General features: G+C 46.2%; 1 long non-coding RNA gene across 1 annotated transcript; it reads right to left on the minus strand.

Annotated features, from left to right (window-relative positions):
* Nucleotides 1-2,079: 2,079 nt before the first annotated feature.
* Nucleotides 2,080-11,821, minus strand: LOC144166101 (uncharacterized). The gene is made up of 3 exons (XR_013321572.1): nt 11,494-11,821; nt 6,924-6,978; nt 2,080-2,328 (listed from the first exon to the last, which is right to left on the minus strand). It is a non-coding gene; the product is annotated as an uncharacterized LOC144166101 (long non-coding RNA).
* Nucleotides 11,822-72,089: the final 60,268 nt, after the last annotated feature.

A 72,089-nucleotide genomic window follows, 5' to 3' on the forward strand; every position in this document is an offset into this window, starting at 1 on the left:
GATGCATCATCATTAGACACTGGATTACACGCGCCTGAGCACTGCGTAAATCCGATTTACAGCCCACGCGCTCGCAAACCGTGGGAGCGAAACCGAATGGGTTGTCAGCAAATCGTTTGGTGAAGTAACGGTCCGCTACAGCGAAAGGAGCATGATTTCCGGGTCCGAAGCAGTTCTGTGGGTGTGCTTGGCGAGCGACGTCCTGCTAGAATGCGACGTTCTGCTGGTGGGTCGCTTCGGCAAATGTGCGACCACATTGGTCCTGCTCCGTGGCGTGTACGCCAGACGCTTGCGTTGCGACAAGCTTGACTTGTGGACCGCGGCGGCGGCGTTCCACATAGGCGTCGAGAGTATAAACACAGCAGATTCCCCTGCGATACGCTGCCACATCGAGGCGCGAAGTATCGGCGCTCATTAGCGTCGGGACGCACTACATTGCTTCACCTCTCCTAGACGGCAGCACCATCGGGATAGAGAAGTTAGAGCTGAGGACATAGGGCGCGCTTTCGTACAGCTATCCGTGCAAGACTTCATGGCCCAGTTGGCAGAGCATTTCACACCTCCCGTTGCGTCCAGACTGAACGTGGGCTCGAATCCTAGATCCGCCGCGCCAATGGATTTTTTTTTTTTGGTCATGTCATTTCCGTGACGGATATGACGTCGGTGAGTTTTGTGTACCCCGGCATAAAACACTTTCATGTTAAAAACCCTCGCACTCAGCCACAGCGGAACTTCCAACAAGGCTCTGTGGGACACCATGCTAATTTACTCACCTTTTCACTATACCAACACGCATCATCTCACGGCAAACCCTATACCACGCAACGTTCGTTCTTAACATCACACAGCTGGAGACAGAAACGGGCTGATGATTTCCACAAAGGGCGAACAATAACTTGAACAATAACTTTGTGGATTCCGCCGAATACATGAACCGAGAAGCATATGTTTCTTGCGTAGGAATTTCCCAATATAATGTACTGTGTTTGACGCTCCTATGTTGCAATTAATAATATTTGCATTGATACTTGCAATGTAAATTATTTGCATTGGTGTCTAGTGAAGTTAATGTATTGATTTTGTGTTGATACGCGCCGCAAAATGTGTTAAGTATACATTTGTCGTCTACTGCCTTTGTTTTGTTATGTTCTTGTGCTGTTTTTGTTTTTGTTATAGGAGGATAGGGCTGTGTGAAGTTGCCGTAAAGCAGCTTTTCTTCCAACTTTCCCCTCACAACAGCTGCTCGACAACATCTTCACAGGTTGTGCGAAATAAAAATTCAATTCAATTTAATTCAATAGGCATTCGCTATAGTTCACCTCTCAAAGACTCTCAAACACGGCGAAAATACGAGCCACCCACTAGCAAATGGTATGAGAGGCGCCCATATTCTCAGCGATAATAATCCCCTCGTCACATTTATTTAAACAACTACACACTAGCACGACTTCCCCAGGATCCACCCACCAATGGACCAGCCAGTGGATAACTTGAAAGCTCACATTTGAAGTTTACTGCGAACAAGCACCCCAACCCGCACCGTCTGACCCAAGTGCGCTCCCGCCTCTACCCAAGCGAAGCCTGCCACCTGTGCAGCCGACATGCCCCCCTACCTCGCACAACACGGGCATGCCACAGGATCTGTTCTCACAAATGAACTCTGAGAAGCTCTGGCACACGGTGCTCCGCAACTGAGAACCAGACCTTCTGATCGGGTTAATCGGCTGGGCAGAGGAAGTCGCCGATGCATGGATGTCACTGCCTACAAAACCGACCTGAGTGTCACTACCCAGTCTAATGTTTTCTCTTTGTCGCACACTCTCTTGTGAAATTGGACATTGTGTGTATCGCCTGTGTGGCCTATTTACATAAACATTATCTGTATAGTTGCGAGGCACACTAGTCTTTCGGTGTTTTCAAACATAATTATCCGACATGCTTTTTCCGGTGGTTCAGAAATGTCAATCCTGGTTGATCTTATCGGGCACATAGTGAGAACGGTACATATCTAGGGGAAAAAACGCACGTAATAACAGGAATTATATCTACCAGACGACACAAAAAGAACACTACCAGATTTATTGACAAAACAACGCAATTTTATGCACTGGTTTCAAATTTCCACTACACTTCATTGAATTGATTGATTTTGCTTGCAACGCTGACAGCCAGAGATTCCTTGCTATGATTCGCGTGGTCACTCAGCGTACGTCGTCAGCGGCGACGTCCAGAATAGCCGCCGTAACTGGCACACACCTTGCCAATGCAATCACACATTGGTCTTGGCCCACACCGGGGCGATGATCCTGGTAAATGGTCCCCCAGACACTGGAGGAAAAATGTGCGCATAATATATCAGACACAATCATGTTAGGAGCATCGCGGAAAGCGTGCACCAACTTGAAAACTCATGTTTCCATATGCGCACTTATTCCAATAGTTAGGTAAAACAAACTTTGTTTTAACTTGCTCTGCCATGGTCACACGTGAACTGCACTAAAAAACTTCAAACCCTGAAGTAAACATTTACCGAAACAATGTTGAGAAGAAATCGGTTTTCGGGCGTATTTTCATTGCTTTTTCACCCGTCAAGGTGAGAGCCTGAATGATATAAAAGCGGTTACTGCGCGAATTATATTTCATTACCTAGGTATATTGTAGTAGCGCCTTTTCTTCTCCAATAAAAATACCCTCAATGCCTTCTGATAGAACCGCATCGCTTACAATTTTATTATTTCGCGCTTAACTTTGGTAGGGCACAGGGCTCCGATTATTAAGTGCTACATCTACATCTACATCTTCTACATCTTCTGCAACTTCTACATCTAATAAAACTGTGCAATGCGTAGCAAAAGGATTTTATCATATAACAATACATGAGCAATGTCACAAATCTGGAATATGAAAACTAAGATAGCGTTTCAAACAAACCAGAATTGCCAATGCTCTACCTGTGGCCGAGAATTGGCGCATGATTCTTTTCGGCAAAAAAAATCTCTGTAAAATGGTAGCTTCTTTCAGCAGAGCTGCAAAGGGCCTTGAAATGTTTGTGAACGTTTAAATATTTCCAATATGTTTGAACTAGGGAATATAATGGTTGTTATTGGTACAAAAAGGAGAAGTACGTACTGCCAGGAAATGCAGTAACTGGATGCAATACACTTTAAACCGTTGCTAGGGACATTTTTCACGGCATTCTTAAATATCCTGGCGTCTTGAAGAAGGTATATAAAGAGTGAAACCCATTTTAGATCTCCATTGCAATTATTTTTAAATTCTGCCTGCATTTGAAGCATGCAGATACTCGACATAGGCTCGAAGACGCTGTGTCATTATATGAGGCGTTTAAGCGTGGTACCCTCACACTGGGGATATGGCAGCGTACTTCACCAAACAAACTTTTGTAAAAAATTGGGGGACCCCACACAGGAGTTGCAGTCGGCGGAAACTGAAGCTTCACACTTTAGATTGTACACACATCATCACCGGCGTATTTTTTTTTTCAGTGTACGTAGGTTTCGTTCTTGTCGTAAATGTCACATGAATAGGTTGTAAAAATGTGACAAATTTTGACCCTAACGTTTACATTCGCGCTTGGTTCACCGAAGACCTTCATGCTGGCTAGCGTAACGAAAGAATGGCGGAGCCGAGAGTGGTGCCATTGCTGCCCGAAATGGGGATCATTACTTGGCCTCACGAGTGCTGTGCGGCGCAACAAGGCTTATTTGTTCTGGGATAAACCGAGTGGCGCGCCCTCCCAGAAAATAAAAGCAGCGGCAGCCCCAGAGAACTCCTAATTTCAGGACAAGAAGTCTTCCGTGTAAGAGCTTAAGCATCCTAACGTTTCTCCCTCCCCAAATCATTCGGTGTTTGGCTCTCAAGGTTTTATTTGTCGTCATGCTAGTGTGGTGCCGCTGGGTATAGGTGTTTGAATCCCCTGCCTCTGGTCCCTGACTGTGAATTCTTGCATTATCTTACATCTTCTACGTGTTGTCCCTTGGTGGGCGTAAATATCGTGTGTTCCCGGTCATCCGGTAGTCCCGTCGGTGCAGCGTGCTCGCTTAGCAATCAGAGTGCTATTGTTTCATTCCAAAGTCAATGACAATGTAGAAACTTTTTATAATTAATAGTCAATTCATTTCATTTTTTTCTTTCCTGAAGACCCTCGGGTAGTAGGTTACGGTTGCCTTGCGCCAACCTAGACAAGGAAAATAGTATAAACAACAACAACAAACAAAAACAGACACAATGAATATAGCAAGAGGTAGGAATAGTAAAAAAAACTGCGGCAATCACGAATAACCACGAAATATAGTAATGGCGGAATTTCCTCAGTGAATTCCCCAATAGTTTGGCAGGATGGCTGATGGCTTATGATAACCTCAGGAGTTATTTGCCAAATATTTTTGGGTATTGCGTGAACCTAATACATTGGGTAGCGATCGCTTATGGTTATTGCGCGAAGCAAGAACTGTTCATCGATAAAATGTGCAACTTGATCTTAGTGATTCGGTGACTGTGGTTCAGATGGATAGAAGCGCTTGGTGGTGGCGTTCATGAAGCGTGTCTTGGCTTGGACGGGTTAGCAAAAGTGTTCAGACGGCACAAAGAAGCGATGATGCAGCGGGCAGCGAGTGCTATGATGTTTATGAGCCGTTTTACTGACGTAGAATTGACTATGTCTGAGTACTGGGGTTTTGTGAAACGGCTTGCACAGTTTGCATTGATTGCAAATTCGTGTAACTTACTTATTGTGAAAAGCTGCAAAGTGTGTGATGCATATCGAAGCTGTGGTGTAATATATGTTCGGTTTGATTTTATTATTTATTCAACTTTGAATATCCTAAAGGCCCCGAAGGACTTTACGTAGGGGGGATGCGATTCATACAATGTGTAAGTCAACACCTATGAACATGAACTGCAAACTACAGTCAGTGGTGCAAAGATGTACACAGTCACTCTGTGTAAGATGTGCAATTAGCAACGGTTGGAGACACGGAGACAGAGTCTGAGAGGGCAATTGACATCTGAAGTGCATAGCACCACTGAACAGGGCACCCACGTGGGCTCAGCCTTTTAATTTATACACTGTTAAAAAATCGCACGTCTGACAAAAAGAACATCTTTTTCATTAGGAAACGTATCCAAGGGTGTGTGCTGAAACACGTCTATGACATCATATTTCATGGTTTTTTGACAACATAGTCCCAGTGGGTAATATATTGCACATAATATAAAGACTGACATCAAAATTATCTCTGAACTCTAATACATTCAATAATTAAAAAAAATAACTGGTTTTTACTACAGCTATTGAGAACACACACACACACACACACACATATATATATATATATATTGTGAGCACTGCCTTCACATTGATTGCTTGAGTGGTCGCTCTCTCTATTGTGTCCAAGCACACTGTCATCAGCATCGTCTCGCCCACGCATCGTTTGGTGTCATCATCGTATCGCTGGGCTCGCGCGAACCTAATCATCATCGGAGTTCGTTGGTTCGGCTAGCTGCTTAGTAACGACCGCCGGAATAAACACCGCCCTGCATTAGGCCTGCTTTCCCGCTTTCCTCTCTCAATATATATTAGTTCTGTATTTTGATGCCTATTTGCAACATGACACTACTGTTCGGCTCTAAACTTCCTAACTCTGTCAGGTTTTCTTGAAAAGTTTTTAGGAATGTTCCATGCGTGACTGCAGTATTAGTGCTGTACATGCGGCACTCGCGCTTCTCTGACCACTTGCTGGAATAAGGTTTTCTCCTCCTCCTACTCCCGTGTAGTTACTACTCACGTGTAGTTACTCGCGTGTTGTAGCTTTTGCTCGACCCAAAATCAAACTTTTTCTTGTACGTAGTTCGCCATTTCACCTTACTTTACGCCAAACAGCCAATTCTTCATACCTGAACTCTTGTCATTTCTCCTTTATTGTTTTCCTATTCGTGGTATTTTTTTCACCTGAGGTAGCATTTTAGGCATGCGAGGTAGCAAGTACGTACATACAGACAGTAATCCACATCCCTACGTTTGCTTAGGGAGATTAAAAATGTTACTCGTATGCGTTGATCGTATTACTTTGCGTAAAAATCGGTGTATGCGTGTATCAGGGAAAACGTTTTTTAAACACGTGGAGCACTTTTACCAGATGATGGGGCTTCCCGGAGTTCCAGTAATGTCTGCTGAGTAATGCAGCAGAGTGTCACAGAGTATTAGCAAGAAACACCATTTTTTCCGTTGAGCGAATTACGACTCGTGCGCTAGTCCGTAAGGAGAGAAGAAAAATTGGGCAATTAGGGGTTCTAAGCTGCAAACAGTTATCACCGCGCTAATACCTACGGGCCGTAGTCGTCATTATTTCGTGTTTGTAACTAGCAACTTTCTCCTTTCCAGAATATGCTGCAACTTGGGAGACAATTCTAGCTATATTATCTCACAGAGCGCAAAAAAAAACTGTTCACCTCACTGAACTGAAAGGAACTAGTATTGGAGCTCATTATAACCCTTCACTTTCATAACTTTTAAAGAGGCATTCAGCAGATTAAGAGATAGGGCTTTGAATAGCATCAAGATACTCATCTGGTAGGTAAGAGGGGAGGTGCCATCCTTTCTACATAACCTTTCTACATAACCAACCTTTCTACCATAACCATCGAATTGTGTTGTAACTTGTGCTTTTCTCTGTTAGCGTGCAGTATAAAGCCGCCTTCACATTCGAAAGTATTTATGGTTGCGTTCTGTAATATTACCCTCCCCGGCCCGTTTTGTTAAGTAGCGTTTCCGTGTTCAGAGAGGCCGATTCGACCCAGGTCATAGATAGATTGAAATACGGGTAAATGCCCCAACAAGGTTAATTCGAAACACCAAATACAGAGAGCGGGGAACGAATACTTTATAATTTGCGAACACTTACTTTTCCAGAACATTGTAGTGGAAAATAATTTTTTTCGACTGGGTCCACGCCTGACCTGAAGATACAATATAAAAAGTGATCATAATCATAACAATGGTAAGTCAAACAATTCTAATGATTAGAAAGATTATAATCCACATTAAAATACAGATATACTGGCTGTTTTCCAAACTACTCCAAATCATGAAACTATTTCTACACTTAGCCCAGTTTTCTCCGCAAAGTTTTGTATCTTCGTAGGCAGAAACTAGGCATGTTACGAATAGACTGAAACTTTGCTTTCTACTATAGTCCCTCAATCTACTCTGTACTGCAGTGCTGGGGTAGGTATCCGGGTTACACGACGGAAATTGACGTGGTTATTGTAAACACTATGACTGTAATTATCGCTGCTACTGAATGCGTTCCTGTTGCCTATAATAAGCCGTCTATCGACACACACGTGATCATTAGTTTTTATGCCCCCGAACATCCATTACCTTTATTTACGGGGTGCCTCCAAAGTACAAAAAAAACTTTTTTGAAGGTCATTCCCCTTATACTGCCTGTCATCGCAATGAGACTTCAAGTGATCAAAGCAGTGAAGACAATATTTAACCCCGTTTCCTACAGCATTATCAGTAGAGCTCTGATTCCAACATGGTTTACTAACAGCTTTTTTATTTGCAGCTCAAACCTTGAGGAGTGAAAGGCCGCGCTGATGAGCTCTGACCCAGGGGACCAGTGACCGTTGGTTATCCAGGCACGCAAGACAGTAGCCGCCGCAGAAACTTTGGCCGGGGGCTTCTCCCACTTTCTAGCGCAAATGTTTGGTCACGTCAAATAGAACTTCAGCTCCACCACTACCATCATCGTCACCACACTGCCTCTGTATTGCGCAGATTCATTTTCAGTGGCGAGGCGCATACATCCTTCACTCTCACCTTTTGCAGAGTATTCACGATAATTTCTCAGCCAAGGATCTAAGTGAATTAACTTAGGGCTTGTTTTCAAATAGAACGCGTTGCTGCTCAAATTTGGTTCAAGGCATTGACAAGGGTGAAATCTCCGACGGGTGTTCTGAATGAGGAGCATGACTGCACATGCACTGTCTCCTCTTATGAACGTCTCCGTGTGCGTCTCTACCGTTACTAAACCGGATGTTAATATCCGTTAAAACTTCAGCAGTAGAGGCTTACGGATTTACAAAGAGTTTGTCGCACATCAGACAATGATGCCCAGGTGGGCCTTTCTCTAAAATATCTCGCTCCAAGATTAAGCAATTTCTTTCCTCGGCGCTACAAGCAGTAGATTAGGAATCCATATTTTCGTATTTTTCTTTATGGGATCATTTGCTTTTATTGTTCGTCCATGACACTGACATGTTATGAACATCCAGGTTGATCAGGAGCAATAAACTTCCATTCCCATATAAGCTGTTTGGACAATACTTCAATTAGTGTTTCAGCTTATGAACTCAAGGAATGTCTGTATGGAAGGGTGTGTACTGGACATACTGTTATGAGCCCACGAAACAGAATTTTCACATCTACTGACTTTAAATTTCTTTCAAGGCGCATGTTGGTGAAAGCTATAGATCATTGCAGTACAATGGGTGCTAACCTCATGCAGTGAGTTTATACGTTTTATTCGCTTTTTTCAATGAAGTACCATCGGTGGAAGTTGGTAGGTTTTAAATTTAGGTGTGGCGCCTGCAGCACAAAAACGTAGGTGTATATTGTTAAAAGATTTCTTATTGTAACTTCTTTGATGAGTGCTTACATTTACAGAGCGTATAAGCGCTCCGTCGGATTTTCATTTGAAAACGAGATGTGTGATTTTTGTGGTTCCGGTACCATGTGTTTTGTAGAACGAGATGTTTATGTGCAGTGTGTTGTTGGGATACTTGGTACTACATTTCAAAAGTTTATGCATGTCGAAAGTATTTTGCTGTTGTAACCGGAATGTGTGATTGTTATGGAGATCACAGATTGCCACCTGTACGTTAATTTCTGTCACATTGGAGAGACCTTCGTCACTGATCACTGCCGCATCTTCGTGCCGAATCAAGCAAGCCTCTCGGTACTAATTAGTTTTCTCTTACATGACCCGCTGGCTGTCGCAGAGGGGAACGTTGGAAAACGGGCATAGTACCCTCTAGATTCATTCTCTTTGCACCGCCAGTTCTTTTTAGAGCAAAGGCGGAGGACGCTAAACATTATCTCTTAAAAAGCTGTGCGAAAACACAGCACTAATCCCATAAAAACATTTGTTTTTCAGTAGAGGTACATTCATTATACATGCCTGGTTTAGTTTTTGAACACAGGCAATGTTGCTTTTCCTTCTGTACATTCTTTTTTTCTTAGGAGAAAAAAGTGGGACGCTTCTATACCATACTGCCCCAGGATAACATACCCTTGTGGTGCGATCATAATGCAAGAGGTAATAACAGTCTCATAGAAGAACGTTGGGCAGACCTCAGGTAAAGTCGTAAAATGCAATAAAATGTAATCCTTGACGCCACTACGCGATACGAACGCATGTTTTTACGTCGGACACATGCTGGTGGTCGTGACCGACAAGCAGGCGTGATTTTTCAAACGCAATTTAAAAAAAAAAGAAGTTTAAGTTTATGTAGGTTTCCCACGAAAAATATGCCCGCTAAGTCGTTTGAACCGCAAAGCACCTTTTCCCGCTGTGCCAGCAGCGTACGAGAAACGCCGTTTTGGTAGAATTCTAAAGCAACAGCAATCTTTGTGCATAGGTTAGACCCCACAGTTGTTGATGAAGGGGCTGGAGGTGTTCACGAGTTCCTAAACACACTGCCGTGTACCGTCTATAAATTTGGGGGAGAAGATTGCGTGCATGTTAGAGCTTGTGTTCGTATGCATGGAACGTAAGCGTCACAACCATGGTAGAGTTTTATGGAAACTACTTCATGACGCTTTAAGCACGCGGCTCCAAAAAAAGGATCTAAGCCAACTTCTGAATATCTAAAGATGCGGGAGAACAAGTGTTTGCGACTACACGTCATTCGCAAATTTTGTTGCCATCAAATAGTCTCTAACACTAGGAAACGGCAGGCACAGCCCTTGAAATAGATTTTCCTCTCTTCTTTCAGCCGAAATTTAGGTGCGGGAACACATAATACTTTACAGGGTGTTGTTTTTGCCCTGTGGCGCGATTCAGGTTCCTGCACGATATTGAAGTGAAACCACCTAGGAGAAGCTAGTCCTCCACTTTAAACACTAAAATCCTTTTGGAAAGCTTTACAACGCAGTGCGCCCTTGGAGCTTTGTGTATGTGAGGTGAACTGGTCCCTATCCTAGCGGCTTGAGTTCGAGCAGTGGCAATCCTGCGTGTTATTTATTTTTAATGTCCAATGCCTTTTGTGTAAAATTTTCTAAGCATGTTCTTCCACCCCATTTTTGTGAACATCAATGGTTCGATATGCTTTAAAGTGTTTTAAGAGCAGTGAGCAAATTTTCACAGCGTTTAACTGAACATTTCCGCCGTAGAAGGGGGGTCGCAAATCAACGGTTGATGAAATTTGTGGCCTCGGGTGATGTCGGGTAAAAATGCAGCAATCCATGAAAAAAAAAAGCTTTGCGCACGTTAGAAAAATTTACTTGAAAAAATCCAGTTTCCTTAGTGGCTTATTGAAAGGGCCGTGCCCATCTCCACTCTTGCTGCTAGTGCGGCTCTGAAGGCTCATCGCAACCGCTTTGGAATGGTATTTCCTGAATTCCGCAGCACCTCTAGGAAGCCTTCCTTCCAAGTATGACAAAATAATGGCTCTGCATCTCGCATTCTGAAACGAAAACGTAAATGTCCTATGCAACATTTTCAGGCTTTCCTGCTGACAAGGAGAAAGACTGCCAGTTTCTCGGAGTACTAGTTATGGAAAAGTGTTTTCTGTAGTGTGCTTTTGTACCCACTAACGCAATTTGCACGCATTCGTAAATACATCTTGGAGCGAGCACGTTATACTTCGGTTGCAATGACTGCTTTTTGTGAGGAAAAATGTATATTTCTTATATGTAAAATTCTTGCTGACAGCGTTTTTTGCGATATGGCCCTCCAGAGAAAGAAGATGCATAAGATCTATGTAAAATAAGGAGATTGCTCTAAACTAAGCCCAGTATTTACCCAAGGATATGTTGAAGCTTCTCCAAACCACGAGTTTTTCTTTTTTCCCCAAATTGTTCATTTCGGCATATATCTAATAAAAGCAACTTTCCTTGTCGTACAATTGTACAAATCGTAACAATTTATAAGATCTTTCCATGGCAGAGAATTTCGGGGGACATAATTTACTTGAACAAATCTTGCAAACGCGCCTTCCTGCCATAAATACGAAATTTAAACACGCTATCTGCCGCACGCCCAACGTATTCGAAATCCCAAAATGGCGCTGGGGCAACTCCCATACTCTTTGTAATAACAGAACAGCGTGAACAGATGCGAACAAATAATGCCGACTTTTCATGTCACATAGGCACCCTGAAAGTGCAGGGCTATATGATTTAGCAGTTAGTGCACATCCCCCGTTTGCTGTCTTCATTGCCAAATATCTAAAGAAGGTACTCACATGACTACAGCAAGAGTGGCAATAATCATCAAAGTGGCGTAATTCGTCATACTGTGAGATAAGTAAAGAGCCAAATGCTGGAGCACGCTGATGGTTCTAAATTAACAGCTGCTGTTATGTCGCCGACCAATCCAATCCTAGTTAAATATTCTGCGCGTAACATGGCTTTAAAAGCAAGTTCACGTCAATGTTACACGACCCTAAAAACAAAGTGGAGCGAGAATACGTCATCCTTTATTCACCTATTGAATTGTCCACCAGCGTCGGTTCTGGCTGACCATTACATCGGCGATATTGTAGGCCTATTATAAGCATTCGAAGAAATGTGCAAAACATAGTGCCCAACGCCACTCAACAGCTGGTCGTTTTTTTATTGATGTAGAAGTTTTTGTCAGCTCTACCTCCTTTTTTCGTAAAACTCTCGGTTCTGTCTTGCGAGCAGCAGGCAAGGGGATTCGTCACGACCAACCCAAGGCCTTTGCAGCGAAAAAAAATCCCCTTTCTTTTGTGTAGCTCATTGAAGGATTGGTGCTGTCAGCAAAATATTAGGAACGCGACAGTTGAAATTCAAATTAACCTTGCCAATTATAGCTGAAAACGTGTGCGCATTTGCATGAACTTGAGATCAGGGAAGGGCATTTGTGTACGGCGTGCTTTTGTGTGTTGAAATATTCTAAGGGTTGAGAAGCCAAGTACCGTGCCTGCTGCCTAGCCAGGCCAACAATATATTCTCGAAAACAAGAAAAACTTTGGGCAAAACCTTGTTCACATGGTTGAAGGATTTGTGTATTACAACTAGAGTTGCTTCAATAGGTTTACGAGGTAACGAATTAAATGGGGACCTTTAAAACTAAACGGTTGGTAAATAGATGCTGTAGGTAGCTTTATTGGCGCTAAATAAGTACCGGTAGTCGCTACAGTATTGTATTTTTTCGCTTGAAATGTGAGTTATTTTTGATATTCAACGCAAGTTACGCTGCAAATTATATTTGCTGCCAACGAGCCTTCACCTTGTTTGCAAAACTACAGTTTTGACTATTATCACTGTGTGCTTCTGCAGGCTTGGCATAACTAGAAAATTCAAACAAATTTGAATTCCACGTCGGGACCAATTGCGACTTTCCAGCTAGTGAGCAACTAGCGTATTTACAGGCCTTTGTAGTTTTTAACTGTCCTGAAAGCAATTTGCCAAGCCAAAGCCAAGCAAAGGTTGGAGTAGCCTTTTCATAGTGTTACGGAAGGCAGAGGTGGACGCTGGCACATGGCTCCATTGGACCCTTGCCGACGACGATATAGCACTGGGTGGCGCGGTCTCAGCTCGAGCTCTCGTGGCCGTATAGTAAATAGATTCCGTCAATTCATAAATAGATCGTATCTCCAGTAATTTTCGCTGGCTTTGTTATTCCTGCCACCACGTAACATCGATGGAGGGTGGGGTCTTGATTCCCACACTGGTTCCCAAGCTTCACCCCGTCTCTGCTCCAGTAGAGATCACCTCTAAGGTACCGCATCACCTCGGCCGTCCTAGCCCCGGTGAGCCATGGACGCGCCCGTTCCCCAGCCCCCTGTCCCCAGCCATTGATTTGCCAAGACCAGACGATACGCGATTAGCCGCGACCTGACAAGACAACGGCGCCCTTCCTCTGCCCCGTTTTCCGGCATGCGTCCAGGGGCTTCGGACTTTTCTTTATGGCGCCGGCCAACAAAGCAATTCCGGGGCCAATGTTCTGTGATCCAATGTTCCATTATCCGTTCTGGCAAGGTCTTCACTTTACATTGTCTAGAATGTAAAGCAGAATGTATTGTGCCTTTATTATCTTCTTTTTTTCTCGAACCGACTGCCCTGCCCCGCATAAAAGCAGAGGTTGCTTACGCAGGCTGGTACTTGTATCTGTTTGTCATGAAGATGAAATAAACTGTATGTATGTATGTATGTATGTATGTATGTATGTATGTATGTATGTATGTATGTATGTACGTACGTACGTACGTATGTATGTATGTATGTATGTATGTATGTGTGTATTCCCGTTTCATCTCACCATCGTTTCACCCTTTCCAGGTACCGTTACCTCGACCGGTACCTGGAAGTGTCGTGAAAATCGTTATTATAAACAGTGGATACAATCATACGCGGAAGACAATTACACTCTCGTATAGATCTAAGACAAACTTATTCGAGCAATGCGTCACCTTTAAAGGAAAGTTATTATTTGCTTTAAGCTAGCGGTTCCCCTTTGGGATACGTAGAATTGCGCTTGGATATACTTCTCCCCTTCTATTCGAGTTTTCGAATGATAGATATTACGAAAAAATTTCAACTTGAGGTTTCGTCTGTGATCTTTCAGGTCTAACCATTGAAGTTTACTTTTCCTTTCCCTGATGCTAAGGTGACAGTGCCAATTACCTAATACGAATCGCACTGACATATTCTATATGTTTTCGAGCGTATCGGATCCGAGAAAACACATGCGTACTCCAACATTGAGCGCACATGAGTCAAATGCGATTGTTCTTTTCAGTTAGATGGAGCTTCGCTGAAATTTTGTGTCAGAATGCCAAAAACCCGTGCAGCCGTAACTTTTATGTTGTGAACGTGCCTATTTCACCTCTAAGCGCTCCTTAAATGAATTTTTAGTGATTTATATTCCCCGGCCGTTCCTAAAGCAGCGTAATTTACGGTATACGTATCCAATTGGGATCAAGTTTTTCTTGTAAAGGTGACGTTACCACACTTTTTACATTCAACGACTTTTCTGAATCAGCACACCAGGATGTTATTAAATTCGTATCATTCTGCAGGTATTCGGAATCACGTTCATTCGCTATAGTCCTGTAAACTACAGAGTTGTTTGAGAACATTTTGAGCAAAGATATGAGGCCAATAGGAATAACAATGCAATAACCGATTCATTCAGTTTATGGACCGCAATGTACTAACCAGAAGGTGATATGGAACACCGCCAAATGCTGTTTTGCAGTCCAAAAAATACAACCAACTACTTTAAGCTTATCTATTGCTAGAGCCAAGTCGTGCGTGAATTCAACAATCGGCGCTGAGCAAGAAAAACCTGACACAAACCGTGTTTTCTAGGATGATGGCGAATATGTTTAACCAATTGAGTCATATCCCAAGTGTAGCTAAGCTCACATTCAAACACCGCAACTAAATTAACACCCAGGCTCCGTCATTGACAAGGCTCTGTTGTTATCGAAAATTTTAAGTAACAATTTTTTCTATATAGGCAGTCGTAAAATCTCATGAAGTAACATAGTGCACGGCACGAAGTTGAGCCTACCAATGCACGAGCTTAGCCTTTTCTACGTTTATCACCAATAAAATAGTGCAACATTACTTTTCGCAGTAATATTGTAAGAAGAATATCCTGAAATTTTCGCTTTTGCGCGTTCTTGCCTTTCTTTGATGGGGAGTACTTGACATGGCGCCGGTTGAGCTCCTGCGTGGTGGCCGCTTGCTCGACGCCCTTTAAGACCAGTTAGTTTGGTGAACCACCATCATCTCGGGTCGGACATGTCTGCCCAGTCGATGTCTCCAATTCTCTCTATTTCTTGAGGGGGTGAATAGCCTAGATCTGATACGTCGACGAAGCCGGTGGGCGAGGCACGGTAGCGGCTATGGATGGCGAGGCTAAGCTAAATGAAGCTAAATGAGGCTAAATGAAGCGCACAATTGTGCGCTTCATTTGTGTGTAATCCGTCGCCCTTGTCCCGCCTAGCACCAGCAATGTTCCGAGTAAAAAACCAACTAGCCCCATTTCAAGCTCTGGGTTTGGGAAATTTAGACACCCATTCAGCATGCATAGAAGCAAGCTACGGGGGTACTTTGTTCGCTTGGGTTACCCTTATACGGAGAGAGGTCCCAGAGCTCCTTGCCTGGTAAACATACAGGGAGCCCATCCTCCGGAGCTTGACCTGCGCTCCGACAGCCACTGTTTGTGGTTTCTGCCTTTCACATTGCAACTCATAGCCACGGTATATCACAGCGTGAGTACGGGGCTCGGGGTCCGCGGTGTCCCCAATACCGTCACTAAGATTACTCAAGGTGCCCCTGCGGGGACCTCAAGAGAAGGAAGAACATGGCGGGGTATTTTTATTCTACAAAGAAATAGCAGAAAACATGGAGGAGTTTTCAGCATGCGCGAGAGAGTCGCGGCTTTTGGGGTCAATATAAACAATCGATACAGGTTAAAGATAGTACATGCCTATACGCCAACAGCCAGCTATGATGACGAAGCCATAAATAGGTTCCAAGAGGACGTCGAGTCAGCAATGTAGAAGGCAACAACACAGTTCACGATTGTGATGGGAGGCTTTAACGCAAAGGTCGGTAAGAAATAAATGGGAGCAAGGTCAGTGGGAAACTTTGGAATGGGCAATCGCAACTGTCCAGGAGATACACTGGTGGGAGTTTCAGAGAGAAATAACCCAGAGTAAGGACCACATTCTTCTACAGAGTAGGAAATGGACACAGAAAAGTCCTGATGGTGCGACCAAAAATGAAATGACGTCATTCCAAGTGACAACCTGGGTATCGTGCAAGGCCTAGTAAGATTCGGAGCAGCGATCACAGGATGGTAAGCTAAGGCTGATCCTCAGAAGACAAAGAACTAAACTCGTGGAAATTTTAAAAAACGCATGGAATCAGTCATACCCGGATCGTAGTAATTTAAAATAACTCTTCAACAAAAATTCTCGCTTTTGAACGAACCGAACGAAGTCAGTGTAGACAGGCTAAATGACAACAGAAAATCGGCACTCATAAGCAGCTGTGGGAGAAGCAACATGTCAGAAGAAACTGGAGAACTAACTCAGAAAGCGAATAAACTAATTGCCAAACGTAAGAACATGAAAGTGTCAATTGTAGCGGATTGATTGAGTTGGGTGAGCTGTCAAAACTGGTTAACAGAAACAAAATAAAAGACATTCGTACATATAAAATGGCGATGACCGAGGAAAGGCTGGAAGTAAGGGGAAAGCCTAAAAGAAAATAAGAGTCAGCTAATCATCGGCGAAGACAGGGTGCACGCACTCAGAGATGAAAAGAGAAACGTTACGCGCAGCTTCTGTGACACAATTAAGGTAGCAGAAGGAGTTTGCACACCAGGCTGTATGGCAGCGACCTAAGACCAGAGGAAATCACTGGGAATACAAGGTCAACTTACAATGTCCCACTGGTAACTAAAGAGGAAGGTGGAAAGGCCCTCAAAGGCATCAAAACAGGAAAAGCTGGCTGCAGGTGACGACGGCATAACCGTAGATCTTTTGAAGGAGGGTGGAGATATTGTACTGGCAATGTTTCCAGTACTATTTTCTGAATGCTTTAAGACTCAAAAAGCGCCCATAGCCTGGAAAAACGCCAACATTGTTCTGATTCATAAGAATGGCGATCCCAGTGATCTCAACAATTTCACGCCCACCCGCCTACTCTTAGTTGTTCACAGATGTTAGCCGAGGTTATAGTTTGCCGCATATCTGAGAGTCTGGATTCCCGTCAACCCAAGGAGCGGGCTCGGTTTAGGAAAGGATACTGAACCATTAATGAAATTATATTATCAACCAAGTGATAGAACAATACGCAGAGTACACTAAACTCCTTTTTGTGGACATTTATAGATTATGCGAAAGCGGTCCATTCCGTACTCACTGCAGCAATTTTAGAATCACTAAAAGACCAGGGAATACAGATAACCTGCATAAGTCTTCTAGAAATATATAACGGATGCACGGGCACGATAACCCTGCAAGAGCAAAGCGATAAATTTCCGTTCTGAAAGGGAGTAAGACAGGTAGATAACATCTCTCGAAACCTATTGACATCATGTCTGGAGGCTGTATTTAGGAAGTTGTAATGGGAAAACATGTTATTTAGGATAAACGGAGAATATTTGAGCCATTTGAGGTTTGCGGACGACATTGTCTTGCTGAGTGAGACTGCAGAACACATTGAAACGATGCTTGAGGAACTGCGATCCGAAAGCATGGCCGTTGGACTGAAAATAACTATGAATAAATCTAAAGTAAGGAGGAATAAGCGCGTAAAAGGTTTCAGTTTGTCTAACTTGGGGTATAGACAAAGGATGCCTCATGCTTTATTCTGCGCCTTTCGAGCCCGCCTACAGACCTCATTCCACCCCTATGGCTGTGCTTTAAAAGGAGGACGTAAGAATGGATATTTCTACGCTGTTGATTATCTATGCTGAGATTACTTGGTTCGCCTCCTGCACACGTAGGGGCGATATGGACAGAAACGTTTGGATGTTTTTGTTGGTGTATTTTATAATTCTGTGGTTTTCCTAACTTCTTATTCGAAGATAAACTGTTTGGGAAATAATAGATATAGGGTAATATGGAGGGCAAGCGGTATGGGTTTGTGTTCGCGTCCCATTCAAGAGTTGTCAACAGAATTTTAGAGCCAGTCGCTAGTTCAAGTTATCAGAACCTGTTGGGTTCTATAATATACTAGGAGCTCTGTCTCTTTATAAATATAGATGTTTCCATTCTATTGCAAAATTATCAAGAGGTGGCCACTGACATCAATAGGGCAGGAAGCGCTGTGTGAACGATGGGATAGAGGATATATGTGAAATAAATGGTTCTGGTAAGTGATCTATTCCAACCACAAACATATCGATTGATTGCTTATAATCAGGTGGGATAACTGTAACCTATTCGTTTTACGCCACTAAAATATTATGCGAATGGCCAGAGCACTGCAAAAATTTAATAATTTGTTGGGACATTGCAGAGCCATTCCGAGGCGGATAATAAACCTGGAATTACTACCTAAGTTTTGTAAGCCATTTTAGTGGTTCGCTGTTAAAGGACTACACTCACTGCGGCGCTGAAATCTATAACTGATCTTGAATAGGCAATTTAAAATTGTCTGAAATACACACGGCTTCAGCGTGCTTGAGAAGTACTCTGAATGGCCTTCTTTTAGGTCAGGTTCTCCTGTTTAAATTCCGAGTAGTTCAAACGAACATCATATTCGATTGCGCCCTCGGTCTTCCTAAAGTATTGTCTGAAGATAACAATGAAAGTTTTTTATGGAAAGCTTAGAACAACCGGCTGCTACGAGATTGACGTTTTCGCATACCACAACGCATAAACATGGTAGGAGAAAAGACTGCTAGCCAACATCCGGCTGGACGGCTTTTACAAGTGTTCTACTGCTACAGCAATGTAGGCTGGCTTTGCAGAAGCTTACAATCAACTCTGCACTAAGTTGCCTGTAATAAAAAGCACAGCACGTGCATGGACAGCAATAAAATTGGGTGGTATAGAACTAGCCTTTCAGGGGCTTTTTGAAAGTTACATTGTTTAGAAAAGGGATATTTATTTATGATTTCAAACTTACTATTTCTTTTTTAATAAAACCTTGTTTATGCGCAGTGTATCAGTAGCAGTGCTGACATGCGGTTTAGAACCTGACAGTTTTAGTTTAGAAAGGATCGTGTAATTCAGATTGGCATGGGTGGTCAGAACCGGGGTTCCGTGTATTTTTCACCCTCTGACACAATGTAAGCTCAGGAACAAATTTATGTCCGTTGGAGGGCGGCACAAAAGGGACTCACTACGAGTGTAGCTAACCTCTACGAAAAATAAACGTCTGCCTTACTTTATAGTTACACTGTATTTAAGCGTGACCGAATTGCCCGAGCTGCACGGGCAGGCGAAATAAACTGCATTGTATTCGACCAAAAAACGCCATAAAAGTATTTCTTCTTCTGTGCTTGTTCAAATATCGCAGAAGCTAAAAAGTTGCAGCATCAAAAAATGGCCTGTGTTTTGTCCCCGCCTTTTATCTTATACCCTGTCTCGCTACAACAAGTGTGTCACAATTTATCTTTTTGAAAACAAGTAAACGATTGCTGCGTCTTGAAGATACTTTGCCAAAGATAATAATAATATTAATATTAATAATAATAATAATAATATTCAATCAATCTCTTTATCTAGTGCCTAGGTACAGCTGTATCCATTGTTCTGGCGCACTTAAGAAAAAGACAGAATACGACACAAACACATCCAGGCGTGAGAAGAACAACAAAATACAAGCAAAGAAAAAACTAGAATGAAGAATAAAGGTCATTTAACAAAATCAATGATTTCGGCACACTAAATTAGGAAATATCACGAAACGATAAAACACATTGTCATAAAAATTTGACAATACAAACGGGCAGATATATATGAGTATGAACATTAACAAGGGCGAGCAACACACACTAATACCCCTGAAACACGGGCGCCTAAAAGGCCTTTGCAGAGAAGGACTGCTACCGAAACGGCGTTCGCCTCGGTGACACACGACAAAGATGAATCTCCTTCACCGAAACGGGCATTTCCCGTAAGGGGTGTTCGCCTATCTCCTTTCCCGCACGAAAAGGAGCAGCTAGCGGCGCAGCCTCGTAAGCAGCCGCTTGCAAATCATATGTTTCCCAGAACTTAGTGAGACCAAATGCGATTTCATAACACTTTCATAAATTGTTAAAACTGCAATTAAATAAATTGCACCAAACAGGCCCATTTGTAATGTATTTCTGTAAACATCTGCCTACTGTTGCCAGATTAGGCACGGAACATGGGCTAAAAAAAGCACTCAGACGTTGCTGTTTTATACAAATATTTGAAATTACCCATTTATTCTTTCTAAACAACAATAAAACGCACAGTTCCTATCTAAAATAATAAAGAAGGTCTATTAGCCGCACTTTATTTTTGTTATCGTGCATGCTTTTTTCACAGAACTGCTGGCGCCACTTTATTGGTGTGTCAGTTACAGCAACTACGTAAAGGAGATCGGGGGTTACTGTGTGTCAGGAGTGCCACTCCTTTCCACAAAATGTCTTTAGGCGTGGCGAAAGGGGTTTACTTTAAAGGAGATCTAGCGTTGCCGTGTGTCACAGGTATAAACTTTTTTACACCCTTTTGGCCAAAAAGGGTGTAAGATAATTGAAAAAAGGGTGTTGGGAGGCCCTTACACCCTTTTTCTTGAACCTCAACACCCTTTTTCCTAGCTTTACGCCCTTTTTGCGTGAAAAAAAAGGTGTTGACCAACCTCAACACCCTTTTTTTGGAAGGGTGTTGAAAGGGTGTGGAAAAGGTGTTCAGGTCTTCATTGATTGAAGCCATGCATGCAATACAATTTTAAAAAGACATCCCATTGCACCATCCTCCCAACCTCGTCAAAAATGTTCAAAAGCAAAAAAAAGCTGCCAAATTCAATAAAAAGCAGCGGCAGCACCGATGTTGAAACAGGAAAAAATATCAGCCATTGCTTATTACGACATCGACAGAATAACACTCCCCCTCCCACTTTTTGTTTTCTACAGCCTTGCACAGAGCACAGCACAACCTTGAACTGTGACATCTGTATCATCATTCCGTCATTCCCTGTTCCTTCCTGCCCCACCAGCACAATCATAGCCCCCTCTGACAACAGTCATTCTCGTCGCTCAGTGGAGTTATAACGTACTAGCAATCACAATTTTATTCCATTCTTATTGTTAGCGACCATAAATATTGTGTACAAATGCAATAAACAAACCACCTAGTTTCTCCTGCAGAAACAACGTTGGAGAACAAGGCAAATATCAAAAGAAAACAAAAGTTGGGGATGGAGGGGGCATAAAATCGGGCGCTAAATAAGCAGACGCCAAATAATAATACGATTACTTACACTAGAACACTGCCAAATTTCATTGCGCAGTGATATCTTACTATCTGCTGCTTTTTTTAACGTTCAAATGGAGCGCCAAAAAACTCAGTTCTCGTTTTGTGTTTGTAAACTTTAAAAATCTAAGCTTTTTTATTATATTACACACAAAAAATAATAAGTTACTGTTATATTCAGTAAAAGAGGCAATTATTTATTGTTGTCGTTTTAATTTGTTTACGCAAACCCCTGCCAATGGCCGACACCCTGAGTACGGCGTGCGGCGGCGCGGCCGTAACAGTTACCTCCTAGAATCGTCCCGTGGCCCGTCTGGCGTCGATTGTGATCTGTGGTCGGACGAGAACCGGCGTATTCAGCATGGTATGGTCGATCCAGAAACATGCATTCCGCGTATCACGAAGCTAGACGAAAGAGCAGAGCCAAAGCCCTGCAAACCAGATACGGTGGACAGACGGACGTCCTTTACACCGACGCAGCGGCATATCAGAGTAAAACCGCTTACGCAGCAGTAGCGGTTACTGAAAGCGGGGTACCAGTCTCGTGTTGCACGTTACTGAGTAGGGACGCGACGGAGGCCGAGGAGGTAGCCATTGCCTTAGCAATGACCCGGCCGGAAATTAGAACGATAGTGAGCGACTCTAAATCGGCCATCAGAAGTTTCGACCGAGGGAGGATCTCCAGCGCCGCTTGGAGTATCCTCGCAAACGTAAAAAACTTTACAACCGAAGAGGTAACGTTAGTGTGGACACCAGCTCATCGGGGACTCATTAGGAATGAGAAAGCACATGCGACCGCCCGAGGTCTTACAGTCCGGGCGACCGCCGCCAACACCGCCGCTGCTGATGTCCAGTCGTTGGCCTCAGCCTTGCATGCCGAACCTCCTTCCCAAATGACGGCGAGTGAAGGGCCGAGTGACTACAGTGAAATCACGCAATATGATAGACTGGAGAGGAAGATACTACCTCCTGTGGATCCGCAGCTAAGCAGAAAAGAAGAGATTTACTGGAGACGTTTACAGAAGGGAGTTTTCCAGAACCCCGTCCTATATAGTAAGTGGCATCCCAAAGTCGTCCATCCAAGATGTAAGAAATGTAAGGGTCAAGCGGACCTCGGCCACATGGTGTAGACTTGTCCTTCGTACAATAAACCGCACCGAAACGTAGCATCCTGGGAGGCACTACTCCTCAGCCGAACCTCCGAAACCCAGCCCAAGATCATCGGCTTCGCCCTAGAAGCCGCCAAGTCGCAAGGGATACCGGCCGACTGATGGGGAGAGGGAGCACCTAACGCTCCCTTTTTGACTGGTGTGTAATAAAGTTTTCACTGACTGACTGACTGACTGATCTGTGGTGTACCGTCGTGCCGTTAAACAAGCGCAGTTGTTAGGGTTAATTGGGTCCCTCGTCGTTTTCGGTTGTGGATGTCGTGTTTGACTTCGCGAAGAAGTATTTGAGAACAACTTTGCCACCTGAAGACGGCTAATTTTGTTTGGCGCTTGCCCCTGAACGTCGCTCGCTCTTCTGCATCGTTTCCTGCCAGGTAAGCCGTCTCGTCACATTTGCCGCCTTTCTTGTCACTGGATGTCGTTTGTTGCTGTCATCGCCGCTTTAAGGATTCGTTAACAGGAGCTCGCGTGTGTGAATTGTTTAACTGAACTGGCTAGGTTGAACCTAGAGGGCTCGTCTTTAGAAAGGCGATGTGCGAAAGAACATTGTGGTGCTTGCATTGAGCGCTGAACGCACTGGCGCTCAGTAACGCAGTGGCGCGCAGTAACTCAGTAATGTTTCCCATTCCGCAGCACTATATTGAACAGCTTCAGAGTTCACCACTGCGAACCATGTCTTACGCGTAGTTTATCAGAACACGGGCGGCTACTCCTCTAAACTGTGCTGCGCAGCGTTTACGGCTTCGTTAATCACCGCTGTCGTTTGTGCCGTGTTGGGAATGGCGAGGGAGAATCGTTTGCGAGCGAATGTGCGCGCCTCGCAAGCTTCGTTGCGTTCGCGGCGAGCCACCTCACCATGTGTACGGTGCCGCTGTACGCGGGCATTGATTTTGGCTGAATGTTGTGTTGCCCGAGTTGTAACATTCGTGCACCCAATAATTTCCATTCGTGCCTGTGTGGTAATCATGTGTCATCCTGTTTTAGACCTCTGGACGGTCTGAGTACATCACGTCCCTCCATTAAACCGGACAAGAGCCACAAGCATTGTCAACGGTGTTTGGCCGCCAGAACGTAAGTTTTCAAACACAGTTTTGGTAGCACAGTGGGCTACCATACTTGAATAATGTTCGATCACTTGAATGTACAAGTTCTCGCCCCCGTAACAATTATTGGTGTTTCATGCATAACCTAACATATAGCCGCTAAATGGCAACCTTTATTGTTAATTTTGGAAAACTCAAAGTTTCACCCAAAATCATAATGTGGGCGTAGCAGTTAATCACCATGTATACGAACTTCCTGGTGTTAGTCATGTTTACGGTGAGGCCATCCCAGGCAGCACAGGACTGTTCGGCCTAAAACAGGCCGGTGTACTTTGGCCGGTGATTTTCTGTCCGGCCGTTTTCCGGCAGCCATGTTCGGCCCATGTCCAAATGTGGGCCTTTTGGCCGTATACGGCCGTACTCCCATGGCTGTCCAACGGCCAGTGTCCGTCGGCCAGTCGACCGGCTTACGGTCATACGGCCAGATTCCAACCGTAGGGCTCCGGCCATTCCAAAGCCACCCGTGTACGGCCGAAGTACGGCCGCCGGATTACAGCCGAGATGCGGTCGTCGGACTCCAGCCGGACTAAACCTACCGGAAATACGGCCGTGCTACGGGCATTGGAGTTCAGCCACAGTACGTTAACTGTACTGAGGCCGGTCACTGCATGTCGCGCAAGCAGATGACTCATTCGCGCAGTGCAAAAGCAGCACAAACCCAGCATTATGAGTCCAATGTAGCCACAAGAAAGTGAGCTCACGCGCAACCACCAGCCGTCAAACTTTCAGCGCAGCCTTGCTTAATTACCAGCCTCAGTTGACAGCAAAATTCATTTATTAAACAGTGCTCACAAATTGTCGTTCCTTTAATTCCTGTGCCTCTTTTACTGCCGAACACAGAAAATATTCAATTCTTTGTAGAGCTTGAATAGATGTATTGTCCAGGTCATGATATCCTCTGTGGGGCGGCTTACCTGTAATAAACGGGGAAAGTGGAGGGGGGGTGGGGGGGCGGAGAGCGCATACTTTAGTGGGTTGAATTTCAGAGAGATAAATTGCGCCGCTTTTAGCCAATTTCTTTTAGGTCAATATTCCGGAACACTTTCATGCTATGACTACATAAACTATTTTTATAACAGTTGCTTGACCAATTTCGCTGTATATAAAACTGGCGTGAATGCCTTTACGAAGCGTTTTGGTTCTCAAAAAAACACTCAGGAGCATTTATTATAACTCCTTCACAAAAAAGTATGTCCAGTTTTTGCCCATTTTTCTTGCAAAGACATTTTCTACTCGATCAACTTTTCTGATGATGTTGCGCAGGGCTGATCCTAAGAAGGAGCGAACAGGTACTTTCATTTTCAATCTATTTTAATGTTGTTTTCATGAGTATACGTCCACACCACTTAATAGTCCAGAAGAACTTAATTTACTTCTAATGTCATACTACGTTCAAAAAATTCTAGACGCGTTGCGAATGACGCCCTGCTTCAGGTGGCTGCAGTTGTATCCCTCTGTGTTCACGCAAGGAAAGGCGTAAAATTAGAGTTACATGATTTGTTTCAAACCAATAACATAGCAATGGTAGCATGCATACAGGAAACCTTGCATACTGCAACGAACAGGGCAATAAATATTTTATTGGTCAAGGTTGAATCCGAAGGGTTCTCAACCCGTCGGAGGCAAACTTGCGCCTCTGGGAGTTTATTTATTTATTTATTTATTTTTTATTCATGTATTTATTCATTGTTTTATTTATTTATTTATTTATTTATTTATTTATTTATTTATTTATTTATTTATTTGATGCCTGCTTGCCTTTGCATGCATTACAGAAGGGAGATACATAACACTAAGCAATAATTATGAGACAAAATAACAAAATAATTCTACAAAGCGCGCTGAAAATCGTCAATATAAACAGTTAATGCAATCATACGTGGAAGATAATTACACTGCAGTATTGATGTAAAATAAAATGAATCGCGCAAGGCGTCACCTTTAAAGGAAAGTTATTAATTTGCTTGAGGCTAGCGGTCCCACTTTGCGATATGTAGAATGGCGCTTGGACATACTTCTCCCCTTCTACTCCAGTTTTCGAATGATAGATATTACGAAAAAAGTTCAACCTGTGGTTTCGTCTGTGATCTTTCACGTCCTGCCTTTCAGTTTACTTTTACTTTCTCTCATGCTAAGTTGAGCGTGCCAATTGCCTAATACGAATCGCACTGACATATTCGGTATGTTTTCGAGCGTGTGAACCAGCTCTTTGGTGTAGGGATCCACGAATACACATGCGTACTCCAAGATTGAGCGCACATGAGTGAAATACGGTTGTACTTTTCAGTTAGATGGAGGTTCACTGCAATTTTGTCTCAGAAAACCAAAAACATATGCAGCCGTAACTTTTATGGTGTGAACCTGCCTATTTAACCTCTAACCATTCCCTAAATAAACTCCTAGGTATTTATAATTCTCGGCCGTTGTCACAGCAGCATAATTTACGGTATACGTATTCAATTGGAATGAAGGTTTTCTTGTAAAGGTGCCGCGTTAACACACTGTTTAACATCCAAAAACTTTTCTGAATCAGCACACCAGGATGTTATTAAATTCGAATAAAGCTGCAGGTATACGGAATAACGTTCATTCGCTATAGTCCGGTAAACTACACAGTACTTTTGAACAAAGCTATAGGGCCAATAGTAATAACAATACAAAAACTGATTCATTCAGTTCATAGGATGAAATGTACTACGAAGAAGGGGATATGGAACACCATCATTTGCTTTTTTGCAGTCCAAGAATATACAGTCAACCACTTTAATCTTATGTATTGCAAGAGCCAAATCGTGCGTGAACTCAACAATCTGCGTTGAGCAAGAAAATCCTGACAAAATTAGTGTTTGCTAGGATGCTGGCGATTATGTTTAACCAAATGAGTCATATCCCAAGAGTAGCTAAGCTCACCTTCAAACATCGGAACTAAATTAACAGCTAGGCTTCGTCAGTGACAAGGCTCTGTGTTATTGCAAATTTAAAATGGTTTTTTTCTAAATAGGCAGTCGTAAAATCCCATGAAGTAACATAGTGCAGGGCATGAAGTTGATCCTACCAATGCGCGAGCGAGTCTCTTCTACGTTTATCACCTACAACATAGTACAACATTGCTTGTCGCAGTTTAATTGTACGCAGAATAACTTGCGCTTTTGCTCGCACTTGCCTTTCTTTGGTGGGGAGTCCTAACATGGTGGCGTTTTAGCTCCTGCGTGGTGGCCGCTTGCTCGACGCCCTTGAAGGCCAGTTATTCTGGTGAACCATCTCCATCTCGGATCGGACATCTCTGCCGGGTCGATGTCTCCAATGCTCTCCATTTCTTGAGGGGGCGAATAGCCTCGAGCTGATGCGTCGACGAAGCCGGTGGCAGAGGCGTCGTAGCGGCGATGACTGGCGAGGCTTAGCTCACCCCTCGGTGTGGCACATTCTTCTTGTGGCAATAAATAACATTTCGATGGCCTAAAAGGTTCCCTGCTAATGTCCAGTGAGTCCTTGCACCTTGCCCGTTCACCGAGAACACTCATTACTGTTTGAAAAACGATGTTCGTTCATTTAAAACGTAGAAACACGGAGCAAATGAAAAACGCGTCCCCGTCGTTCGGCTCCCTAACGGCTTTTTCTGCCCCCAGGAAAAAACCGGTTGGTCTCCTTCCAAACACGTCTGTGTATGAATTTTCGGCGCCCAGGCACGTGCCGTTGTTCGGCTGTATGCCGTTTGCCAAAAAAATGACGTATAACCAGATACCTTACGTAGGCCGGTCTCCTCTTGAACAGCGGTTGCCAAATATTCGGTGGCCATTCGCTTGCCGTAATTCGGCCGAGGACAGCTAACCGAATGAAAAACGTATATTCTTGGGCCGTACGTCGGCCGGTATCCTTCATAACACTGGTTGCCCGAAGAAAACTACCGCCGGACGCGCGGTTCCCAGGCGGCACAGAAAGTGTGCCCGAAGACCGGCCCGTCTATGGCCGCTTTCTGGCATGTCCGGCCAGCATCCAGGTTCTGGCAGCCACTGATCATGCGTTGAACGGCCAACATTGAGCAACCAGCGCTTCGGTATTTTCCGTCCGCCCGTGTACGGAAGCACAACGGCAGCTAACCGGCTGCCAGATATTCAGTTCTCTTACGGCTGCCGATGTTGAGAAGGAGAACGGCCGAAGTACGGCCTTAGGGCATCCGTTTTTTCTTCGGGAAGCGGTAGCAGGCTGAAGCACGGCTAGCGACCGGCCACAGAATATGCGTATTCTTGCGGCAGTTGGTGTTCGAAAGGAGACCGGCCGGAGCGCGGCTGCCGTGCATTCGTTGTTTCAACGATGAACCGTGCGTCCGGCGGTAGAATATTCGTTTTCTTCGGGCAACCAGTGTTATGAAGGATACCGGTCGACGTACGGCCCCATATTATACGTTTTTAATTCGGTTAGCTGTCCTCGGCCGAATTACGGCAAGCGAATGGCCACCGAATATTTGGCAACCTGTGTTCAAGAGGAGACCGGCCTACGTAAGGTATCTGGTTATACGTCATTTTTTCTGGAAACGGCCTACAGCCGAACAACGGCACGCGCCTGGGCGCCGAGAATTCATGCACAGACGTGTTTGGAAGGAGACCAACCGGTTTTTTCCTGGGGGCAGAAAAAGCCGTTAGGGAGCCGAACGACGGGGACACGTCTTTCGTCCGCTCCGTGTTTCTACGTTTTAAATGAACGAACATCATTTTTCAAACTGTAATGAGGGTTCTCGGTGAACGGGCAAGGTGCAAGGACTCACTGGACATTAGCAGGGAACCTTTTAGGCTATCGAAATGTCATTTATTGCCACAAGAAGACTGTGCCACACCGACGGGTCAGCTAAGCCTCGCCTGTCATCGCCGCTACGACGCCTCTGCCGCCGGCTTCGTCGACGCATCAGCCCGGGGCTATTCGCCCCCTCAAGAAATGGAGAGCATTGGAGACATCGACCCGGCAGAGATGTCCGACCCGAGATGGAGATGGTTCACCAGAATAACTGGCCTTCAAGGGCGTCGAGCAAGCGGCCAACACGCAGGAGCTAAAACGCCACCATATTAAGGACTCCCCACCAAAGAAAGGCAAGTGCGAGCAAAAGCGCAAGTTATTCTGCGTACAGCAATGTTGCGTACAGCGTACAACACTGCGACAAGCAATGTTGCACTATGTTGTTGGTGATATACGTAGAAGGGACTCGCTCGCGCATTGGTAGGGTCAACTTCATGCCCTGCACTATGTTACTTCATGGGATTTTACGACTGCCTATTTAGAAAAAAAAACTATTTTAAATTTGCGATAACAACAGAGCCTTGTCACTGACCAAGCCTAGCTGTTAATTTAGTTCCGATGTTTGAAGGTGAGCTTAGCTACTCTTGGGATATGACTCATTTGGTTAAACATAATCGCCAGCATCCTAGCAAACACGGATTTTGTCAGGATTTTCTTGCTCAACGCAGATTGCTGAGTTCACGCACGATTTGGCTCTTGCAATAGATAAGCTTAAAGTGGTTGACTGTATATCCTTGGACTGCAAAAAAGCAAATGATGGTGTTCCATATCCCCTTCTGCGTAGTATATTTCATCCTATGAACTGAATGAATCGGTTTTTGCATTGTTATTACTATTGGCCCTATAGCTTTGTTCAAAAGTACTGTGTAGTTTACCGGACTATAGCGAATGAACGTGATTCCGTATACCTGCAGCTTTATTCGAATTTAATGACATCCTGGTGTGCTGATTCAGAAACGTTTTTGGATATAAACAGTGTGTTAACGTGGCACCTTTACAAGAAAACCTTCATTCCAATTGAATACGTATACCGTAAATTATGCTGCTGTGACAACGGCCGAGGAATATAAATACCTAGGAGTTGATTTAGGGAGTGGTTAGAGGTTAAATAGGCAAGTTCACACCATAAAAGTTACGGCTGCATATGTTTTTGGCTCTCTGAGACGAAATTTCAGTGAACCTCCATCCAACTAAAAAGAACAACCGTATTTCACTCATGTGCGCTCAATCTTGGAGTACGCATGTGTTTTCGTGGATCCCTACACCAAAGAGCTGGTTGATACGCTCGAAAATATACAGAATATGTCAGTGCGATTCGTATTAGCTAATTGGCACGCTCAACTTAGCATGACAGAAAGTAAAAGTAAACTTAAATGGCAGGACGTGAAAGATCAGAGACGAAACCTCAGGTTGAACTTTTTTCGTAATATCTATCATTCGAAAACTGGAGTACAAGGGGGGAAGTATGTCCGAGCGCCATTCTACGTATCGCAAAGTGGGACCGCTAGCCTAAAGCAAATTATTAACTTTCCTTTAAAGGTGACGCCTTGCGCGATTCATTTCTTTTCACATCAATACTGCAGTGTAATTATCTTCCACGTATGATTGCATTAACTGTTTATATTGACGATTTTCAGCGCGCTTTGTAGAATTATTTTAATATTTTGTCTCATATTTAATGCATAGTGTTATGTATCTCCCTTCTGTAATGCATGCAAAGGCAAGCAGGCATCAAATAAATAAATAAATAAATAAAACAATGAATAAATAAATTAATAAAAATAAATAAATAAATAAATAAATAAATAAACTTCCAGAGGTGCAAGTTTGCCTCCGACGGGTTGAAAACCCTACGGATTCAACCTTCACCAATAAAATATTTATTGCCCTATTTGTTGCAGTGTGCAAGGTTTCCTGTATGCATGCTACCATTGTTGTGTTATTGGTTTGAAACAAATTATGAAACTCTAATTTTACGCCTTTCCTTGCGTGAACACAGAGGGATACAACTGCAGCCACCTGAAGCAGGGCGCCATTCGCAACGCGTCTAGAATTTTTTGAACGTAGTATCACATTAGAAGTAAATAAAGTTCTTTTGGACTATTGAGTGGTGTGGACGTATACTCATGAAAGCAACATTAAAATAGATTGAAAATGAAAGTACCTGTTCGCTCCTTCTTAGGATCAGCCCTGCGCAAGGTCATCAGAAAAGTTGATCGAGTAGAAAATGTCTTTGCAAGACAAATGGGCTAAAACTGGACATACTTTTTTTGTGAAGGAGTTATATTAAATGCTCCTGAATGTTTTGTTGAGAACCAAAACGCTTCGTAAATGCATTCACGCTGGTTTTATATACAGCAAAATTGGTCAAGCAACTGTTATAAAAATAGTTTATGTAGTCATAGCATGAAAGTGTTCCGGAATATTGCCCTAAAAGAAATTGGCTAAAAGCGGCGCAATTTATCTCTTTGAAATTCAACCCACTAAAGTATGCGCCCTCCGCCACCCCCCGCCCCCCCTTCTCTTTCCCCGTTTATTACAGGTAAGCCGCCCCACAGAGGATATCATGACCTGGACAATACATCTATTCAAGCTCTACAAAGAACTTAATATTTTCTGTGTTCGGCAGTAAAAGAGGCACAGCAATTAAAGGAACGACAATTTGTGAGCACTGTTTAATAAATGAATTTTGCTGTCAACTGAGGCTGGTAATTAAGCAAGGCTGCGCTGAAAGCTTGACGGCTGGTGGTTGCGCGCGAGCTCACTTTGATCACTTTGATGTGGCTGCATTGGACCCAAAATGCTGGGTTTGTGCTTCTTCTGCACTGCGCAAATGAGTCATCTGCTTGCGCGACATGCAGTGACCGGCCTCAGTACAGTTAACAGACTGTGGCTGAACTCCAATGCCCGTAGCACGGCCGTATTTCCGGTAGCTTTAGTCCGGCTGCAGTCCGACGACCGCATCTCGGCTGTAATCCGGCGGCCGTACTTCGGCCATACACGGGTGGCTTTGGAATGGCCGGAGCCCTACGGCTGGAATCTGGCCGTATGACCGTAAGCCGGTCGACTGGCCGACGGACATTGGCCGTTGGACAGCCATGGGAGTACGGCCGTTCACGGCCAAAAGGCCCACATTTGGCCATGGGCCGAACATGGCTGCCGGAAAACGGCCGGACAGAAAATCACCGGCCAAAGTACACCGGCCTGTTTTAGGCCGAACAGTCCTGTGCTGCCTGGGCCGTTGAAACAACGAATGCACGGCAGCCGCGCTCCGGCCGGTCTCCTTTCGAACACCAACTGCCGCAAGAATACCCATATTCTGTGGCCGGTCGCTAGCCGTGCTTCGGCCTGTTACCGCTTCCCGAAGAAAAAACGGATGCCGTAAGGCCGTACTTCGCCCGTTCTCTTTCTCAACACGGCAGCCGTAAGGGAACTGAATATCTGGCAGCCGGTTAGCTGCCGTTGTGCGTCCGTACACGGGCGGACGGAAAAATACCGAAGCGCTGGTTGCCGAATGTTGGCCGTTCAACGCATGATCAGTGGCTGCCAGAACCTGGATGCTGGCCGGACATGCCAGAAAGCGGCCATAGACGGGCCGGTCTTGGGGCACACTTTCTGTGCCGCCTGGGATATTTCTTAGGTGGTGACACAAAAATGTTATTACTTTTGTAGTTTAGTCTTCGATAAAGCCTTACCAGTTCTGTTTTCAGCTATTTTTGGGATGTTTATCATATGAATTGACAGTCCTTGCAGTCCACTTATTCAAATAGTTATGTAACTGCCTGTACCATTTAAAGAGACCTGATTGGGGTTCTGAAGGCTGCAATTTACGCACACTAGTGCTGTACCGCCAATAAAGAAACATCCTTCCACAAAGAAAAAGATTTGAACGTGTAAAGTATCAGCAGCATTATTCTTAACTGGAACATGCTAATTGCTAGGCCTGGGGCTTTTCCTGAAAGCACTGTGGATGTTATGAGGGAGGAAAACCACTCAAACACATCTGCCAAGGCCGTTGCTGCTCCAAGATGCGTGCAAGCATGGAGCCTTCTGAGCAATACATTACACCCTTTTTTTTAAACAACCGACGTGCATGCTGAACGTACTCCTGATTGGGCGTGTGGCAGGCGCGCAGCCAGGAATTTTTTTCGGGGTGGGAGGGGGGGGGGCGTGGTTGACCGGTTGACCAAAAGATGGGACGGGGAAATATGTAGGCAAGGCATCTTGCGCGTTGTTTTGCAAACGAAGCTTGAAATAACTGACTTTAACATGCGATTTGTGTATGCTCAACGCTAACTGTAAAGCCCACCTTAAGGAGCTTAGATGGTGATGATAATGATGATCACCTAAATTCCCGTTCGCTGGTCTAAGGGCAGACCACGGGCGATTCATTCGTCAGCAGAGCAGGTGGTTAGGCGGACCCGCGCTCGTGAGCGTGATCATGAGTGCGCTCGTGAGTGGCGCGCGGTCCCCGAAGTTCGTCGGGCGGAAGTAGAGGCCAACACTGAATGTTTACTATCAAGATTCTCGTGTTTTAGATTTTCCTTTTGAAAAGGGACTATTAAGTTTTCTTGTCAGCTATGAAGTACAGTCGAGCACGATTTGAAGGTTATCGCGCCAGCATCGAGCGGCCAAGCGTGCCACCAGCCCACGGTTTCGTTTCAGAACCATGAAAATCGAGATTTCGCACTCTTCGCTCCCTTGTTGGCTGTTCCATGATACAACAATGACCCGCACGACTGACTTGCCACCCTTTGGGTTTCAAGCTGTACATTCGTTGTTATCAAGCACAGACTTGGACTTGGTTGCCCTTTATCTACGCCGACGATAACTAAACTTGCATGGAATATTTGCTCAAGCTGGTGTTCTTTCTGCTTCGTTTGAAAGAGTAGCTTTCCCGCGACAACCTTCGAATCGCAGTGGACTGTACATGCGGCGAATTCGTATATTATGGCGGTGAAGCTAGCAAACGTGCGTCTTCGTCCTTAAGTAATCGCCTTTTGTTATTTTTTGTGCTAGTAACGTGAGTAGTAAGCTTGCGCTAAGCGGAACACCTTATTGCACTGCGGTTGAATGTTGAGCTTGTTGCACGTTTCTTAAATTTCATTATATTTCTATCTGTTAAATCGACACAGACATGGCTTCAGTAAAATTCCGGTTAAGCAAATACAGAATGCTGATTCTAACCAAGAGGGAGATCAAAGAAACAGTGGAATAGTGCCAAAAAAACAAATCTCCGCAATAAGCAGAATTGTGTAGTTTTGTTGATGTGGAGGAAATACAAGATGGGCAGAGCGATGCTTTTTATGCAGCAGAAATTATGGATCTGCAATAGTCAATGAAATGCGATGTCGGTAGAAAAATAAACATATCAAGGATTGACAGTTGACTGAACAAAATACAGCGACATGCTCTGTCATGTGATTATACTTTGTACCAGTGTAAAGACAAGGAATGACGCGCTCCCGACCACATGTAAGCCTATATGAGGCTTTTCCTGCTGTTCTGCCATTCCCCGGCCGTGCTGTTCCGCCATTGAAACAGTGGGGCTGTTTCGATCGGCTCGCGGCAGGTTCCCGGCGCTTGTCGGTGTATCCGGCGCGAAATGCAGCCGGGCTGTATATATTGACAGGTACAGCATCTGGAGCGGGCGCATGGATCAGACGTTGACATAGCCCTTGTTTTCAGCTTTATATGAGCAAGAATGTCCTTAAAACTGCAGTTTCCGCGCCTGCAGGTGACTTCAGGCGGTTTTTCAGGCTGCTTAAACCGCACCCCAGCCTTAGCATAAAACATTATGAGGGGGGGGGAGCACCGGGACCTTCCCCCCCTCTGGCTACGCCCTTGGCGTGTGCTTATTCTTTCTTGCATCCACCACATTCGAGTCGTCACGTTGATTTGGGAATGCTGGAATCCAGCATATGCTGGCAATATACGAGAGCTTGAACACAACCCACTTGCCCGCAATGAGTTTTCAAAGATCTCCACCACCTGAAGGTACTGAAGTGAGATGTAAGCATTGCCTGAAAACCATACCAGATAAGGGTACCAAATCATAGTTATGGGTCTTTCTCGCCCATTTACGTGTTTTGAACAAAAAAAGTGCCATTTAAAGGTGACACGTCGTTCCCTGCCGATTTCTGATGCCTGATTAAGTTTGTGGGCATAAATGTAGCAGCTTTCTCACATGTTTAACGTGTATGTGTGCTTGTTAGGAGTGAAGTAGGTAAAAATTGAAAGGTTTGATTGTAGTTGTCTATAGATTACCTACATTGCTTTCATTCCTAGAAAAGAAAAATTGAGGTAACCCTGCCAATTGTTCTGCATTGCTGCATTTTATTATGCTTGTATGATTCGTAGAACCTGCAGGAGTTGAGCTGCTTGTTAAAGGAAAAATGAACAGTGGTACAAAAAGAAGAGCATCTACTAAATAAAAATTTTCACAATCGCAGGCTGCCAACGGCCCACCTACCCACTTGCGTCCTGCATTGTTTCTGCTGGCTGGAGCGGCGGATGGAGCGTTTTTCAGCTTCTCGAAGTTTGTGATCAAGCGCTGCCCCATGTGAAGGATGCCGCAGAGGGATCTTTTTTAATGCCACAATTTCATGTGCTGAGCACTTACTTGTAAGGCATTTTAAATATTCATCATCCCAGAGGGTATGCTACTTTCGTCTTTGGTGGAATGTGGCTGCAATCAGGTTATTTGTGACAGAAACAAGTGAACCACGTGGTGAGAGTCATTGAGGCCTTCTTGATTGTGCATGCTTCTGAAATAACATTTTGATTCAGCTGAATACTTTCTAAATATTACAATTTGTGGACAAAATATGATAAAAGTCATGATTAGTTGTACTACAGTGCAGGAAAGAAATGCCAGCACATGTTTTAAGAGCCTCTTATATTTCAGGTCATTGGCAGGTGAGCAATAAAACGAACTGAAAATTGTTTAAAGTGAAATTAAATATTGGTTGTCACCAGTGTATGACCCGTAGTAAAAGCTATCTGGTCTCCCAATTTCAAATGAGACAGGAAATGCCAAAAAAATAAGAAAATAAACTAGACAGCTTGCTACAATAAACCAATTCAAAGAATTGCTCAATGTCTATAAAGTGGTGATTCAGGCGGGCTAGTTCGGTGTTGATGAAATACAAGCAGGCACTCGCATGGTCAAAAACAAATAAACAAATAAAGACGTTTTGGGGCCCCTACTGGTCCCTTGATCACAATGAAAGGGGGTGAAAGGTCGCGATTATTTATAGGTTCGGTGGCGCAGAGTGCGCAAGTATATCTCGGGGAGATTACCCCGCGACCGGTTAATCGTGTTTTTAGTTGCTTGAATATGCACTGATTCTAAAAGTAATCGTGTCGACAGGCGCTCTTCTGATGCGATTATGCTTGCGGAATCCCAATTGATGACGTGGTCAGTAGCCAGGTGATGATCCGCCAAGGCATTTCAGCTTGCATTGCCTTTTTTGACATCGTTCTGGTGCTATTGAATTCTTCTTTTAAAAATTTCCAGTGAACTATGTAGGATGCGTCGCAATCCTTGCATGGAATTTTGTAGGCAACTCCGGGGAATCTTGACTTTTCTAAAGGGTCCTTCACGCGTACCAGCTTCTGCTTAACCTTGTTCGTTGGCACGTGTGCAATTTTAATGCCATATGTGCCAAACACCCTTGCAAGAGCTTCACTGATGCCTTGCGTGTAGGGGACGGCAGCGCGTTTTTGCCTGTCTTCTTCAGGAACCCTTTCTGAGGAGGCAACTGAAGCCCGCAATTGTTGCGTCCTCACAAGCTTTGAAGGGTAGCCGTTGCTGCGAAGGTCCTTCCTTACCACGGCTAGCTCTTGCTTGCGCAGACCAGGCTCAGAGCAGATTCGTGATGCGCGTGAGAAGAGTGCAGCGGCGACGGAGCGTTTTTGGCCTATAGGATGCGCAGAGTCGAACCCCAGGTATCTACCCGTGTGGGTCGGCTTTCGATACACACTGGTTGTAAATCCTTTGGCCGACCGTTTCAGAAGTACGTCGGGGAAGACGATCTGTCCATTATTTTCTTGTTCCACGGTGAACTGGATGCTTGGAACACAAGAATTTAGATGCTCAATTAAAGGCATTACGTCTCGGCGGTGGATCACACAAAAACAGTCGTCTACGTAGCAGACAAAAATCTTGGGTCCGTCTTGTACGAACATAGCGCAGAATTTTCTAGAGCCTCTAAGGCAATATTCGCACAGCCTGCTGAAACGGAAGCTCTCATCGCTGTTCCAAACCGCTGCTTGTAACGTACGTTGAAAACAAAACGTGTTCTGCAGGCCAAATTCCTGGCAAAATTACGCGGTCCGGAGTTGCAAGGATCTACTCGAGAACGATGCATCTCTGCCTTCACGTTCACCAATTGAGACGCAAGACTTATACCGTCTCCTGGAATTTGGCCTGCAGAACACATATTTTATTTTCAACGGACCAGCGGTTTCGAACAGCGATGGGAGCTAAAAACCTAAATATGGAAAGTAGCAACACTAAAGCTGCTAATAAAAAAGATGCTGAATGTTTTATGGGTAATATTTTGCTGATTTTACTTCTAGTCAACTCTAAAAAGGGCTATAGACGGGTTTGATGCTTCCCATGAAGCACCTCGTAATACTAAGACGAAACTAATGGGCACTGGCTGTTGCCTTTTCATTTGCAACATTGAAAAATGACCCCACATCCACCAGCAGGGACATAATGCAAGACACCATGCACAAGCTAGACTCATGATAAAATACTGCTATAGCAACAATGTCATCACATTTCAACCATGGGCTTCACCAGGGAACTCATATGCATTGTTTTGTGATGTTTACAGTTCTTGGTATTGCTGTGTGGGGTCAATTTGATGAAGCAAAAAGAATAATTTAAAATAAAATAAGTGGCAGTGGGGACCCAACTTTTATGGGTAGAATAAAGCCACAGTACGGAGGGAAGTATATATATTGCATTTGGTCTGCCTTAATATTGACCTTTTCTGCTCAGCTCAAGAATAAGGCACTAAACATTGCGGGTAGCTACCGTGATTGGAAGTTTGATGCAATGCTGAGAAGCCGATTGATTGTGAGGTTTATCGCGCCGACGCAACGCAGGCGATGAGGCGCGAAGCCAAGGGTTTTAAGGTTCAAAGAACTTTTGTGCAGTTGATGTGTTGCACGCCTACTTGCTTTCAGTGCAGAACACGTTTATGCTGTGCAGTGAAGCTTGAAGGATGTGCGCTGCAGTTCAGCAAAATGAACATAAAATTGAATTTTTAACACCGTTTCGAATAATCAACCTCTAATGGTACAACTTCTGTAGTGCGATTTCGCAGTAATATTAGACTTTATAATTGGATGTTTCAAAAATCGGTGGGACAAAACGTTCAAGTAAATTATCAGCTGACATTGAGCTTCAATGGAATGTCTCATAGAACGGAGCTTGGAAAGCACGAATGTTTCATACCGTAATTGTGTGTCATAGTGTGCCATATGTGGCTGCACACCTGCAGCGCCATTTGTGAACCGAGGATGATGCACCCTTGTTGTACCCCTTTAGGTGGGTGATTTTGCAGGAAAAGCTCCTACAGATTGGGGTGCTAAGTAGCACCCTATGATATTTTGGGCAGAAAAGGGTGCTCCTGCGGCGACAGAATCCAAGCACCCTAAAGGATGTAAAATATTGTGTTATGAGGGTGCTCCTGCGGCGACAAGCTGTACGCACCCTTTTGGAAATAAAAATGTTTAGTGTGTGGTTACATCGAGCTCCGCAAGATGGCGGTACTTTTCCGTGCTAAGCGCCTGATATGGTTTGGACATTCCAAGCTCTAGCCCGCCGAACGCAAAGTAATGCCTTGACTCCAATGCGAGTGCTTTTAATAACAACTTTAATGACACCACTGTTGAGAATCAGTTGAAACGGAGCAGGCGACGCACGTCGGTTTTATATTTTTCTTCGGCGTGCGGCCGCAGTGGCACGAGCCGCGCCATGTCTGTGGCGCGATCAGCCATGTTGGTGGCTATTTCAGTGTTGCCAAACGAAGAAATTGACAGCTAAACTTTTCAATGAATACCGGCTATAGGATGGGTCAAAGATAAATGTTCTTTATAGTTCAGACTGCTCTGTCCACCTCATTGCATTCGGAGGGAAGGAAGTTCGTAATTGCTTGTATCTTGATATTTGGTGTGTGCTTGGCTGTAAAGTTTAAAGTGAAGTTGCCAAAATGTTTATTAATAGACACCTCAATCATAGTTTATCGTTGTGAATTAGTTTTAGTCTCAGGATTCATGCACAGAATTTTGCAAACATTCTTGTTTTTTTTTATGTTGTGACATTTACTGTCGATTGTAAAAGTTTGTTCGGAAAACGTGGTTTCGTTCGGCTTGAGTCTCAAAATTTTTAACACAAAAGAAATTTTGCAATTTATGGTCAATTGTGGTTGTCTGCCTTTTAAAAAAGTTGTGACGACAAATACCAATACAAGTTCCCTACGGGTGCACATCACATGGGATATTGTTTTTGGAAGCTACCACCAGAAAACATGATTGCAATTGTAGTGGGGGTCCAGTTCTGTCTAGTTGTATCACTTGAATGCTAATGTGTAGTGAGCACACTCATAACGGTTTTCAGTGGTCCCTCTAGTGCACCAATGTTGTGATCGTCACGTGCATGAAATTGTGAAGTTCTATTATTTCTTCTTTTTTGGTTCAGACTACTACGTTTTTTTGTGTGTCATGTCAAGTTAACCGATATTTCAAGATATCCGAGTTTGACGCCACGAGGGATCAGTGTATATATAACTTAAAATTGTGCCATTAGTTATAAATTGTTGCATTTCATTTACTTACAGGGCCGCCAGACATACACCTGTCGCCATGAATTGCATTAGGACACCATGGTGATAGGTCGCAAGCCTCCAAGGCCCTGGTGATGACACGCGCAGCACCATGGTACTGCGCATGCCATCACCTTCCAAAAATGGTTTGAGGATGCTCGACACCCTTTTTTAAAGGTGTTGAGCTCAACACCCTTTTTTGTTCTTACACTCTTTTTTCGTCCGTACACCCTTTTCTTGCGAAAACACCTTTTAAGGGTGTTAGCCATGGGACAAGGTTTTTACACCCTTTCCGGCCAAAAAGGGTGTAAAAAAGTTTAGTGTGCATAAACAGAAATAGGGCAATGAAAATAGAATTAAAACTGGTCGGAACCAAGTCAAGGAGAGACAGAAGTCAGAAGGTCGCACATGTAAGACCGAAGGGGTGTCTGAAACAGGTCAATATTATGGGAGCAGAGATTGTATTGCCGCGAACCATACATTGGGTTTGTTTATTTGTGTTTTGCTTTTACCGCCCGGCTGCGCCGGTCTGTGTTATCTCTGCGCCAAGGGAAGCGCGTGTTCCATTCTTTCTTTCTGTGCCGCATGTGTTATCTGTTCTGATAGGGAGAGCATTCCGATTTAACGTGAACATCCCAGAATAATCTTCTTGCATCTACAATGTTCTCGATGCGAATCGACGGTTCCAGAACCACGCGCGCCGAAAGATGAAAAGCCTGCAGAGCAGACGCCGGGGCATTCGATTCGACGACACTCGCCGACGCAAGTCACTTTGTTGACCGCTGCTTCGCCGCCTCTGTATTCTTTTGAGTTGTTAGGGGAGCACAAGTTCGCTCCAATAAACGTGTTTCTCATTCAAGACAACTGCATCGTCCTTGTCTTCGCGACATCTGGTGGAGGTGCGGGGTACTAAGCCTTTATGCCCTCTACGACATCTCGAAGCCGCCAAGCCAGTCCAACCAGAGAAAGACCCCGACTGCAAGGATTGCTACCCGAGTTCGGTCTTCTGCCAGAAGGGCCCAAGAGAAGGAACGCTGCAACCAACACCATGGTGCAAGAAACCACGACGTCAATCATACTGCAGCAGCCCCGAGAACCGCCATCGTTCCGGGGAGCCCCCGCTGAAGACCCCGAAGAATGGTTGGAGAAGTTGGAGCGCGTCCGCATTTTCAACAGGTGGGATGACGAAGAAACTTCCCGGCATGTCTTCTTTTACTTAGAAGATGCTGCTCGAACTTGGTTCGAGAACCATGAGAGCTCTTTGACCGACTGGACTCAATTCAAGAGGGAGTTCCTTAAGACCTTCACTACCGTGGTGAGAAAAGAGCGAGCTGCGCTTTTGCTTGAAACTCGAACGCAGCACCCCAACGAAAGAGTCGTGATTTTCGTTGAGGAGATGAAGCGACTTTTTCGTCGTGCGGACCCTGAAATGACCGAGGAAAAGAAGCTCACGTTTCTAATGCGAGGAGTGAAGCAAGAGCTTTTTGCTTGTCTAGTCCGTAACCCTCCGAAGACAGTGGCCGAATTCGCGTCTGAGGCGGCCGCGATGGAGAAGACGCTAGAAATTCGAACGAGGCAGTACGACCGCCCTGTCAACGCGCTGTTCTCGGAGACCATCGGTGCTGCAAATGGAAGCTCCGATACATTGCGAGAGACCATCCGAGCAGTGGTCAGGGAGGAGCTTCGGAAGCTTTTTCCAACGACGCCGCAACCTCAAGTGGCTTCCCTGACCGACGTAATCCGAGAAGAAGTCCAAAACGCACTGGGAACTTCTACGCCGTCGGAAGCACCCTGCGAACCACAAGCCATGACCTACTCCTCGGCTGTTCGTCAACCCCGCCCTGCTCCAACCCGTCGTCAAGAGGCCGAGCCATACCGCCGTCCAACGCCGCCCGCCCGACGCCCTGTAGACCAATACCAGACGCCAAGGAAAACCGACGTGTGGCGAACGCCCGATAATCGCCCGCTGTGCTACCACTGCGGAGAGGCCGACCACATCTACCGTCGCTGTCCCTACAAGAGGCTCGTTTTGCGAGGGTTCTCCGTCGACGCCCCACGCCCCCGATACGGCCAGCGCCCTGCTGAGATCGAAGAATACCTCTCAAACACCAACCGAGGACCAGCCCGCTTCAACCGTTCACCGTCGCCCTACCCGTCTCAGTCACCGAACCGCCGCAGCACTGCTGACTTCTCACGTGGAAGGTCCCCCAGCCCACGCGGGGGAAACTAAAAGCAGCAACTTCGGGAGGTAAAGTTGCACAACGGCGGAAAAATGAAAACCCTCCAACGACGCAGCGACTCGCTGAAGACCATCATTCACGACATGCCCTCATCCCGACGACCCGACCTAGCCCTAACAAGACTCCTGAACACGACGACAGCTACACGGCGCGACGCGTACCCGAACTGACCGAGACGTCCGTTGAGAAGACGACGGCAACGACGATGCACACTGCCCGACCGTCAACACGTACAAGCAGAGATACGACGCCCCGACGAACCCGGAACTCGAGGAAAACTGCATCTGACGTCAAGGTGTCCATCGACGACTTTGACGTAGTCGCCCTCGTAGACACGGGAGCTGACTATTCGGTAATGAGCGGACCATTTGCGTCTAAACTGAAGAAAGTTATGACCAGATGGGACGGTCCGCACATACGCACAGCAGGAGGCCACCTCGTGACGCCAAGTGGAACGTGCACATCGCGCGTCACCATAGACGGCACAACGTACCCTGCGGCGTTCGTCATTCTGCCTAACTGCTCCCGCGACGTAATTCTTGGAATGAACTTTTTGATGGACAACGGTGCAATAATCTATCTGCAGACCAAGCCAATAACTTTTTCCCCCAATCACTCCATGACGCCGGAACCGAACCCCGAACGACAGGCTGCTGTAAGGATTGCCGATGATCATGTCACCCTGCCACCCCGCGCAAGCTTGATGGTCGCAGTCTACTGTGAAGATGCTGCTCCTGACGTCGACGCTATCGTAGACACTGATCAAAGGGTGCTTCTCGACCGTGATGTGTCGGTCGCAAGAGGCATTGCGCGCTTCAAGGAACACCAATCCCACATTCTGGTTACTAATTTCACCGAGGAGTACCAGCATTTAAACAAGGGCGCGGCAATTGCATTTCTCGAAGCGCAAGAAGCAAGTGACGTGATCGCGGTCGCCGACTTTGAACGCACACCCGTAGAAACCTTCAAGTTCCCGCAGCCCTTCGACGTGAATCCGGCGGTACCGCAAGAACAACGGAACAAATTATTGGCTTTGCTGCGTCGCTATAGCGAATGTTTTTCGTCGAGCGCAAAACTACGTCAGACCCCTCTAGCGAAACACCGAATAATAACCGAAGATGGAGCCCGACCTACCCGACAGTCACCGTACCGCGTCTCTTCACACGAACGGGAAGCCATCCGGACTCAAGTCGACGACATGCTCAGCGACGACATTATACAGCCATCGAAAAGCCCCTGGGCTGCGCCCGTCGTACTCGTAAAGAAAAAAGACGGCACATTAAGGTTTTGTGTTGACTACCGGCGACTGAACAAAATCACGAAAAAGGACGTGTACCCCCTCCCCCGAATCGACGACGCCCTCGACCACCTCTGCCACGCGGAGTACTTCTCATCGATGGACCTGAAGACCGGCTACTGGCAAATTGAAGTGGACGAGAGAGACCGAGAGAAGACTGCACTTATAACCCCAGACGGCCTATACGAGTTCAAGGTGATGCCGTTTGGGCTGTGCACAGCACCAGCGACGTTTCAAAGAGTCATGGACACTGTGCTAGCTGGCCTTAAGTGGCACAGCTGCCTCGTATACCTCGACGACGTAGTGGTATTCGCCCGGACTTTCGACGAACACCTTGCAAGGTTGGAGTCTGTACTCGAGGCCATTCGTACGTCGGGGTTGACGCTGAAGCCTGAAAAGTGCCGTTTCGCATACGGGGAACTCAAGTTCTTGGGCCACGTCGTCAACGCCGCGGGAGTCCTACCTGACCCGGCAAAAACTTCAGCCATTGCGAACTTCCCAAGGCCGAAAGACAAGAAGGGCGTGCGAAGATTTCTCGGGCTGTGCGCATACTACCGGCGCTTCGTCGCAAACTTCGCACGCATTGCAGATCCACTCACGCGCTTTACGAAAGATAGCACCCCTTTCAGCTGGGAAAACGACCAAGAAAAAGCATTCGGCGAGCTGCAAAAACGCCTGCAAAGCCCGCCCGTGCTCGCTCATTTCGACGAAAATGCCGAAACGAAAATGCACACGGACGCCAGTGATATAGGCTTGGGTGCCGTCCTTGTCCAAAAAGCAAAGCGGCTGCGAAAGGGTAATCGCCTATGCCAGCCGTGGTCTGTCGAAGGAGGAGAAAAACTATTCTGCCTCTGAGAAAGAGTGCCTGGCTATTATGTGGGCGATTTCACAATTTCGCCCATACGTGTATGGAAGGCGATTCAAGGTTGTAACAGACGACCATGCGCTGTGTTGGCTCGCCAATTTGAAGGACCCCTCCGGCCGTCTTGGGCGGTGGAGCTTGCGCCTGCAGGAGTTCGACGTTACAGTCGTTTATAAATCCGGCAGGAAACACTCCGACGCCGACTGCCTGTCCCGCGCCCTCGTCGACCCACCACCACAAGACGCTGATGAAGACAGCGCGTTCTTCGGGATCGTGACGGAGAGCGACCTAGCCGCCCAGCAGCGTGCCGACCCCAACTTACGCGTCATAATCGAGTACCTCGAGGGATGCAACGTTGCCGTTCCTAGGACCTTCAAACGCAGCTTACCAGCATTCAGCCTGAGAAACTCCGTCCTCGTGAAGAAGAATTTCATCCCCGGAACAAGAGCGAATTACCTTCTCGTCATCCCCGCGGACCTTCGTGACGAAATTTTGGAAGCGTGCCACGACGACCCGTCTTCTGGACATCTTGGCACAGCCCGCACTATTGGAAAAATCAAGGCGAGGTACTACTGGCCCGGCCTTACCTCTGACGTCACCCACTACGTCCGGAGCTGCCGTGACTGCCAGCGACGAAAAATGCCGCCGACAAGACCCGCCGGACTTCTGCAACCGATCGCCGTCCCTTCGAGACCATTTCAACAGATTGGAATGGACCTTTTAGGCCCGTTCCCTACGTCACGATCACCGAACAAGTGGATTGTCGTAGCGACAGACTACATGACGCGCTACGCAGAGACCGCCTCTCTTCCGAGGGGGACTGCACAAGAAGTGGCAAAGTTATTTATAAGCCAAGTTGTGCTGCGACATGGAGCTCCGGAAGTCCTAATCACCGACCTCGGAACGGCATTTACTGCGGAGCTGATGCAAGGAGTATTACGCTACAGCAACACGGATCAACGAAGAACGACGGCGTACCACCCCCAAACGAACGGACTAACAGAACGTCTGAACAAGACAATCGCAGATATGCTGTCAATGTACGTTGACGTTGAACATAAGGCTTGGGACGAAGTGCTCCCGTATGTCACGTTTGCGTACAACACGGCTATCCAGGAGACGACGCAGCTGACGCCGTTCGAGCTTGTCTACGGTAGAAGGCCGACTACGATGCTCGACGCCATGCTTCCGCATGTAGAAGACGACGACCTCAACGCCGACGTCCACGGATATCTTCAACGTGCGGAGGAGGCCCGCCAGCTCGCTCGAGTTCGTATAACGGACCAGCAGCTGGTGGATGCGGGCCGCTACAACCTCCGACGCCGAGACGCCGAGTACCAACCAGGGGATCGTGTGTGGGTTTGGACTCCCATCCGACGACGCGGACTCAGTGAGAAGCTCCTGCGACGGTATTTCGGACCCTACCAGATTCTACGGCATGTCGCCCAACTTACCTACGAGGTGATCCCCGATGGTGATTCCGGAACATCACGACGACGCACGCGGCCCGAAGTCGTCCACGTGGTTCGCTTAAAACCTTTCTACGGTCAATAACGAATTTTATTTTTATTTTTGGACTGTCGCTTATGTTAGCATCGGGTCGATGCTCCCTTAGAGGGGGGGTAATGCCGCGAACCATACATTGGGTTTGTTTATTTGTGTTTTGCTTTTACCGCCCGGCTGCGCCGGTCTGTGTTATCTCTGCGCCAAGGGAAGCGCGTGTTCCATTCTTTCTTTCTGTGCCGCATGTGTTATCGGTTCTGATAGGGAGAGCATTCCGATCTAACGTGAGCATCCCGGAATAATCTTCTTGCATCTACAATGTTCTCGATGCGAATCGACGGTTCCAGAACCACGCGCGCCGAAAGATGAAAAGCCTGCGGAGCAGGCGCCGGGGCATTCGATTCGACGACACTCGCCGACGCAAGTCACTTTGTTGACCGCTGCTTCGCCGCCTCTGTATTCTTTTGAGTTGTTAGGGGAGCACAAGTTCGCTCCAATAAACGTGTTTCTCATTCAAGACAACTGCACCGTCCTTGTCTTCGCGACAGTATGTTTCTTGAAGGCGGTGCAATGTGCAGTGTCTATTGCATGTCTTACGGGTACTAAGTATAGGAGACTTACGGGTAAGTTTCAACTGTACTCTAAGATTTACATTTGCAAGCAACTCCGAACAAGAAATAATCCCGTGTACAAGTTTAAATAAAAATATTAGGTCAGCATTGGTTCGTCTTGACTTCAAACTTTGGAGAGGATTAGAAGTAAAAAAGTCTGAACCATTGCCACTGTGGCGGGAGAAACGATATTTGTGGATAGATATGAACTTATTTTGCACTTTATCAAGTATATTACTGTTCGACTGGCATTGCCGTTCTAAACAACAGAGGCATATTCTAAAACAGGGCGGGCAACAAATAAAGCTTTAGTAGTGAGACAGGGTTGCTGAATTCTCTTGATATTCGACAAACCCCAAGAGGCGAAGGGCGCGCTTAGAAATAGAATCCACATGAGCAGAAACGTTTAGCGCACTGTCAAATACCACTCCAAGGTCAGATATTTTCAACACACGCGGTAGTGCCACACTTTTCACAACGTACGGATAAAGTATGGGGTTCGTTTTACGAGTGTAGGACATCCCCTTCGTTTTAGTGGCACTAAGAGCAAGTTTGTTCACGGAGCACCAGTTGCTAAAAGCATCCACATCAGATTGAAGAGCTATGCAATCTTCAGCGCTAGTAACTTCTTGAAATATTTTGATGTCATCGGCATATAACAGAAACCAAGAGTAGTTTATAGAGGCTGAGACGTCATTAACAAACAAAGAAAACAAAAGGGGCCCCAGAACAGATCCCTGAGGCACACCACTGGAAGCATAGTAGGCAGCAGATTCCTTATCATTAACAGAGACAAAACATGACATATTATTAAGATGGCTGCTGAGTAACTCCACGACGCAAACGGGAATGTTTTAAGTAGACATTTTATGCAGAAGCAAGGAATGGTCAACTACGTCAAACGCTTTGCTGAGGTCACAGTACACGGTATCGAGCTGACCCCGTCGATGCACAGCTTCCGAGGCAAAGGACATAAAAGACAGAAGGTTTGTTGTATTTGAACAGCCAGATAAAAAAACCGTGTTGTTCTGGAAGAAGGGTGTTTTTGACACTACTCGACAAAATTACGTGCAAAATTGATTCGAACAGTTTGCTTGCCGAGCAGAGGATAGAAATTGGCCTGTAGTTTTCTACCTTTGTTTTCACACCAGACTTAAACACAGGAACAATACGCGCGACTTTCCAAAGGCGCGGAAAGGTAGATGATTTTATACAGTTGTTAAATATAGAAGCGAGAATCGGAGCTAGTATGACCCCGTAAGCTTTTAGTAGTGCGGAGGGAATTCCATCCAGACCAGAGGAAAGAGATGGCTTTAGCTGTTTGAGTGCCTTGAGAACGTCTTCTTGGCATATAAGGGTGGTACAGAAATTCGAAGAAGACGGTTCGCGGGCGCGGGAGAGGGTATTGTGTCCAAATACTGAACTGAAGTGCTCAGGAAATGCATCGGCAACAGAAGCGATATCATTTCCCTTTTCATCCAGAAGGCTGATGTGTTCTCGGCTCTTCGTGCCGGAGCGAAAACGGACGCACTGCTACCGCGTAGCATCATTTTCAACAGCAGAGATGTACAGTAACCGATCCCGCTTATAGAGCACTTTGCACAAACAACCTGTAATAGACAAATTGCTGTTGCCATGACTCACTATTTGTCCGCCGTGCCTTCCGATGGGCACGCTTCTTATGTTTCAAGGCCACGCGGAACTCACCTGAAAACCAAGCGGGGAATTTGGAGTTCCTGGGCCGCTTACGCGGGATGAATCTGCGCATACCTTCTTGCATAATAGAAGAAAATTGCTCGACTTGCTCGTCAACTTTTCCAGCGTTCAAAACCTCAGACCAGTCAAACACCGACCGATGATTATAAAAACCTACGTAGTCCCCAGCGGCAACGTTAAAGGCAGGACGGGCAGATGGACGGGAGCGAATGAACTGAGGGGAACACGGTAAAGAAAGATGCAAGGGGGGATGACACTTGTCAGGACACACAAGATGAAAGTCGGACTTGGAAACACTGAGAGAATTAAGATTGGAACAGCAAAGGTCAAGCGTGTTTTCGTTGCAGTTTTTTACACCATTTTTTGCTGGAGGTCAGTAAAAGAAATGAAGTCGAGAAGGCAGGTGCCTTTCCTTATGGCATATATTGGTATTGATGCTGGACGGTACCATCCAACCAGTCGACACCAGGTGGGTTAAAATAGCCAGCGATACAGAAGTCATGACAGGGATTTGAGGTTACGACGTTTTCGATGGCCGAAATGCCTGACTCATACTCATGTGGATGAAGATTTGGAGAAAAGTAAAATGTAGAAAGTAATATATTCCGCTTACCTGGGCGGCATAATTCAACCCAGACAGATTCATCCACAGTTTCGATATCACTGCGCCTCAAGGAAGTAATAGAACGAACCACAGCTATGAGAACACCCCACCGAAACTTTTACCTTTTGTACAGTCCCGGTCACTGCGGTAAAAATTAAAATTTTCGGTAAAATAGTCCCTGGAGGCAGTATCTGGTTCAAGCCGGGTTTGCGTAAGAATAATAATATGAAAATCGGATGAAGATACGGAATAAAAATTTGGCCCCGTATCTGCTCCTTTCGTTGCAAATGACGTCAAAAGACGAGAGTCTTCATCGACTTTTGCCAAGTAAATTCCTCCCTTCGCTTTCCCGCTCACCTCTCATGTTGTTCCTCTTGCGTCGCGCTCCTCCCAAGGTAAAGACGCCAAAGGTTTGCTTAAATCATTTTAACTTTCCCGCGTTCCACTGCTCCAAACCGGGTGTCTCGATACCAACGCTGCCGTAAAGCGAAGACGCGCGTGAATCGAAGCGCCCTACTTCAACGTTTATAGAACCGCGTTTCCCTATTCCACGTGCGTTGAAAGCAGAACGTGGAACCTATCTAGTGGAACCTTTCGTAACTGTTGCTGGTTAATTTCTTAAAATAGCGCCAGAAGCTATACTGGCGCGGGCGACAGCAGGCGACGGTGAAGTGAATTTTTTTTCTGCAGTTGATAAAGTATTTAGTATCGCCATAGTCAAGCATGTATGATTTTTTCATAAAGGAACACTGCAAATATCACTTCTGTAATAATTTGTTGTCTTATATTTGCGTACTGTCTTGTTCTTCAACAATGTTGACAAGCATAAACATTACACCGGACTTAGGCGGGTAGATTTCTACCCTCAGTCACTAAATCTACTCAGTCACTATCGCGCAAGCATTGTTTTACTTTGGCCGGTTGGCTGAATCGAGTCACAGACAGACAGACGGACAGACAGACAGACATACAGACAGACAGACATACAGACAGACCAAAACTTCTGGGTTTAACTAGCCCAAAAAAGACTATCGTCTTTAAAAACTCACTAGCCTTTGCCCGTATACGAACATTTTGATAGAGAGTGGTCAGGCGCATCCGGGTGGATTATTATTAGATGTTCCAGATGTGTGTAGCATGGATTCATGAAGAGGACCTAGAAACCGTTTAAAGAGGCACCCGTTCGGCCACAACGATGGGTGTTGCAAGCGTTCGAAGTACTCATCGGAGAACACGACATGAACGACGCATAGTTGGTGAACCTTGTTTTTAGTAGTTTGCAGGTCACAACGAGGGGCGTTCAAAGTGCTGAGGTGGGAGGACAAGGCTTCACTAGTAGTCTCCGGTGACAGCCTAGAAGCGAACATAGCAGGTGGCCGCTGAGATACGTCACGTGTCGGCTGTTGGTCAGCCGAGTGTGGTAATTTTGGTGAAACCACCGTGATTGATCCCGGGTCGGAAGTGCCATACGAAGGTTGAAGGCGAGCTGGGCGTCCCTTCGGCTGTACAATCCCAGTGACCGGGGCAGGGACAAATGCAACTACATTACCCTGTACACCCCCAGCAGTGGCTGATGTCGGCGAGGGGAGGCGGCAGGGGCAGGCAGCGTTGGAGCCGCCACAACCGCAGAGAACAGCGACTTCGATTCCGGGGAGCAGGGCTGGGTGCGCGGGGCAGCAGGCCGTCGAGTGAGTTCCCCACGCAGGCAGCGAATTTCCTCCCGGAGGGAGACAACAGCTTCGGCCTGCCGAGCAAAGCCCTGCATGCTCTCACGACGGACCTGTTCGTTTTCTTCAAGAAGCCGGGCCACATGGTCGCTCAGAAAAGAGATTCCCTCCAGCGCGTCGGTGAGGAGGGCGTGGGCGTGGAGTAATAATTATTATTATTATTGTTATTATTTATCGGCGGCGAAGTCGGCGGCGAACGTTTTGCCAGATACTGACGCCTTCTACTCCAACAGATTATTCCCGCTGGCTTCGCTGTCCGATCGAGCTCCTGATTATCACGCTGACCGGTTGACCTGCTGACGCCTGCAACACTTCGGGGCTTCTTCGCTGGCGATTTTTCGTGACTGCTCTTCGGCGGACCATACCATTCTGCTCCGTTTGGCGGCACTTCGGCGCAGTGGTTGGAAACCTGGACCATGTGACCGGCGTTAAAAGAGGGTGGATTTCATCGGTGCCTCGCAGTCGGCGGCGAAAGTTTTGCCACATACTGACGCCTTCTACTCCAACAGGTACTCACTGTTCTCTGTTAACTTGGCATCTTTCTGCTTGATGTTTGCCGCTGACTGAACTGGTATTGCATAACTGTGAAGTTGTCTTTCACAATGACAGAACCTGCCAGTTGTATTGTGTGCCAAGTGCCGGTGCCGGGTGATGGCAGATTTATGAAGTGTTCCGAATTTGGCCACTGTTATCCTATCGGTCAAACCTGCTCCGGCATTGCTGCTAACACTTTTACAACCATGGGACAAGCAAAAAGGGATGTGTGGGTGTGCAAGACTTGCCGCACCAGTAAGAAGCGTCAGGCGGCGGCCTCTCAGTCTGACAATTCTCAGGTTGACGAGTGTCCTGTCCCTGAGGCTGACTTGCTTACCGAACTTCGCGAGATTAGAAAGAGTCTGCAGTCCCTGCCAGCGCTGCATGACAAAGTAGATTCTCTGCTCTCTCTCAAAGCGGACCTCGCAGGGTTGTCTGGGCACGTTCAGGAATTGCAGGAGTCGGTGGATTTCACGTCGAAGCAGTATGATACTGTACTAGGTCAAGCAAAAGCTAACCAGCGGAAAATTTCGAAAAGAGAAGAAGAACTGAATGGTTTGAAAAAGACTGTGTTCGAGCAAGCCATTCAGATTCAGCGACTGCAAGAAGAGGTCAATGACAGCGAACAGTATAACCGCAGAGCAAACCTTGAGATTCATGTACTGCCGCTTGAACCAGATGAAGATTTGCGAGAAAAAATTTCAGAACTAGCAGTCGCACTAAAGCTACAAAGCTTCTCCACCACTGACGTGGTGACAGTTCACAGACTTTCTGCTAAGCGTGAAACGACTCCAGTAGTTCTGGTGCAGTTCGCGTCAGTTTCGATCAAGGAGACTTGGTTTGCCTCACGTGGTAAACTGCGACCGTTGCACCAGTCGGGGGCGGTGCCAAAACTGTTCTTTAACGAAAATTTGACTAAGTTCAACCGCGATCTCTACTGGCGCACTAGAAGGGCAGCAAAAGACAAAGGCTATCTTTTTGCTTGGACGAAAGCAGGCAAAATCTACGCGAAAAAAAATTGAAGACTCTCCCCTCATCCGAGTAAGCAAACTGTCCGACATTACTAAGATACAATAAATTGCATGGCTCCTGCTTCGCAAGAGTTTGTTAATTTCAGCTCTTTTAGAGATGACTTGGGTAACAGCAATTTCGGACGAGATCTTACCATCGTGAACATTAATATTCGTAGTCTGCGCAAATATTGGGATGAATTCAAATGTATCGCTGAAGCTGCCACTGGATACGTCGATGTGTTCGTTATCACAGAAATAAACGTTCCGGAGTCTTCATTTGTTCACCTTGCCGAATTACTAATCTTACGTTGTAACACGACCAAACCGCCGTGGCGGCGGTATTGCTATTTTTGTATCGTACATTTTGAGGTATCGTACATTGATGCTACTTTCACGCACGCGGAATCCGTTACTATTAAAGTGGCCTATGGTGTTGTTTCTATGGTACTTTTCGCAATTTACCGTCCTCCTTCATACAGCGTCGCAAGGTTTTTGCTTGAATTAGAAGAAAATTTTAAGAGTTTCGGCACAGCGTATCAGTTATGTTTGGTCGGTGACCTAAACATAAATATACTGCGTCCTGACCAGCATATTGTTGCTGATTATCTATTGTTGCTGTCTTCCCACGGTCTTGAGAGCACTAATAATGTTCCCACATGTGAAGAAGCGGTTTGCGATAAGCTAGAAACATCGTGCTTGGACCATATCTTTATCAGGGCCGACAGTTTTTCTCTTGCCTCCTACGTCATCACTAAGAAGTTGGCTGACCATTATTTTGTGGCGTGCCGCATTTCAGCGAACCAGAGTTTAACTATTGGGTATAAACAGGAAGGTATTGATGATTCTAACATTCGTTTTTTTTTTGTCAACAAAAAACAGTTTGATGGTCTGGTGTCTGGTTTCGATTCGTCAACCTTAATGTTGATCGGCTCCCCAGGTACCGCATACGAACATTTATGTCAAACGTTGAAGGAATTTGAGCACTCCAGCACGGTTTTTGTGTCCAAAAAACACCGTAAGGATTGCTGTTGGATAGATTCCGAGATAATTCAGGCTATCTCGTACAGAGATTGGTTGTGGAAGCGTGTGAAACGTTCACCTGAAGACCATGCCTTACGAGGCTGTGTCGTAAGCCTTTTCAAGATCAAAAAATACCGTAAGGCAGAACTGCTTATGAGCAAATGCATCTTTTATGAAGGATTCCAACGCAACAAGTTGATCGTTGGTGGATCGCCCCACCCTAAAGCCTGCCTGGCAGCTCTCGAGAAGACCGTTGTACTCAAGGAAGTACACGAGCCTGCGATTTATCATCTTCTCGAGCAGCTTGCACAGGCAGCTTGTCAGGGCGATGGGACGATAACTGGCGGAGAGGAAGGGTCCTTCCCTTCCTTCAGGAACGCCACTACTATGGCCTCCCTCCAAGAGTGTGGAATCTGCCCCGAAAGCCATATTTTATTGTATAGGTGTAGGAGTGTTTCAAGAGTGTCTGGGTGTAGGTGTTGTATGATGGTGTATGTAATCTTATCTGCCCCTGGAGCTCAAGGTTTACATGTGCTCAGGGCAACCCTCAACTCATAGAGTGTAAATTCAGAATTGAAACCAGATTTTGACCTGTTAGTGTCATGTAGGGACTTTTTTTCACACGCTGTTTTATGTTTCAGGAAAAAGTTTGTGTAGTGTGCAGAGCTGGAAACGTGTTGGAAGTGTTGTGCAAGTGTGTTAGCCTGGTCTTCTAGTGTGTCCCCTGTTGTACTGACCAGGGGCAGGCTGTGTGTCTGTTGTCCTTTAAGGTTACGTATTCGTGTCCAGACTTTGTGAGTGTCGGTGTATGAGTTGATGGAAGTGAGGAAGGTGCGCCAACTCTCCCTTTTCGCCTCACGACGCACACGCTTCCCAAGAGCCTTTGACCGTTTAAAGGAAATTAGATTATCTGGCGTGGGGTACCGGCGAAGGACACCCCACGCCTTGTTCTGGGCCTCTCGCGCCCGCCTACAGTCCTCGTTCCACCAGGGCCTCCTTGGGTTGCGGGACGCACTGGAGGCCTGGGGCATGGAATTTTCGGCGGCGTCGAGTATGTGTGCCGTGACGAGTTGGGCTGCTTCCTCCACGTGTAGGTGTTTTATGGTTGTGTGGTGTAGTTTAGATGTTTCTGTGAAGGTACTCCAGTTTGCTTTTGATTCATTAAACCTCTTATGGGAAGATGGACTGCATGGGTCTTTACCTATGTACGTTAGGGAAGTGGGGAAATGGTCACTACCATATGGGTCTGTGCCCACACCCCACTCAAGACATGGAAAGAGAACTGCGGAACCAATCGCCCAGTCAAGATGCGAGTATGTACTGTGTCCTAAGTTATGGTATGTAGGCTGTTTTTTGTTGAAAAGGCATGCTCCGGAGGATGTAAGAAACTTCTCTATCAGGCGACCGCGGGCATCCGTTCTGGAGGAGCCCCAAAGAGAGTTGTGCGCATTAAGGTCGCCTGTTAGTATGTATGGTTCGGGCAGCTGGTCAACCAGTGCCTCGAAATCAGAGCTCAGAAGTGCAAAATCAGGAGGAATGTAAATGGAGCATACCGTTATCAACCTATTAAATATTATCGTACGGATTGCTACAGCCTCGAGGACTATGTTCAGAGTGACAGGGTGGCAGGCTAAGGATTTCCGGGCAATTATGGCCACACTGCCAGAAGAGTGTGTGCAGCAATCCCTGTCCTTTCTGAAGACCATGTAACATTCAAGAAATTTGTGTGCTTGGAATTCAAATGTGTTTCCTGAACACACATTACACTTGGCTGAGTAGCATGCAGTATTTCGTATACATCGTCAAGATTTTTAAGAAGGCCTCTACAGTTCCATTGAATTGTTTCCTCTTCCCATTATTTAGTGTGAAAGCTACTGGAGTGTGTGTGTTTGTTTATGTGTCATCTTTCGGGGCTGTGACTCTCGCCTTTTTTGGCTTGTCGGGAGGCTTTGACGTCGGGACGCGCTCCTTGCGCTGCGTTGCAGGCAGGAACGGCCCGACATCCATCTCGTCGTCGTATGTCCGAGGGGTGCCCGGTCCGTCGGACCGGGCACCCCGGACTTGGCCCCCCCTCGGGAGCCCTTCGTTCGAGCCGCCACCGCTGAGGGCGTCCGGGGCGCCAGAGGTGGCACGGGTGGTGCGGTGGCGGTGGGAACCTGTGCGGGGCCCGTGGTGTCCATCACCTCGGTACCCTCCAACGCACTGGAGGACGGGGAGACAGAGGCGGGAGCGGCACCAGTCCCGACGGAAGAGGTTGGCACCACAACCGCTGCTGCCTCAGCAAGCGGCGTGGTGGCGGGTTGGGCTGCCTGAGGCAACCAAGGCGGAGGCGGGGGAGGGACCAGGTCAGACTCGCTGAACTGGGTCCCTGTGGAAACCAGACGCCGCTCCGCCCCCCGGCGAGCTGCGTCGGCGTATCTCCCCAGGGGGAAAGAGGCGAACCTCTTTCGCGCCTCCGGGAAGGTGATGTTCTCAGTTACCTTGATGTTGATTATATTTTTTTCAATTTGAAATTTTTCGCACTTGCGGGAGTAGGCTGCATGCGCCCCCCCCCCCCCCCCCCGCAGTTTACACAAGAGAGGGTGTCAGATGGACAGTTGTCGCTCGGATGGTCATGCGACGCGCATTTTGCACACGTCGTTCGGCCACGGCAAGAGTTTGTACCGTGCCCGAACCGCTGGCACTTAAAACAGCGCCGCGGGTTCGGGATGTAGGGACGGATGGAGCAACGGATAAAACCTGCATTTATGTATTGGGGAAGAACTGTGCGGTCGAAAGTCAAGATAATGTGTTTGGTGGGAATCTCCTTGTCGTTTCTGCGGATAGTGATGCGTCTCACGGCAGTGACGCCCTGATCCTTCAAGCCGACAAGGAGATCCGCATCCGTTTCGTTCAAGAGATCCGTCTCGAATATCACACCTTGCGAGCTGTTGAGGCTCCGATGGGGTGTGACCCTGATGTCTAGATCAGCCAGTCTAGTCTGAGCTAGAAGCTTCGTGGACTGTTGCTTGTCATTTACCTCGATTAGTAGTTCACCGGACCTTTGTTTTTTGCACTAATATGATTTTCCTATTATGGCTTCAAGATATTTTGCGATCAAGAAGACTGACTGAGATGCAAGAGGGTGGGTTGGATTGAGGGACTCCATGACAAGAAATCGAGAGTAATGATCTGGTTCAGGAAATGTCAAAGATGGCAATGAAGGAAAAGATACTTCGGTGCGGCCCCTTTTCAGGGACCGATCACGTTTGGTGGGGGGGTTTGTACTTACCATAGGGCATAGTATAAAAGCAGGGAGACTGGGGTACCTTCTTCTCAAACCTTACCCTGATAGCCTGAGAGGTCCCGGAGCTCCCTGCCTGGTAAACAGACAGGGAGCCCATCCGCCGGAGCTTGACCTGGGCTCCGACGGCCACCGTTTGAGGCTTCTACCCTTCACCTTTAAACACATCACCACGGTAGGTTACAGTTTATGTTGGGGGCTCGGGGTCCGCGGTATCGCCAGTACCGTCACCAAGATTACTCAAGGTGCCCCGTGCGGGGGTGTACACCATAAAACTGCGCGAAACAGAGTCGTCGCCCTTTTACGGGCAGCCAAGCGCCGATATATTTTCAATCAATTCAATCAACACTCAAAGAATCCCAGAAAGACGTGGTCTCTTGTGAACACTTTACGCGGCAAGGAATGTAGTAACTGTTCAGTTTTTCAATCCTTCCGTGAAGATCCGATAGAGGTCGCAGATGCGTTCAATCGTGCTTTTAGAAACGTTCCTCAATGTTCCGATCTTGTTGACGGGCCTTGCACGCTTAAGGAATCTTTGCCTGCGTCAGCATTTTTGCCGCGGTTATCAAAGTCTGACCTGAAATCTATCGTATTCAGCTTTCGCTCGAATAAACCTGCCGGTTGCGATGGAATGTCGATTGATACTCTTCGTAGGAATTTTGAGGCTCTATCAGGGGTTGTCCTTTTCATACTAAACGGTTTTATCGATGGTTCAAACATTCCTTCACCTTTAAAAACCGCCATTGTCCGGCCTCTTTACAAAGGCGGGCCCAAAAATAATGTTAATTCATGTAGACCCATATCCATACTGCCAATCCTTTCCCAAATATTAGAAAAATTCTTATTGATGACGATGTCTCCCTTCGTTGAAAAATTTTCGGTCATTTCGACTAGGCAGTTTGGTTTTGTAGCTGGTCGAGGAACCATGACACTGCTGGAAGAATTTGCAGACGAATTATACTCAGCCTTTCATTGTAATCTTTTTGCATGTGTTTCATTTTTAGATGCAGCTGAAGCGTTCGACTCTGTTTGCCACAAAATATTGTTACAAAAACTACAACTATTAGGTTTCCGGGGGCCATTTTATGATCTTTTGAATCAATATCTTAGTGGTCGGTATTAGGTCGTAACTACAGATAACAACCTAGAATTTAGCAGTCCTCTTCCTTTACTAACTGGTGTGCCACAGGGATCAATTTTATCTCCTCTGCTTTTGAATATTTACATGAATGATTTACCATCCGTAATTCATAAATGCAAGGTGTTCCAGTAAGCCGATTACACCGTACTACTTGCTAAACATCTTAATTATGGAACAGCGATAAGATTTTTACAAAGTGACATAAGTAATGCTGTAGGTTGGTTTTCACAAAATAGAATCACTATAAATGCCAATAAAACTAAATTGATCTGCTTCCGGAACCCTTTAAAAACTACTTTGATTGATATTCCTGTGTACTTGCATTGTCATACTCACCCTTGCCATTGTAACCCTGTTAAATACGTTGAATATGTAAAGTACCTGGGAATTCTGTTTGACTGTGCATTATCATGGCAACATCATTCAGCGTTTGTTTGTGACAAACCTCGTAAAGTGGCTTGTGTGCTGCTTCATATGAAAACTTTTGTACCCATGCATATAAAGAAAAGTGTAGCTCATGCACTCGCATACAGTGTGTTAAGGTTTGGGATCACTGTTTTTGCTAACTGTTCCTCACGGTGGAAAAGGCGAGCTGATGCTATACTAAAACAACATGTATAACTCTACCGACATTTTCAAACATTTGTGTTTGCCCTCATTTGATGTTCTCTTTATTCGGACGGTCGTTACTAATCATTTTTGGGTTCTTGATTTCAAGGTTGAACATAAGTCTGTTCGATTTGTACGAAATCACCCTCGTTTTCTTGTCCCTCATTCTTGTACTCGATACGGTATGCCACGAAGATGTGTTTATGTCCCAAAAATGTTTAATGAATTGCCAGATTATATTTTTGCTGCATCCTCTAAAATTCAACTTAAGAAAGCATTGAATGGGTATGTTGTATAATCTACTTAAAAATTTTGATGTCATTATTAAACCTATCAAGTGTTTTTTGTGTATACATGCTTATGTTTATTTGATGCGTTCCTTCTGAGCTTTCGGCGACTACATGTACCTCTTTGCCTTTCATTTGTTTCGCTTCGTGGACTTGCCGGCCCAGTCCCTCAAGCCAAATCGGCTTTGACGGGCCCACTACTCTGTATTGTCACAACCAAGGGCAATAAAGTATTATTATTATTGATGATGATGGTTGGATGTTTATGGTGCAAGGCCAACTAGGGCAAAGAGCGCCAAAGCAATGGTTATGTATGACGGTCGAAGATGTAACCCCTAAGATTGCTGAACAAGAGCAGAGGTTAAAATAGTAAAATCAGTGAGACAATGAGGATAGCTGGTGTAAAAGGCCAGGGTGTGATAGTGCAGGGCATGAAACTATGTGCAAGAATTACGCGTGATAGGAAATAAGTTGTAAAAATTTGATTTCGCTAAGAAACCTAAAAGTGCTTTGTATAGGGACTATGGGATCATCCGCTAAAAACGGTGCTGGATGTAGTGGGATGTGTTGTCTGTATAGTCGTGGGAAATATTTGCGTCTTGTTCTGTGGAGTGCTCTGCATGTAATGAGACTGCGAATTACGGATAGGCCCTCTTCACACCTGCTACACAAGGGTCTTGGAGAACCAGTGAGCAGATGGGAGTGTGTTGCGTGTGTGTGGCCTATCCGCAATCTAGCTAGTGCAACTTCAATGAATCTGTTGTGTGAGTCAGTAGTGTATGGTCCTAGGTGTGGTTTAATTAGGTGTAACTTGTCTGTCTGTGTGCTCCAGTCGGCTTGCCAGGTTCTGCGAAGGTGTTCTCTTATGTATGGCTTGAGGTCGGTGTAGGGTAATTTTGTAATGCCCATTGTGTTCGTGTGTGCCGCAGCGGCGGCCATTTGATCTGCGGTCTCATTTCCTGCAATCCCACAGTGACCCGGTACCCAACATACAATCACTTCGAGATTTTTGGCATACGCTGACATTAAAGTCTTAAAAACTAGATTTATGACGTAATTTTTAGAACGCTTTTTGGATGATAATGCACGTACAACGCTGAGTGAATCTGTGTAGATGATGGACTTTTGAATTTGATGTTGAACAATATGACCAGCAACAAGAAAAATGCCATACGCTTCCGCCATGAAGATGCTCGAATTTACAGGCATCGATGTAGTGGCCTTAAAGTTGGGTCCGTGCGCAGCACAAGACACCGCGATTGAAGTTTTCGATGCATCACTAAAAAATTCTGCAGCCTGGTATTTTTGCTGCAGATACTGGAAATGTTGTGAAATCGCGATTTGTGGTACCCCGCTTTTCTGTAATTGTGTAAACGACAGGTCACACGATACAGGGCGAAATTGCCAGGGGGTTATAAAGTCAATGGTAGATGTTCTGAACGTGTCCAAAAAGGAGATTGACAGTTCAGAAGCTTCCCTCATCACCCTAAGTGAGAAAGGTAGAGACAGAGATGGGCGATTTAAGAACAGCTGTGACGTGGATGTATCCATAAAAACAGGTTTAAAAGGATGGTTGTCGATTGATGATATTTTACAAGCATATAAAAGATCAACATACATTCGCTGGTACTCCAGGCACCACTTGTCACACTCCACATACAAGCTTTGGACAGGGCTTGTACGGAAAGCACCACACGAGAGGCGAAGCCCCAGGTGCAGCACTGGGTCGAGCATTTTTAGCGCTGTTTTTGTAGCCGACCCGTAGAGAACACTACCGTAATCCAAACGAGACCCTACCAAAGCGGTATAAAAGCGCAGCAGGAGTTGTTTATCTGCACCGTATGATTGGTGAGACAGGACTTTGAAAATATTCATTGTTTTCAGATATTTTTGTTTGAGTTGTTTGATGTGAGATATGAATGTGAGTTATTCATCCATCACCACACTCAAAAACTTATGTTCCTTTTTAACAGGGATTGGGTCACCATTGAGGTTTATTTCAGGATCGGGCCTTAATCCACGTCTCCTTGAGAATACGACACAGGTACTTTTTGTGGGATTAAGTTTGAAACCATTTTCGTCTGCCCAGCGAGAGAGTTTCTTTACCCCAAGCTGGACTTGACGTTCACATATGGATATGTTACAAGATTTAAAAGATATTTGTACATCATCCACATACACTAAACAGGAGATCGATGGAGGCAATGCTTTCCGAAGCGAATTCATCTTGACGATAAACAACGTGCAGCTCAAAACTCCGCCTTGAGGCACGCCATTTTCTTGAATGTGAACTCTGGACAGTGCCGACCCGACTCTCACACGAAATGTTCGTTTGGACAGGTAACTATCAAGAGTGTTCAACGTATTACCTGTTACACCATACGATTTTAAGTCTGCAAGGATGCCGTAACGCCATGCCGCTTTTTTGATGTCAAAAAATACGGTCATGCAATACTGTTGGTGTATAAAGGCATCTTTGATGTATGATTCTAATGCAACAAGCTGATCATTTGTGGATCGCCCTGCCCGGAAGCCTGCCTGGCAGCCCTCGAGAAGACCATTGTACTCCAGAAAGTACACGAGACTACGGTTTATCATCTTCTCGAGGAGCTTACACAGGCAGCTTGTGAGGGCGATGGGACGATAACTTGCTGGAGAGGAAGGGTCCTTCCCCGCCTTCAGAAAGGCCACAACTATGGCCTCCTTCCAAGACCTTGGAAGCTGCCCCGAAAGCCATATTCTGTTGTAGAGGTGTAGGAGTGTCTCAAGAGTGTCTGCATGTAGGTGTTGTATCATGGTGTATGTAATGCTGTCTGCCCCAGGAGCTGAGGGCTTACAAGTGGCAAGGGCAACCTTCAGCTCATGAAGTGTGAATTCAGAGTTGTAAGCAGAACTCGACTTGTTCTTGTCTCGTAAGGGCTTTTTTCTGCAGGTGTTTTGTGTTGCATGAAAGTATTAGTGTAGTGTGCGGAGCTGGACACGTGTTGGAAGTGTTGTGCGAAAGTGTTAGCCTGGTCTTCCAGTGTGTCCCCTGTTGTACTAACCAGGGGCAGGCTGTGTGTCTGTTGTCCTTTAAGCTTGCGTATACGTGTCCAGACTTTGTATGTCTGTGTACGAATTGATGAAAGTGAGGAAGGTGCGCACACTCTCCCTTTTCACCTCACGGCGCACTCGCCTCCCAAAAGCCTTGGCCCGTTTAAAAGAAATGAGATTATCTGATGTGGGGTACCGGCGAAGGACACCCCACGCCTTGTTCTAGGCCTCTCGCGCTCGCCTGCAGTCCTCGTTCCACCAGGGCCTCCTTGGGGTGCGGGACCCGCTGGAGGCCTGGGGAATGGACATTTCGGCGGCGTCGAGGATGTGCGCCGTGACGAGTTGGGCGGCTTCCTCCACGTGTAGGTGTTTTATGGATGTGTGGTGTAGTTGAGATGTTTGTGTGAATGTGCTCCAGTTTGCTTTTGATTCATTAAACCTTTTATGGGAAGATGGACTGCATGGGCCTTTACCTATATGTGTTAGGGAAGTGGGGAAGTGGTCACTACCATATGGGTCAGTGCCCACACCCCACTCAAGGCACGGAAAGAGAACTGCGGAACCAATAGCCAAGTCGAGATGTGAGTATGTATTATGTCCTAAGTTATGGTATGTAGGCTGCTTTTTGTTGAAAAGGCATGCTCCTGAAGATGTAAGAAATTTCTCTATCAGGCTACCTCGGGCATCCGTTCTGGAGGAGCCCGAAAGAGAGTTGTGCGCATTGAGGTCGCCTGTTAGTATATACGGTTCGGGCAGCTGGTCGACCAGCGCCTCGAAGTCAGAGCTCGAAAGTGCATAATCAGGACGAATGTAAATGGAGCATACCGTTATCAACCTATTAAAAATTATTGTGCGTATTGCTACAGCCTCAAGGACGGTGTTGAGAGTGATAGGGTGGCATGCTAGGGACTTCCGGGCTATTATGGCTACACCGCCCGAAGAGTGTGTGCAGCCAACCCTATCCTTTCTGAATACCACGTACCTATTTAAGAAATTTGTGTGATTGGGATTCAAATGCGTCTCCTGAAGACACATCACACTTGGCTTGTTCAAATACAATATCTCATGGACATCATCAAGATATTAATGAGGCTTCTACTCCAACCTACCTTCAAACAAGCCGAAACCACCCCGACTTCCGGAGAATGATTACAAGATGGCGATTCGCCCGCGCAACGGCCTCGCACTGCGAAAAATCAGCCCGTACACGCTTGCCAGCTGCATCTTGCATGGAGCAAAGCTCACGTGGAGAGAAGCGGACCTGAAGATCAGAATTAATGAAGCTCAAAATATGCTCTTCGTGAGCACTCCGTTTTTAGCGGCGGCGAAAGCACTGAGTAAAATTCAGCAACTGAAGATAGAAGGCACCATTTTCCCGGTCAACGCCTACGGAATATCACCCGACAACTCCTGCAAAGGGGTTATTCACAATATCTATATCGGCGTCACAACAGAACAAATAATGGCGGTCCTTTCTGCTCCCGGCTATGAGCCTCTCACGTGCAGAAGACTTGGCGAGTCAGGAACCGTGCTAATAGCATTCGCCGGAAAGAAAGTCCCGTTCTTCGTGTACATCGGAGGAGTAGAAACAAGGTGCTACCTCTACAAGCGGACCCACGCCTATTGCCACTTGTGCCATGCTACAGGTCACAGAGCCGACGTCTGCCCTCAGCCTACCACGCTTACAGACGCCCACTGCAAGCGTTGCGGCCACCAGACTAAACAGGGCGCTGAACACGACTGCAAGCCCAAGTGTGCACTCTGCAGCGGGGACCACGTCACGGCTAGCAAGGAATGCCCGCACCGGTTTCTTCCGCCAGTCAACCGGAGGAAAAAGCAGCGCGGATCCAGTCGGGGTCGCCGGGAGTCAAGATCCCGCTCCAGATCCCGGGGGCCCTCCAGAGACGGGAGGAAGGCACGATCAACTTCCAGGTCCCTCAGAAGAACACCCAGCGCCAAGCGAAGAAGCGCAGAAGATGCGACGGGAGTACAGGTGAGCTGGGCTCAGATGCTCTCTCCACGAGCTCAGACCCCTCCTCCCCCTCCCCCCAATACCCCCAAGCGTGACGAGCTGGCGGAACTTAAACGACTAAACGCGCAGCTTCTTAACGAGATTAAACAACAACGTCAGGAAAACAGACAACTCCATAGTGAGCTTCTCGCGCTCAAGGCAGAAATTAGGCAAGGGGCAAACACTACGCCAGAGAAACGCAAAAAGCCCGAACGTCCCGCACCAACACCCCCGCAAACACCGAATTCAGAACCAACTTGCCAATCTGCCACCACGATAGAAGTCCCGCTGGCTCAAGAGAATACCCAAATCGCCGAAACCGTAAAGCAAATGATGGTCATGTTAAAACAAATCACGCAACGATTAGATAAATTAGAAGTACAGGGACAGACAACTGCTGCTCGTCACTCTCGCCGAGATCTCAAGCCCTACAGCAGGCCATCACACCTGGCAGAGGATGGAACTTCCCAAGATGGCAACACCCAAGAATAGACTCATTCCTACGCAGGGGTCAAAACTCACCATATGGCAGTGGAACTGTAGGGGCTACAAGAACAAGGCCAGCTCATTGGCTCAGTACATTGCCTCAGCTCAGGAGTCACCAGATGTCATTACTCTTCAGGAAACAAACTCCCCGGCAAAACTTCCCGGCTTTATATCATATGAATACGGACCCTCAGGTTCTCTCGCCACGCTAGTAAGCAAACGAGTCACAGCTATACAGCATCCGCTCCAGCAGTCGGAAAAAATTGGAATCCTAACGGAAATTGTCCCGAGGAAAGTTAAAGTGGGGCAGAGCCTTTATTTACTAAACATATATTGCCGTCCAAAAGGCCAAGATGCAAACCTCTCTTTCGTCATCAAGCAAGCAAAACGCATTGCACTGTCTAATCCGCTCATCATCGTGGGAGATTTTAACGCGGCACACCCTTTGTGGGGATACAGCTACACCAACAAGAGAGGAACCGCTTTGCATTCCATCCTTGAAGAGGAAAACTTCATCCTGCTGTCGGACCCGCATACTCCCACGCGCATGGGTAACAGCGTCTCCAAAGACACGTCCCCTGATCTCTCCATCACTTCGGGGAACGTCGCGGCTATGTGGTCTCACACCGGGGAAAACCTGGGAAGTGACCACTCGATCCTAGCCACGACAATACTGGGAGAAGAATACGTTATTCCTCTGGGCAGGGCGAGCCTCACGGACTGGCCTAAATTTCGTGAGCGAAGGGAACAAGCCCGACTCGACAGTGCAACCAACCCACCGCTCACTCTACAGAAATGGGCTACCCAACTCCGGAATGATATGAATTCTTTCACAAAAAAAATTCGGACAACTACTACAACCCCCTGTGTAGACCCTCACCTCCTCCACTTATGGGAAGCGAGAAGAAGCCTCATCCAACGCTGGAAACGACAGCGCCTTAATCGTCGTTTGAAAAGGAGAATAGCTCTTCTAACAGAAGAAGCAGCCCGCTATGCGGCTCACCTGTGCAAAGAAAGCTGGCTATCCCTTTGCGACAGTCTCCGGGGCCAACTCAGTACCTCAAAGACCTGGAGACTGCTCAGATATCTTATGGACCCTTCAAAAAGCAAGACCGATTCAAACCAAACCATGCAAAAAATAATTAAGTCGCACCCAGGAGATTCCAGTGCTCTCATGAAGTCCCTCCTGGACAGGTACCTCCCCGTCCATCCGAAAACGCCACTACCGCCGTACACGGGACAGCCAAATCTCAAACTGGATGAAGACATCTACATCTATGAAGTAAAAGCGGCACTACAGACCATCAGACGCAACACAGCCCCAGGGGTGGACGGCATCACCAACAAGCTTCTAGCGAACTTGGATGATGATTCCATCATTGAACTCACCGCCCACCTGAACACGGTATGGAGGTCGGGCCAACTTCCGGAAGACTGGAAGACGGCAGAGGTGCGCCTTATTCCGAAGCCCGGAAGACCACAGAGCACCGAGAACCTGCGCCCGATATCCCTAACCTCGTGTTTGGGAAAGCTTCTAGAGCACGTCATCCACAAAAGGCTACAGCAGTACCTCGAACAAAATAACATGTTCCCACATACCATGTGTGGATTTCGCAATCACCTCTCCACGCAGGACATCCTTCTTCAACTGAAGGAAGAGGTTATGCTGAAATGCTCGAGGGATAGCCCGAAAGCCATCTTAGCCTTAGATTTAAAAGGTGCGTTTGACAATGTCAGTCATACGGCCATACTTAAACAACTGAATGGCCTTAACTGCGGGGAACGTACCTACAAATACATTCGAGACTTCCTCGACGGCCGAAAAGCCATTCTGAAGGTGGGACGTTTAAAGTCCAATACAATTTCTCTCGGCAACAAGGGCACACCCCAGGGTGCGGTCCTTTCCCCGTTGCTGTTTAATGTAGCCCTCGTAGGCCTCCCTCCGCTCCTGGATGCCATTCCAGGCATACACCACGGATTATATGCGGATGACATCACCATATGGGCCACTCATGGGTCACTGGGGGAAATGGAGACCAACCTACAACAGGCAGCCGACATTGTCTGTGAATACGCACGACAGTGTGGCCTAGCGTGTGCGCCGGAAAAATCTGAGCTGCTTATCGTGTCACCACGTAAAAAACTCCCTCCCGGGTCGCCAACCATCTCCCTAGAAGTGGATGGCCACCCTATTGTTCCAACTCAGCAGGTGAGAATCTTAGGCATGCTTCTACAAGCGGATCGCTCCAATACCAAACTGCTGGACCGACTTAAGCACACCACGGAGCAAGTCTCCCACATGATCCGCAGGGTCAGCACAAAAACGAGAGGTATGCGAGAGGCGGATGTGCTAAGGCTAGTCGAAGCCTTTGTCATCTCTAGGATTACTTACGCCATCCACTACGCTGTGCTCTCGAAGGCTGAAAAGGACAAGGTAGAGAATATCATACGCAAGGCCTACAAGCTGGCGTTGGGACTACCTGTCAGCACCTCGACACAGAAACTACTACACTTGGGAGTTTGTAATACCTTGGATGAACTCCTCGAAGCTCATCACATGAACCAATTATTACGTCTGAGTTCCACCTCCACCGGCAGGACAATTCTTAACCAGCTATGCCTGCGCTCACCGATTCAACACCCACAGGCCGATGCGACTCAGCTTCCGCATGAGATTCGCCAATTTATTGATGTGGCCCCACTGCCCCGGAACATGCATCCAACACACCACCAGGATCGCAGAGATGCCAGAGCGAAAGCGATCTTCAAACGGTACGGCCAAAACTCCACCACAGTATACACGGACGCAGCATCCTATCCCGGGAGGAGAGCTATGACCGCTGTTGTGACTACAGCTCAAGCCCTCCTCACAAGTGCATCAATTCCTGCCACCCATGCACTACAGGCAGAACAAGTGGCCATAGCCCTAGCAATTGCTCAAACCCCTGCAGAGATCATCATTACAGACTGCCAACAAGCATGCAGAACATTCTCGAGCGGCTTCCTCTCACCCTGCGCCACACAAATTCTACTGCAGCATCTGCCACAACACCGTGTAAGGATTATTTGGGCTCGCGCCCATGCCGACGTCCCCGGCAACGAAGCTGCCCACCAGCATGCCCGAGATTTGACACACCGGGCTAGTCAGGAGTTCGGCGAGCAGTGGCGTGTCTGTCCCCTTTTGTCATACACAGAAATCACGCAGCACTACCGCCTGCAGCGAACAATGTACCCTCCTCCACACAAAAACCTCACAAAAGAGCAAGAACACCACCTTCGATGCATCCAAACCAACACCTTTCCCCACCCAACTAGAGCCCACATTCTGGCCCCCACCCTCTACTCCTCGGAATGCCGCTTCTGTGAGGCTCCGGGCACGCTTTACCACATTGTGTGGGGCTGCGAGAAGAACCCCAACCTACACCCCCTGCCCTTCCCCTCCCCTGAGCACTGGGAGACAGCACTGACCAGCTCGGACCCTGATGACCAGCTTTGGCTGGTGAAGAGGGCTCAAGAAGCCGGACGGTCTCAAGGGGTCCTGGAATAAGGACTCTTCCCCAAGGCGAACTGCTTTATAGGGACGTTTAATCCTGCTCCTCCTCTACAGTTCCATTGAGTAATAGTTCCTCTTCCCATTATGGAGATTTAGAAGCTACTGAAGTCTGTGTGTATGTGTGTTCATGTGCCTTTCGGGGCTGTTACTCTAGGATTTGGCTTTTTCGGCCTTTCTGCTTTTCTGCTGCTGGCTTGGGCTTCCGAAGCCGCTCCTTGCGCTGCATTCCAGGCAGGAACGGCCCGACATCCATCTCGTCGTCGGATGTCCGAGGGGTGCCCGACGGACCGGGCCCCCGGACTTGGCCCCACTTCGGGAGCCGTTCGTTTGAGCCGCCACCGCTGCGGGCGTCGGGGACGCCAAAAGTGGCACGGGCGGTGCGGTGGCCGTGGGAGCCGATGCGGGACCCGTGGTGTCCATCACCTCGGTACCCTCCAACGCACTGGAGTACGGGGAGGCGGAGGCGGGAGCGGCACCGGTCCCAACAGAAGTGGTTTGCACCACAACCGCTGCTGCCTCAGCAAGCGGCGTGGTGCCGGGTTGGGCTGCGTGAGGCAACCCAGCGGGGGGGCGGGGAGGCGGGACCAGGTCAGACTCGCTGAACTGGGTCCCTGTGGACACCAGACGCCGCTCCGCCCTCCGGCGAGCTGCGTCGGCATACCTCTCCAGGGGGAAAGAGGCGAACCTCTTTCGCGCCTCTAGGAAGGTAAGGTTCTCAGTGACTTTCACCTTGATAATCTCCTTCTCCTGTTTGAATTTCTCGCATGTTCTAGAGTTGGCCCCGTGGGGCCCCTGGCAGTTAGCACACATGACGGTTTGCGATGGGCAGTTGTCTGATGGATGATCGTGTTGTGCGCACTTGGCGCATGTTAGTCGACCACGGCAGGTGGAGTGCCATGCCCAAACCGCTGGCATTTAAAACACCGGCGGGGGTTGGGGATGTATGGCCTGACGGGGCAATGAATGAAACCTGCATTTACTGATTCAGGAACTCTGGAATGGTCGAAAGTCAATATTAGATGTTTTGTTAGGACTTCCTTGTTATCTCTAAGAATCATGATACGCCTCACTGCTGTCACACCTTGGTCCTTAAGGCCTTCCAACAAATCGGTGTCAGTTTCATTCATCAGATCTGACTCAGAGATCACACCCTGGGAGCTATTAAGGCTGCGGTGGGGTGTGACCCAGATGTCGAGATCTGCGATGCAAGTTTGAGTCAAGAGATTTGTAGCTTGTTGCTTGTTATTCACTTCTACAAGAACTTCTCCTGTTCTGAGTTTTTTGGCTTTGTAGGACTGACCAACAATGCCCTCAAGAAATTTGGAGATCAGGAAGACAGACTTTGTGGCAAGGGGGTTCGACGCATCAACAGATTCGATTACCAAAAACCTAGCATAGTTGTCCGGATTTGGGAAACTGGTCGTTGGCAACGGAGGAAAGTATACTTCGGTGCGGCCCCTTTTAGGGGGCCGATCTTTGGATTTAGAAAATTTGGAAACCATATATCATAGTATAAAAGCAGGGAGACGGGGGTACTTTCTCCTTTGACCTTACCCTGGTAGTCAAAGAGGTCTCTGAGCTCCCTGCCTGGTAGACAGGCAGGGAGCCCATCGGCCGGAGCTTGACCAAGGCTCCGACGGCCACCGTTCACGGCTTCTAACCCTTCACCTTTCAACTTCTAGCCACGGTAGGTTACAGCTTAAGTATGGGGCGCGGGGTGCGCGGTGTCGTCACTCACCGTCACCAAGATTACTCAAGGTGCCCCGTGCGGGGAGTATTATTATTATTATTATTATTATTATTATTATTATCTCTCTTCGATGTCTGGGTGCTGTTTGCAGGTATTCTAGAGAGTTTAAAGGTCCTCTTCCTTTTTTAAAGTTGTATTCTGCTCTCTGCCTACCTCTTCTCGAATACGGCTCTGTTGTTTGGAATGGAACTTGCAAGTCCAATAGTGACCGTATCGAAAGAGTTCAAAATAAGTTCCTCTTTATCTTTAAGCACCGCTTCCGTCATGTGCTAGAAGACGCTAACGGCAGTGTGCCTTTTCTGAAAAGTCTTCCTTCCCTTCGGTGTCGACGAATGCGAGCTGATATTATCTTTCTTTATAAACTTCTTCATGGGGATATTTTGTGTGACGACTTGGTTACACTTATCAATGTCAACTTGCCGAACAAACTTTTCCGAACATTTCGAACTTTTAGAACAGATGCTTTAAGTAGAAGACGCTCGTCCATCTGCAGAATACAATGTTCATATAATGAATATTCTGATCGTCTTGATATATTTCAGAGCTCTTTTTCTTTGTTCTCAAACGACTTGAAAACTGTTGTAGCTTAAGTGCCTTTAGTCATTGCAAATTTATGTGCTGTATTTATTTTAGGCAAATCATGTTCTTGTTTGTTTGTTTTTCACATTTCCTGGTTTTGCGTTGCTTGAATTTCTGTAGGTTTGAGTGCCAGTGCTTGTAATGCTGAACTTCTTTCAAAGTTGAAACTTCCGAACATTTTGTTATAAAACCTTCGTGTTATGCGTATAACTTATCGCTGTCATGTTCAGTGAGTATTTCCTGTTTTTCACGTGCCTTGAACATTTCGCTGTCCGAGTGTCATGGCTTGCAACGCTAGGTCTTCTGTTTCTTTTCTTTTCTTTTTTTTGCTGTTTTGCTTTCTGAGATTACTGTAACTATCTTTACTTTATTGTTTCTTTCATGCATACTGTTTTGTGTGTTGTGTTGTCTTGATTTTAGTTTGTTTTTATGTACGATTTGTATATGGTGTACCAGTACCAAGACCCTAGGGTTGTTCCTGGGCACCGAAAATAAAGGTTGATTGATTGATTGATTGATTGATTATTATTAAAGATGAAGCGCTCTGGTGCGAACCAGTTCGCTCAGGAGTTTCGGCGCCTACGCGCCTTATGCAAAATATTGCACAAGCGTGATCATGCTTCGTACCTGGCGTCAGTAGAAGCTAAAGCAACCCATCAACCGGGAGCCTTCTGGAAGTACATTCATTCAAGATCTAGTAAAACTAAAGAATCTATTCGTTTACTAGACTCCAACGGCAATGAGGTTGCGGAGGTGGCCGACTGCTTTGCTAGTCAGTTTTCTTCTTTTTTTGGAATTAGCGGTGGCAGTGATAACAGTAGCGCCCCTTGTCACCAGGGCGGTAACTCTGGTTGCTTCCAACTGGATGAGAACATCGTGCGGACCAGTATCAAGCGGCTAAAGCCCTCGCTTTCTTGTGGACCAGACGGTATTCCTGCCGCCATTCTAAAAACGTATGCAAACATATTCGTTCCAGTGTTCACTTCAATGTTTAATAACTGTCTCCGGTCTGGCACGTTCCCTCGCTCATGGAAAATCTCTCGCGTATTCCCTGTATTGAAGTCAGGCCCAAAAACTGACGCCATAAACTATAGGCCAGTCTCGCTCCTTTGTTCTGCCTCTAAACTATTCGAGTTATCTCTTCATATGGTGTTGTCTTTCTCACTTAAACACGTCCTCATTCCTAATCAACATGGCTTTATGCGTGGTCGTTCAACTTCCACAAACCTCGCGTGCTTCATGGAGCAGGCTGTCCCAGCAATCGTTGGTAGAAGCCAGCTTGATGTGGTCTACTGTGACATGAGCAAGGCCTTTGATGTAGTCAACCACTCGTTATTGCTTGCCAAGCTCATTCTGTTAGATGTCCACGCTTCTCTGGTGGGTCTTATACGTTGCTATCTCCAGCAGCGATATTGCTATGTAAGTGTTAACGGTCAAACTTCATTTAGGTACAAAGCAACCAGTCGTGTACCCCAGGGATCTGTTCTGGGTCCCCTTCTTTTCTCCATTTTCATTAACGATGTTGCTTCTGTAATTCAAAATTCTTCTTTTTTGTTGTATGCTGATGATATGAAAATCTTTAGAGAAGTGCGCAATATTCATGACTGTAATTATCTTCAGGCTGATATTGCGTCATTCCATCGTTGGTGCACCAAAAACGACCTAATTTTGAACCCCTCAAAAACGAAAGTTGTCTCCTATAGTAGAAAAACTCAACAGCTGCAATACTCTTATAAAATTGCAAGCACTGCATTGCCGAGGGTGACTGAAATTCGAGACTTGGGAGTACTATTTGATACTTCTCTGACTTTCTCTGCCCACGTTACACAAATTACCCGTCGCTCTCTTCGATATCTGGGTGCTGTTTGCAGGTATTCTAGAGAGTTTAAAGGACCTCTTCCTTTTTTAAAGTTGTATTCGGCTCTCTGCCTACCTCTTCTCGAATACGGCTCTGTTGTTTGGGATGGAACTTGCAAGTCCAATAGTGACCGTATCGAAAGAGCTCAAAATAAGTTCCTCTTTATCTTTAAGCACCGCTTCCGTCATGTGCAAGAAGACGCTAACGGCAGTGTGCCTTTTCTGAAAAGTCTTCCTTCCCTTCGGTGTCGACGAATGCGAGCTGATATTATCTTTCTTTGTAAACTTCTTCATGGGGATATTTTGTGTGACGACTTGGTTACACTTATCAATGTCAACTTGCCCAACAAACTTTTCCGAACAGGTCGAACTTTTAGAACAGATGCTTTAAGTAGAAGACGCTCGCCCATCTGCAGAATACAATGTGCATATAATGAATATTCTGATCGTCTTGATATATTTCAGAGCTCTTTTTCTTTGTTCTCAAACGACTTGAAAACTGTTGTAACTTAAGTGCCTTTAGTCATTGCAAATTTATGTGCTGTATTTATTTTAGGCAAATTTTGTTCTTGTTTGTTTGTTTTTCACATTTCCTGGTTTTGCGTTGCTTGAATTTCTGTAGGTTTGAGTGCCAGTGCTTGTAATGCTGAACTTCTTTCAAAGTTGAAACTTCCGAACATTTTGTTATAAAACCTTCGTGTTATGCGTATAACTTATCTCTGTCATGTTCAGTGATATTTCCTGTTTTTCACGTGCCTTGAACATTTCGCTGTCCGAGTGTCATGGCTTGCAACGCTAGGTCTCCTGTTTCTTTTCTTTTCTTATTTTTGTTTTGCTGTTTTGCTTTCTGAGATTACTGTAACTATCTTTATTGTTTCTTTCATGCATACGGTTTTGTGTGTTGTGTTGTCTTGATTTTAGTTTGTTTTTATGTACGATTTGTATATGGTGTACCAGTACCAAGACCCTAGGGTTGTTCCTGGGCACAGAAAATAAAGGTTGATTGATTGATTGATTGATTGATTGATTGATTGATTGATTGATTGATTGATTGATTGATTGATTGATATACATTCTAAAAGTTATTTTTTTCTACTCTTTTATTTAATACGCTGTCAAAGTGTTCTTTCCTTTCAATTTTTGTTTTCCTTTTTTTGTACCTGTATCCATCTGTGTACCAGCACTAAGGCCTCACGGCTGTTCCTGGGCACAATAAATATACATGATTGATTGATTGATTGATTGATTGATTGATTGATTGATTGATTGGTTGATTATTATTA

The sequence above is a fragment of the Haemaphysalis longicornis genome, unplaced genomic scaffold, assembly GCF_048455015.1.
Source record: "Haemaphysalis longicornis isolate Haplotype H1 unplaced genomic scaffold, Haemaphysalis longicornis Haplotype H1 scaffold_16, whole genome shotgun sequence".
Classification (NCBI taxonomy): Eukaryota; Metazoa; Arthropoda; class Arachnida; order Ixodida; family Ixodidae; genus Haemaphysalis; species Haemaphysalis longicornis.